General features: G+C 51.7%; 7 protein-coding genes and 1 non-coding gene across 13 annotated transcripts; 4 read left to right on the top strand and 4 right to left on the bottom strand.

Moving 5' to 3' along the window:
- The first annotated feature begins 2,800 nt into the window (after positions 1-2,800).
- LOC100897989 (dnaJ homolog subfamily B member 14) lies at positions 2,801-5,982 on the top strand. Its single transcript, XM_003745000.2, has 6 exons — positions 2,801-2,827; positions 2,920-3,079; positions 3,853-4,109; positions 4,224-4,452; positions 4,675-4,873; positions 5,055-5,982. The coding sequence occupies exons 2-6, from the start codon at positions 2,947-2,949 to the stop codon at positions 5,335-5,337; spliced, it is 1,101 nt and encodes a 366-aa protein (XP_003745048.2). The 5' UTR covers positions 2,801-2,827; positions 2,920-2,946; the 3' UTR covers positions 5,338-5,982.
- A 699-nt stretch (positions 5,983-6,681) lies between these two features.
- On the bottom strand, positions 6,682-12,475 carry Cisd2 (CDGSH iron sulfur domain 2). 4 transcript variants are annotated; one of them, XM_003744961.2, is made up of 3 exons: positions 12,313-12,475; positions 7,153-7,425; positions 6,682-6,879 (listed from the first exon to the last, which is right to left on the bottom strand). In XM_003744961.2, exons 1-3 carry the CDS (start codon positions 12,317-12,319, stop codon positions 6,839-6,841), a joined length of 321 nt encoding a protein of 106 aa, XP_003745009.1. In that variant the 5' UTR covers positions 12,320-12,475; the 3' UTR covers positions 6,682-6,838. The 4 variants fall into 4 exon arrangements, with proteins under 4 accessions (XP_003745009.1, XP_003745010.1, XP_018495715.1 ...); XM_003744962.2 differs by lacking the exon at positions 12,313-12,475 and adding an exon at positions 7,664-7,783; XM_018640199.1 differs by lacking the exon at positions 6,682-6,879 and having other exon boundaries at positions 6,957-7,425.
- A 1,158-nt stretch (positions 12,476-13,633) lies between these two features.
- On the top strand, positions 13,634-15,832 carry LOC100904570 (uncharacterized). 3 transcript variants are annotated; one of them, XM_003744960.3, is made up of 4 exons: positions 13,634-13,997; positions 14,834-14,920; positions 15,008-15,203; positions 15,598-15,832. In XM_003744960.3, the coding sequence occupies exons 1-4, from the start codon at positions 13,719-13,721 to the stop codon at positions 15,732-15,734; spliced, it is 699 nt and encodes a 232-aa protein (XP_003745008.1). In that variant the 5' UTR covers positions 13,634-13,718; the 3' UTR covers positions 15,735-15,832. The 3 variants fall into 3 exon arrangements, with proteins under 3 accessions (XP_003745008.1, XP_003745007.1, XP_018495720.1); XM_003744959.3 differs by lacking the exon at positions 15,598-15,832 and adding an exon at positions 15,382-15,482; XM_018640204.2 differs by having other exon boundaries at positions 15,008-15,782.
- Positions 15,833-15,870: 38 nt separating this feature from the next.
- On the bottom strand, positions 15,871-16,365 carry LOC100897844 (DNL-type zinc finger protein-like). The gene is made up of 2 exons (XM_018640181.1): positions 16,219-16,365; positions 15,871-16,086 (listed from the first exon to the last, which is right to left on the bottom strand). The coding sequence occupies exons 1-2, from the start codon at positions 16,363-16,365 to the stop codon at positions 15,871-15,873; spliced, it is 363 nt and encodes a 120-aa protein (XP_018495697.1).
- A 1,433-nt stretch (positions 16,366-17,798) lies between these two features.
- On the top strand, positions 17,799-19,915 carry LOC100904141 (ankyrin repeat domain-containing protein 54). Its single transcript, XM_029111920.1, has 7 exons — positions 17,799-17,893; positions 17,987-18,074; positions 18,457-18,609; positions 18,761-18,851; positions 18,943-19,164; positions 19,325-19,503; positions 19,607-19,915. Exons 1-7 carry the CDS (start codon positions 17,799-17,801, stop codon positions 19,763-19,765), a joined length of 987 nt encoding a protein of 328 aa, XP_028967753.1. The 3' UTR covers positions 19,766-19,915.
- A 759-nt stretch (positions 19,916-20,674) lies between these two features.
- On the bottom strand, positions 20,675-28,895 carry Cad96Ca (tyrosine kinase receptor Cad96Ca). The gene is made up of 8 exons (XM_003744998.1): positions 28,853-28,895; positions 23,868-24,487; positions 23,623-23,754; positions 22,292-22,369; positions 21,953-22,145; positions 21,688-21,857; positions 21,109-21,346; positions 20,675-20,991 (listed from the first exon to the last, which is right to left on the bottom strand). Exons 1-8 carry the CDS (start codon positions 28,893-28,895, stop codon positions 20,699-20,701), a joined length of 1,767 nt encoding a protein of 588 aa, XP_003745046.1. The 3' UTR covers positions 20,675-20,698.
- Positions 28,896-33,590: 4,695 nt separating this feature from the next.
- On the top strand, positions 33,591-33,663 carry TRNAR-UCG (transfer RNA arginine (anticodon UCG)). Its single transcript has one exon. It is a non-coding gene; the product is annotated as a tRNA-Arg (tRNA).
- A 3,426-nt stretch (positions 33,664-37,089) lies between these two features.
- Positions 37,090-53,654, bottom strand: LOC100897552 (LIM/homeobox protein Lhx9-like). The gene is made up of 5 exons (XM_029111919.1): positions 53,416-53,654; positions 39,237-39,382; positions 38,901-39,143; positions 37,366-37,592; positions 37,090-37,266 (listed from the first exon to the last, which is right to left on the bottom strand). Exons 1-5 carry the CDS (start codon positions 53,652-53,654, stop codon positions 37,090-37,092), a joined length of 1,032 nt encoding a protein of 343 aa, XP_028967752.1.
- Between the last annotated feature and the right edge of the window lie 7,220 nt (positions 53,655-60,874).

Below are 60,874 nucleotides of genomic sequence, written 5' to 3'. Positions count from 1 at the left end.
TTTCGAGCCGCAAGCGAACACCCTCCTTCTGACGACTGATAGGCTGCTTGGTTCATTGAACAATATATCTTCGCTGCACGCCGATGCAACGTACAAGACGGCACCTCGTGAGATATGCAAGCAAATCTTCACTTTGCATGCCAATTGGCAGGGCCACGTAGGCATCATCGCGTGTGCCCTCATGAATGAAAGCAACGCAGACGCATATGCGTGGGTCTTGAGATGTTTAAAGGAGAAGGCATCGACCCTGGAGGTTCCATCGTATATGGGCGATTGGGATCTTGCGATACGTGCTGCCGTCCACTCAGAATTTCCGCAGGCTACGCTCCACGGCTGTTGGTTTCATTACTCACAGTGCCTGGTAAGGAGAGCCGGAGGGATGGGCTTGGCGACCGCCATCCGACGTCCCGGTCTCGTCCTCTCGAGGTTCCTGTCTTTTTTGGCGTTGCCTCTTCTCCCAGCGCCCCTAATCGTGAGTACTTTCGAGTACTTCTCCGAACAAGCGCGGTTGTCCCATGCTGGATTTTCGAAGTTTCTCAAGTATGTGGAGTCCCATTGGCTCAACACGGTTGGTCCCGGCAACCTCTCGGTCCATGGGTTGGTCCAGAGGACCAACAATGACGTCGAAAGTCACAACGCCAAGCTGTTGCGCCAGGCCCGCCGCTCGCATGGGACCGTCTGGAACATCATTTCCGTTCTCATGGGTTTGCTGCAGGATGCAGCCGTCGATCGAGTTAGTCATGAGATTGGTGATACGAATCTGCTGTCCAAACCGAGTCGCGCTACCAAAGACAACAGGATGATCCTCGAACACTCCTGGGGACTCCTGGATAGCGGTGAAATCGACGGAATTGAATTCATAAACCGGGTGAAATACAAAGTGGGTAGGAGGAACCACTGGCGAAACCTAACGACGGTGGATGCTGCGTTGCCAAGGGATCCGATCCTCCAGCGTTGGGTAGATGAAATGAACGCCCGAAACTCGATGAACCGGCTCACGGAAACCACGGACACCGCCGGCGGGGAACTCGTGGTTGACCATGGCTCCGACGAAATCGAATCAAGTAGTGACGATGAACCGGTCTTGGCACGCACGGCTTCCGCGGGTGATCTCGACGCGAGTACTCTGGACACTTCGTCCGAAGTCCTGCTCGAACAAGATGATCGAGAGCGAGCCGATGCCGGCGCAGTCGTAGCGCAGTCATTCTTTGAACCCCTTCATGGACTTCCTGCATGCGATGAAAACTCCAATCTCTATGGGGACCACTCGTACGCTAGCGATTTGCCTTTAGCACAGACCTTAGAATGTCGTCGAGTCAAGTTCGAATCAAGCCGCAAGAATGAATCGCTCCTGGCACTTGCGGCATCCGAGGGCGATCCCCGCGCGAGAATCTTGGTCACAGCGCCTGGGCGCCTGCTCGCATACGACCATCTAGGGCGAGCCGACGCCGCAGGATCGTCGTCTCCACCTAATTCTGATACTCCTATTCAAGATAGAAACTTCAAGATCTTCGAGGACCACTCGTACGCTTGCAATTCGTTTAGAGCACAGACCTCGGAATGGCGACGAGTCGAGTTCGAATCAAGCTGCAAGAATGAACCGTCATCCCTTCTACCTCCGTCAGAAATTCCCCGAGACGATGAAAATTCGAACTTCCTAAAAGATCACTCGTATGCTTCTGCAGGGTTCCCGTCCAATCTAAGGAACTTGTGTTGGCTCCAAGTCGAGAATTCGAATCCTCAGATACCAGCGATGAGCAATCAGATGGGCCGAGTGATAAGAGAAGCTCTCGGGAAAGAAGCGGACGTGGTCCTTGTTCGAACGGACAACCTCTCAGTGCGTCGTTCCGACCTGGAAACACTCCGCAATCAAAACTGGCTGAACGACACCATAATGAACGCCTACCTGAATCTCATCAGCAAGCGAAGCAAGATACATGAAGGTTTGCCGAAGGTGCACGTCATGAACACCTTCTTTCTGCTGTGCCTCGAAAAAGGCTACGACAACGTTCGAGGATGGACGGGGACGGCAGATATATTCGCTCAAGATATCCTGCTCGTCCCCGTCTACAGGGATTTCCACTGGTGCATGGCAATCATTCATGTGCGGAAAAGACTCATCGTTTACGCCGATTCACTCGGGGGCAGAAATGATGAGTGCTTCCGAGCTCTGATTGATTACTTGAGCCAAGAAATGGCGAGCAAACACAAGCGTGAACTCGTACAGAACGAATGGAACTTCAAGTACGTAGATCATCTCCCGAAGCAAGCGAATGGATCTGACTGCGGAGTCTTCGCACTGAAGTTCGCAGACTATGCCGCCCGGAACTCAAGAGTCAATTTCAGCCAGAGAGATATGGCATATTTCCGTCAGCGAATAACTTACGAAATTCTTCAGGAGGCTATCCTACCGACCGGGTACGGAGAAAATTATTGAGCACGACGATAGAATTTCATCACCACCGCTATTCTCTCACCGACTCACGTAGGCCTTCGGACAATGACAGACTGTTGACATGAATAAAACTCTTCCAATCATTATCTAAAATATCATATCGCCGAATTTTCCTTGAGCTCTCGTTGAAAACGCTCACTCGGTGCACGTGCACGATGAAATGTCGTCTATCCTTATTTACAAAATATTCCTTCGGAAATTTCACTCAATTCTCAGCAGCAATATGCCGCCGTCGCGCCGCCAGTCGCCGGCTCTTCTCACGGCTGACTTAGCGGGCGCAGTGCGTGCACCGTCTGAGCGCCCGCTCAGAAGAGAGAGATAAACATTCATCCATCAATGTTTACATCAGGGTGCAACCACCGAGAGCCGTCCGTAAGTGGTGCTTCTTCTCCGTTCTCAAAGGGGAAAATCACGAAATTCTGACCAAGTGCTTGTTCTGAAGCGCCTCCGATCTCTGTTTCCAGAGAGTGGGCGGTGGAGTGTCTGTCGACATGGAGAGCAATCGCGATGATGCTCTGCAAGCAATCATTGTCGCTAAGAAGGCCCTTGCGGAAGGCAACATAGACAAAGCGAAGAAATTCTTGAATAAATCATTGAGGATATGTCCGACAGATCAGGCTAAAGGTGAGGACTCTGCATAGTCATAAAATTCTGTTCAGGGCTCTCGGTGCTAGTCGACTGCTCTGATCCAGGCGAGCACGGTTTGCTGGAATCATCTGTGCTACGTAGCACTCGTACGTCGACCATTATGCTGTATACTCGATTGATCCACCTCAAGAGGTGACAGGATTCCCCAGCTCTCCATATGAACAAACTAGCTGGGGGATGGCCGATCCGGAGAAACGGCAATCTCGTGAGCGGGGGTTCCATTGCATCAGGCTGCGGACGTCATTCGTTAGGACGCAACATCCCGATCTAAGAATCGGCTGACTTCGCCGGAAGAGCCGGAAAGAGCGTTTCCGGCAGAAGTGCTACCAGTTCTTCGCGATATCTCAATCCGCTAATCCAGTGCGGCCCTGGATGATCGATTCTTGTTGTCGGAGAGACATCTGGACTCTGGGCCACAACTCCGATTGCTCGACGCCGCTATCGCAGGACTCGTGCAGCTCGTTCATTCATCCATCGAGATGTAGAGCGTAATTTGATAGTTCGCTCATGATTTCCACGGATCGAAGGGGCGACGGCTCGAACAATCAGACTCTCGATCGAATCCTGAGCCCGTAGCTCGCGCGTGAATACTGCAAGATCGAAGCGACTGCATGGAGTGAAACACGTTGGCTTGTGATCGCTGCTTTTCGCAGTCGTTCATTTGCTATCCTACTGAACGAGCCACGCTCGCATCACGCGACTTCTCCTCGGAATGAGCAACCATTTAATTTTCGCTTCCTTCCTCGCAGAGTTACTGGACTCAATAGAATCCGGAGCTTCCGGAAGCTCACGGAGTGCGCCAGGGTCTCCGAAGAAGCAAAATGGAGACGTCCGGAACCGGAAACGAGTTCCGTCGCCCGACCGAACCCCCGAATGCAGTCCCGAACATTTGGAGGTTGTGAAAAGAATATCCAAATGTAAAAACTATTACGAAGTGCTCGAGGTCGATAAGGAGAACTTTAACGAGAACGAGCTCAAAAAAAAGTACCGAAAACTCGCGCTTCTAGTAAGTGGAATCGATTCACCCTGGATATCTTCCGGACTAATCTGTGTCGCCCTTTGGTATGCTGGGATCTCATCCGGTCGAGAGTTGGGTCTAAGCATGAATTTTCCTCTCAAGGTCCATCCTGACAAAAACCTCGCTCCGGGCGCAGCGGACGCTTTCAAGAAAGTCGGAAACGCTTATGGGGTGTTGTCAGACCATCAGAAAAAGGCGGAGTATGACATAAATATGAACAGACCAGTCGAGAGCGGACGATCGAGGAGCCACAACGAGTATGCGCATTTTGAAACGAGCGCCGATATAACACCCGATGAACTGTTCAATGTTTTCTTCAACAATACCTTCGGTGAGTTTCGACGATCGTGCCAGGGGAGGTTGTCGACTCGAGACTCCTTTACGGTGCCAAAGTCTGGACGTTCTCAACTCGACAGTGCAAGACCTACCGCGTCGGATCGTTCTTGCTCTTCATGATTCTTGATTGACAAGGTGGCATAGTATTATAGCTGCCTCTCTCCTACCTGGAAATCCTGATTATTCGCACGGCTCAGTGGAACGAACCGAATTCCAGGCGGCGGAACGTTTACCTTTGACAGCCAACGCCGACGGAGACAGGCGTACCATCGACAACATTTCCAGACCCATGAGCAGTCGGACGGGAGTCAGAGCTCAGTGCTGCTGCAGATGCTCCCGATCCTTGTCCTCGTCGGGGTGTCGGTTCTGTCTTCGTTTTTTGCGCAGGACCCCCCTTATTCGATGCTACGTACCACGTAAGTACACCTGACTAAGCATGAGTTCGACGTCGATCTTCCGAGTCGACGGCCGAGTCTTTCGGGAACTCATTCCGCGCGTGTCTGACTCGATGAGCTTATGCTAAAGGAGCGTAATTTCGACGAGTCCCTCCCCGATCAAGTGGACCATTTGACTGACCTCCTTCTCTCTTCTCCGCAGCAAATACCCTGTACCAATGCAGACGACGAGACTGAATGTTCCCTTCTTTGTCCAAGAGAGTTTCCATCGAGATTTCAACAGGCATGCCATCAGTCGGATACAAGAGCAAATTGAAGCGGATTACATAGTGAGCTTACGTCATAATTGTATACGGGAACGACAAAGTAGAGATTCGCTCCTATGGCGAGCACGGCACACAGGAAATCACGATTGGGAGACCAAAGCCCACAAGCTCGGCGTGCCCAGCTGTGATCGCCTGAATGAAATTCACGGACAAGCCTAAGAAGAAGTGACTCAAATTTATTATCTAGAAAGAAGAAAGACATTCGAGCCGACGCTCGGAGCTGTGAACACCGAATCGGAGTCCTCATTGCGATCATTTGAAGGGACAGACTTGCTTGCGAACACAAGAATGCATTCCTGTCCTCTTGTCTGAAGAAGTGGAAGCGTGGAGTTCCTGTCGAAGCATCTTCCGTTTGAACGGTATCTACTAGGGAAAACGATGGTGATTATTGTTAAGACGAGTGCACTTTTTTTCTGTACGATTATATAAATGAAGATTATTTTATCCCTGTCTTAGTAAGTACGGTCAGTTTTGTGATGTAGCTCCAACGGCATGGTCTTGATGATAGAACCGTTGACTCTCGTTTACTCGGAAACATAACTTCTGTTTTGAGTTGGCGCTCTGCTGATTCACTTCGAAAAAGCTCTGCACCTACGACCGCTCACCGACCACGATTCACGATGAGGACCCGGTGCTTGCCGTCCGGCAGATGTAAATGGGAGGCTGCAGCTCTCTTTTTGCTCGGGGGGTTGTTCGATTTAGTTATGATTTGTAAATAGTTCGGATTTCTATCGAGACGAGACTGAGAAGGCTTAGGACTGAACTTGGCGCTGAAATAAAGGAATGAAGATGACGATGAAAGATCTTAGACGAAGACTCGATCATATTTCCTCGTTTTGAACGATCCCCCCGAGAGATGATAATGTGATTCTACGCATTTCTTCGGAAATTTCCCTGGTGACCATGGCTGTTGAACAGGACTCTAGCATCAATGTCCGGGAAACTCTAAGAATTATTTATTTTCAATGAAGACTTGGAGGTTTCTCATACACACCCCGGACTCTTTGCTATCCTGAGAGAGCTTCATCGATCATAAGGGATCCCGCTTCCCAGTTTTCGCTTTTCTTGCTCGGAAAGCCTCCCAACAGTCAAATGGAGCTAAAACGTTCCCGAACACAATGAAATCACCTTCGAGAGACGTGAAAATCAACTTCGACACGCTTCAGGCGTTTCCTTTCATCGAGATGATGCCAACTCTCCGCCTGCGCTGGGGCTCATGCCCGAGCTGAAGGGGTTCATGCCCGAGCTGAAGCACTATAGCACGGCGTGGGCAGAGGCGACGCAGATGTCAGCACTGAATTTCGGCTATCGCCAGTTTTTTGAGACATACCGAAGACGAGTCCCCTCAAGTCCTCATTCTTCATTCTGCTCACTTGCCCTGAGCCGGTTAGAACATCGATACGGAGTACGAATGTACGATTGATCCTTCGATGAGGAGTATCGATTTCCGTTCGACCGAGGCGGATTTCTAAAAACCAAGGAAAGGCGCCGAATTTCTCTGAGATGTCAGAGGGAAATGGTTTTATTCGTGCATCAATGAGAGCTTTGGCTTTTCTCTACATCGAAATTCCGATACGTCGGCATTAGTCTAGTCCATCTCTCTTACTATCAGTCTCTATTCGTGGAGAAATGCTGCCTCAGCTGATGAAGCACCTCCGACTCACTTCTTCTTCTGCACGATGAGTGGACCCACATTTTCCCCTGGAAATGATGGTACAGAAGAGCCAGTTATTGACCTCGTCACGGCTGTCTCGAAATCGCTGGGAGCTGCATGATCGATACCGATGAACGCCGCATGTATTTCCGACGAGTCTTCATGGGATACTTTCGATACATTTACACACGCGACACACATACACACCAAGCATTCAACTCAAGTGACCGGTCGCCCAGACAGATTATTTTAGATTCTACTTCGGGTAAATTAGTGCGTTCTGGCTGAGTTAGGTGCGTCGGAGTCATCGACTGCCTTACCAGACTCTTGGTTGAACTTGGTGTGAGTGCCGTCGCAATATGGGAATTTCGAACTTCTCCAGCACCTGCAGAATACGGCTTTGTCCCCGATGTCTTCGATATCGACCGTGTTGACGACCTTGGCTTTCGACTTATCGATTCCCGGGTTGACCTTGCATTTGCAACTGGCGCATTTTCCGCCGCAACCCCCTCTCTTCCACAACCAATACATAGCCCCAGCTATCAGGGCAGTTGCAGTTGCGATGTAGACGGGGTTATGGAAGGGACACTTGCCTGGAATTCAAGATCGAGCGTAAAGACCGAGAGCGCCTCTAACACTGGAATCGAGCCGGATACCGCGAGCTCTGAGGAAGAAATCCATCAGACGATAATTCGATGGAACCATGTCCACGGTGGAGACGGAATCGTGGAGCTTCCGATCGCTTCTCAGAAGAATTCTGTTCCCACTTCGTAGTTCCGAATACAATGACATTTCTCACTAACGATTTCTCCCAAGAGGTTAGTCACTCACTCCACATTTCTAATAGAGCATCCATTACTCCACTGCAACGACCGCAGGAGAAATCAAACCGAATAAGCTCACGGGGCGAAAGTCTAGGATATTGACAGTCGGTATTGACAAGGCTTCTGGTGTCTATCGGCCGCCCCTGGTAAATCTTTGCCCGATTATTATCGCTTGTCCAGCGCATGCGCCGTGTTCTTGACACACTGCCCAGGAGCAACTAAAGAGCGTGAAAAGTGGCGAGGAAAAGTTTGTAAACAACGAATCCCGGTCGGACCGTCGAATGCGCCAGCTCGGACCCTACGGGAGACTTCTACCATCTAGAAGAGGAGACTCAGGTTCAGAGGGGGAGAGAAGAGCAGTGTTTGTCGCAGCCTCTGCGTCACGTTAGGAGAGTATCCAATCGGTCGGCAAGGACGTAGATGCACTATTTGCTTCTCACGAGCTGTCACCAGGGGCGTATCCGGCTTGTCAGAAGGGGATAGAGCCCTCTTTCCACGAAATATTTCGTCGCTAGTGCTGGAGCCAGGAGTTGACCATCACTCCGAGCCCCCAGTCCCGCCCAAAATGAGATCCGACCCCCAGGAGAACAGATCCAGATACGGCGACTCTCACCTACGCCTTAACGAAACGTTGGCTCTCCCCTACCCGCGTTTGGAATTGAGGAAACCTCAATGATGATACTTTTGGGAAGCCGATACGACGGAGAAAATGGCGAATCGAGATCACTTAGGGCAGAGGGGGAGACTCATGTCAGGACAGATCGATACCCACAGAGAAATTCCCGCCAGAAAACCGCCACCCATTTTCGACCCGAAGACGCAGAAAACCCACCTCCTCGCGGGGGTCGGCATCGCCAAGTAAAGAGCGGGAGTGCCGAAATACTTTCGCCGATGTTCGATCGGCGCCGCTGTTCCCGAATCGCATCGTTTGCAAGCTATAGTCTTCGGAGCTTTCTTGAGGAAGGAAGAGACAATGACCGAATCCGTGTGGAAATCGGGCCGGAAAGGCGACGAGTTTGGTTTATTGCAAGTTTCCACATACGTGTGCATCGGGGCTGGGGGGAGTACAAATACATCCTCCAAGGTGGAGTCGTCGTATTTACAAGGCATGCGTATGACGCTGCAGCTTCGTGGGACTCCGAAAAATCCCGTCCTCTATCCTGGCCGCTACCTATGAAGCACTTAAAGCTGAATTTGGCTTCTCGGCGTTTTGAAGAGTTTCTTCGCTGTATCAAAGATTCAAGGTGTGATGCGATCAGCTTGATCAAATCGGGAAGTGAGTGCCCAGATGATCATACGCAGTCTCTGAGATTACCGGAATCTCCAAAAGTTCCTAGATGATATTATGAGATATAGATTGCACCTTCGTTAGGAGTGACCACCATCCTATCGATTGAATTAGCTGAGTCGTCAGTTCGGTCGAGAAATCGGCTCTCTCAGCTAGTCGTGTGCATATCGTCTTTGTACCTCCTCGATGAGAGATCAAATGATTCAACACAAAGTCAGCTCAGCGGTGAGAACTAATCACGAAGATCGAGCCGGGGAGCGTCCTCGAAATGAGTCGGGCGGCCGAGCTCCTCATTCATCCGTAGAATAGACAAACTGATGAGTGCCCATTTAAAAAAATCACAGGTTACACAAATTGCTGTACCAGTCTTCGGTGAGTAAATCGAGGACTTGATATCAGGGAATCCCGGGTGGCATGTGTGAAAAGGAGTATAAGAGAGGCGAGCCTCCGGCGCGTGATCCTGCGAGTTTGCGCCAGACCCCGCTCTGGGGGCATCTCAGATGAGAACCCCTCTCCTGGAGTCCCCAAGAATATAATCTCGCGTAGAGTGGGAATCGTCGATGGAATAAATTATCGGTGAGCCGGAGAAGCGAGGCGGCAGAGCAAAATAAGCTTTTTCGTGATAAAATGGAATGTTTCGGTAGAACAAATTTCTTTTTCGGCATTCCGCGTTCCGTCCATAATGTAAGCAGCTTCGCATGGGTCAGAAGCCATCCAAGCTCTCACAAAGACATCCTCGAGCTAAAACAACAAAGGCCAACGAATCCTATTCTCGGTCAACCGACGAAGTCTGTTCCACGGGAGAGGAGCCGAGATGAGCAGTAAAACGAGAAGAAACTATCGCTCGGCATGGCGAGAAGTCCCGGGAAGCCTCCCCGAGGAGAACAAGCACCCAAGCTTCCATTCCAAAACTTCGACCGACGCTGCTTATGACGTCGCTGTACCTCGGAAGCAAAGCGGGGACTCTGCAATGAGACCGAGCGATTGCTGCCTGAATCCGAGGACCGAGCACGGAAGTACTCCTGCCCACTATTCGAAACTATTCTAGCACAACACATATATCACTTTTGCTGGCAAGCAGCATGCGAAAATCACCACTCGAACTTCTCGTCAGCTTGTTCGGTGGCTCTTGCCGGGACTATACGAAACGAACATCCTAATGAAGCTCGTTTCACTGCTGAGATTTCCTGCGGTCACAGATCTGAGCGGTTTTCTCAGTCAGATTGCCAAGCACTTCGAGATTTGTCTTTCCGAACGAAGACTCGCAGCAGCCTCCTGATGCCTCCTCCTTTCTTCCGTCTGGTTTCTGTTACGCATTGCACTTCGCTGTTTTCCGACTTTTCGGACTTTGGTAAATATCACGAGTTCGTTTGCACGGCAACGTTCTTCACCGGGTTCCGCTCCGGCACCACGGGCGTCTTCTTGCTCGAGATCTCCAGTTGGAGTTTCCTTATCGTGGCATCGCGATCCTTGAGCTCCTCGTTCAGTAGAACGATCTGTCGCCGAAGATCGTCATCGCCGCTCTCGTCAACGCAATGTTCGAGAGTCGTTCTTAAAATAAGCAGTTGCTCCTTGATCCTGGCAAGTTCATGGTACATGAGCATGCTCCTATTCATTCCCAGGTTCAAGTTCACGCTGCATCGGCTCGTTTCTGAGTCCAAACTGTTCTTCGACGATGCCATCAGACTGGGCTGATCTACGAAGTCGTCATCGATCAGTCCCTCAACCCGTTCCAGAATGTCCGAATTCAAGCTCGCAGAACTATGGTGAGACAAAGGTGTTTTCGACGGACTTTTCATCGGGCTGGCTCTTGTTGGTGAGGCGGTGACATTGGCCTCGACTTGACGCTCGGGAATTCTCACGGGACTCCTCTGACGTTGGAGGTAGAGATCCCGACTGAAGAAACGCTCTGTTTTTACAGGACTCCAGGCTCTGACAGCGCTTGCTTGATGCCGTACAGGGCTCAGGCAGCGTTTGCCTTGTGTGTTACTTTCGTTGTTGTTGTCGACGGTGACAGCCTTCAGTGGACTCGACTGTCTCTTCGAGGGACTACCGTCCCTCCGGTTCGCCGCTAGCTCCCCCCGATTCGCCTCGGATCTCGGACAGCACAGAGGACTCTGATATCCTGGCACTACCACATCATTGGCCGGCGGTACCGCAGGCGCGGGTCGGACAACTTTCACTGGCATTTTCGGTGTGCAAGGTTTCAAGTTGTCCAGCGTAGTGGGCCGAATAGCCCTCGGGGTTCCTGATTTGCCTCGCTCAGAATTAGCATTATTGTCTACTGTTTGCTGTCCGGTAGGGTTTTGATTGCTCAGCAAAGCCGCAGTTGGAGACTTCAAAAACTCGAGAACAGATGTTATCGTCTCTTGGTCGTTTTTGATGTCTGATGGATGGAAAAATGTTCTAGCAGGCACAGAACTGACCGTCGCCGCCGCGGTGGCGTCTGACCTATTGGCGTTAGAGTCGTGCGTCGTTAGGTCTCCATCCGTGGCCGTACTATTTCGAACCTCCACCTTGGGGAACATGGGCTCGAGTCTACGGTACGACAATATACCTCGTCGCGTCGCGTAGCTCTGAGGCTGACTATGGAGAACCTTGACTTGGAAGGCTTGTGCATAATCACTCGTTAGTCGAGGTCGATTGTTGAGGTTCAGATCGCACTTGAGAGTTTGCGGCAGCTGAGGGGTGTCGAACAGACTCTTCTTCGTCGACGACATCTTGCCGGAGTCTTTCCCTCGTTCGAGAGTCGAACGATTCGTCAACGATGGGAAGTCGGGATGGTTCTCACTGGTCCACGTCGAATCCGAGTAACGGCTCGCCGAAGTGTCCAGGGGGCTTTTGCCGGTCACATATCCGCTGGATGATGCCGCCACCGCCACGCAACAATCCGTAGGGATGGTGTCCGACGCGCAGCCTGGCGACTCCAGCTCAGACGGTGATTGGGGAACGGAATTCGTGGACAGAGGGGCCACTCGGTTCTTGCTGTGTTGCTGCGGCGTACTGTGACGGCTATTGCACGAATAGCATGTGCCCATCAAGACGACCGCACAGTCGCCCACATCCGAACACCGACGGACACCAATGGCGGCTCCCTCGCTTCCCTCAACTGCCACCCTACGGACATGCGCAAACGTTCGAGACGGTAAGCGTTACCAGTTCATGTAAATTCGGTCTCGGAGCTTTCCGCAGATCGAATTCTCTTGGAACGTGGATCAAGAATCCAGATCTGACGCTGTCAAGAGCGAAGGTGTTCCCGCGAGCGATTTCTCAAGGCGAAGGGAAAACATGTGAACCATTCGGGCTCATTACAGAGCTCTTCTCAGGTTAAGCATCGTCTAACGGAAGAATTGAGATCCATGGCTTACCCGTCATGTCGGCTCTTGGTAGGAGTGTATCACGCGCTTGATACGGCAATTAGAGAACCGAAAACCGTCGCTCGACACGTCACAAAACGTGGAACACTGATTGCCGATAAATGCGCACCGACCGTCCTTCACTGGAGCGCCGCTTCATCCAAACTGACGGAATGGTTCCGTCGAATACGAAAAGTCCGAGTCCGAGGCCAGCAGCGCCAAAAGAACCGGCCCCCCCTAATAGAATCTCGAGCTTTCTCAAATATTTCTTTACTTTCCCTTCTTTCGATGCTGACGAAGCCATTTCTGTGGCCACGGGACTCGATGAACCGTATTCCCAACCATGGCTGGATGCGGGACCGTCTCGTTAACTCCGAGGCTTCGCAAGAAATCCCTCCATAGGCGCTTCGTCCGAATGGAAGGATTATACCGGTGGAGTTGAAAACGCAGACTGCAGCATTCCCAATGCGGTACAATGCGACTCTGCCCGCTTCTTCAACGATAAATGGAAGCTTCCTCGGTCTGACGATGACGAATAATCCGGCGCGTCCGACCTCCAAAGTCCCGCGCATGAGAACTGACGAAAGACCTGCGGCTCCGGCGTTCTTTCCTGTTCCATGGTGAAGCGAGGGCCCCGACGAACCTCCATCCTTCTTCATCCTTCGATGAATAATCGTTCCTTTTGCCGGGTTGAACATGCTCAATTCGCTCGCATCGGAAGCTCCTCACCTAGCTTTCCAAGTGCCAAATCGCGACGTCGAGAAATACGGAACTCGAGTCGCGTGATTCCATCGCGATTCGATTGGACGAATATCTGATCTCGAGAAAACTGAATTTTTCTACGATGGATGCAACCGGCTACGCTAACGGGAGGTTCCCCTCACACAGAGAAGGGATCGAAGGATTCATCTATCATCATGACTCGTCAAGATGATGATAGAGGATGTCGAATCATGTCACAGCTCTCCAATCTGATTTACAGTTCCGCATCTGAAGTGTAAACTCGCTCCAGCATAGAGCGCTTGAGACGTCGTTCGGAGATAACCACGAATTCCGACAGCGATGCACTGTCATACATAGCATACAGACACAATCTTCCGGTATCTCCTGACATTCCGAGCTCCATGGCTCCATGCTTGGCGAATGCATCCACGAGATATTGGATATGCGTAGCGGAACGAGTATTGAACTCGATACTATCCGATCGCAGCAGAGGGCAACTCGCGTTTCCGCCAAATTTCGACTGCTGGAAAAACGACGAAGGAGTATTGGGTGAGGGCAGAGAATCAACGCCTCTACGGGCCTCTCTTTCCACTCGCGCCGGCGTCTCGGACGCTGTAGCTTCAGCGCTGTTCGGAAGTGGGATGTGCGACGAGTTGAATTCGAGGTGATCCTGGAGTTTCACGCGTAATTCAAGGATGTCGTCTGGGACGAAAGTTCCCTCAGATAATTGGTTTCGAGATCTTGTGGACGAAGCGCTCCAAGAGCGCGGATTCCGGACCGTTGAGGGAGAGTCCCAGTATACTCACAAGTCATGCCCAGGTGCCAAGTTCGAGTTTGTATGGACGAAGCTGTCAGATGACTTAGTGACCGGAAACTCTATTTGGAGCGTGGGGGATGTGAGCGAGTGTATTACACTCCACAAGCTTCAGAAACTCGAAGTTCCCCAGAGAAATGTGATAAAAATACAAATCGTGGTAAGTGGAGTGAATCAATTTATTATGGCACCGTACGCAGTTCACGCGCGACTCTTCCGAATGCATGATCGACATCCGGAATCATTTAATGATACAGAGATCACTAGAGCTGATCCTGAGCTGTCGACGGAGATCTTCCTCTGGACGTGATCACCCAAAGATTATTGAGCTGCTCGAGCTTCACATCGCGAAGAACAAGTGCATACTCCCGATCCTCCATCCATGCAGCCGCCGCTTTATCCTAGCGTGTTTCCTCTATCCTAAACGTATGAAAATCGACAATTTCCAAGGGAGAGCGGCTCCGATAGATAGTGGTTCGGCTGACGCTTCCGGCGATCCGTTTTCTCTCAACCAACGGAATCACTCCCGCGGTCTCTTAGTTCGGGTCTGGTATTCGGGATTCGGAGAGAGTTAGCTCGACGGACGATCATTCCGGAAAGTCTGTGAATTGAATTTCTGAGCCGGCCCTGCGGTCCACGCCGTCAACGCTGACCAGAATCGATGCAGAAACCCCGATAACTACACTGCTGAAGAAGTCTGAACCGGAGATGCTATCCCCGATACGAGGGTATACCCGCCTAGCGAGTTGAATGGCCCCATGAAATTTTCTGGAAGTATTCGTGAATTCTCGAAGAGCAGTCATCGGCCGCCGCTTCCGCAGAGAGTGTGTATTCAATGTCCGAAATTTTTCGCGGTGCCCACGAGTTACGAATTCGGTCGACTGCCGCTGTTGAGCTTCCTGTCTGGAGGGACCACAATACATAGTAGGGAATGACTCAATGGATGCGGTTTCCCCGAAAATGAGATGACTGATATTGATTCCCACTTTTCTACAGAATAACCTGTTACTTCCGTGCCTATACGCATGTGAGACCTTCATCCATGGTTCGCCCCAGCAAGGTCTTCTGGCTCTGCCCGCCGAGGTGAGATATCCACGGAAACTCAACGATGCGCCTTCCGGAGCGAGAAACTTCTCGGACAGGCTTATCAAAAAACTTGACGCCTTTCAGGTCAGCTTGCAAATTATGGAGAACCTCCCGGCAGCCTCACTTTGCTCCCTGGCCGTGGCTCATCCGACGATGAAGCTGCTGACGGCCGAATCTAAGTTATGGGAACGTCTCTTCAGAAAAGATTTCCCGCTGGCCAAGCCGAGTGTAACATTGAATTCGAATTGGAAGGAGCTTTACAAAACCGAATATCTGGCAGGTAAACCGAGTGGGAGAGATCTTGAAACATATTCTACCTATATCCTTCCGAACTCGCTTTATCAGAATCTAACCATCGCCCATATGGATCCTAACTCGAGCCCTCACGGCCGTTTTCCTCTGCCTACTGAGATTCTATTCTCGTGACTTCTCATACATATGAATTTTTGTTCCGGAAGCACGGCGAAGGGTGAGAATCAATTTTTGAAACTGGAGTCCAGAACTTCCCGTCTTCTCGGACTCGTCAGGCGACTTGACTCGCTTCTCGTTCTCGACCTCTGTTCATCCGAGAAGGGAAAGTTGGCCTTCGATTTACTGCAATGAGACGGGATCGTGCATCGTGATGCACCTGGTTATTTACAATAGTCGTCAGCTCATAGTCGTCCGCTTTCCAGGCCGGGCGATCTACAGGCGTTCGGCGGTACTTCCTACGGTACGCCGACATCATATGAGCGAAGCCGATCCTCGATCGAGAGTGTTCAAACCCTTGGACTTCTATCGGAAGCTTGTCCGATACAACTATTCTGATTAATTTGCCGTAGATTCCTCTGAGGTGTATTAGGCAGATTCTTTATTGATATGTTGACCATGCTATTCGGTGGCGTCATACAATAAAACTTGTGCGTTGATCGCGAGAGCTGTGAGTTTTCCTTCGGACCAATGACTCTCTATGACGACTCCCCTGCCGCCGGAACTTTATCCAGAGGTACCGCCGACGCTTCCTGCAACTTCGGCAACTTCGCGCGATCCACGTCCGGGAACCAACCCAGGTTGTCAGCGATCAGATGTCGATTCCTGCAGTGATCGCAAGTGACGATCACCACACCGTGATCGTAGGCTTGTTTCGATAGCCACTTCGTCACTGGTTCGCCACAGGGGCCGCACTGAGGGGAAATTGACGATTATTCAGAGATTGAGGAGCTGGAGAGCAGATCGCGCCAAATATCGAGCAGCTAAGTCTGTTGGATGCTTCTCTGAGATTCCGTGAAACTTGACGGAACAATGGTGGGGAATACCTTGAAACTGAGGTAGAGTCTCCTATCGGGGATTTTTCCGAGCGCCGACTTTACTCCACCACCGACTGCTCTTGGTTCGGGGAAACTCCGATCACAGTAGAATCTTCTCAACGCCTTGGCGCTCCAGCTGATCAGACTGCGTTGCATGCTCGTTGTCTGACGAGAGGCATCTCAATTGAGCAGGAGGCGAGGAGACACGTTCTTTCATGAGAACCAGTGAGAGTTTTCGAGAGGGACTCACCTAGCGAGTCCTGTGCAGTTTTCCGAACATACGTAATTTCGGGGTTCTATCGGACATCGACTTGAACTTGATCAATCGCAGGCCCCAGTTGCGCGTTGTGCGCGATGGAACAAGAATGAGTTATTTACACCATACACCGCTCGCAGTCTGCCTGTGTGTAGGATTTCCGGAGCGAGCGCGATATCTATCTCGAGAGGGGTCGGCGAAATCAGCGGGCAGGCCGATAGATCATCGAGCTTATGATCCTTCAAAAGGCCCATTTAGCCAGGAGCAGATGCCGATGGCGATCCTGGTAGCCAGTGGCGTTCTGTAGAGAAACTCGAGAGAGAGCCCGCGCGCCCGTCGTTCGTTTAAGGACTTCGTTCGTTGTCTTGCGTCTCGCTGGCGCGGGGCTGTGTAAAAATCATAGTACCTTGCGACCTCCACGTGCCATTCCCGTGCATGAACGCGCGCTCAGCCTCTGTTGGCTTGCATGATTTCGCGGCGCTCAACCTCCTTTCGTTCCGTTGGAGATCGGGCTCATAGAGGCAGCGCGGCGGATGGGCTCGCCGTATTTTCTCAGTTTTCCCATTTTGATGTCGATGCATTTCGGAGAAGAAAGCTTCCTCTCCTTAGGAGATGACCGGGTCCGCTGTCGTTGAGAGCAAGTCAAGCTTGTCGTGTCAACGCGTGGGCATTGTCGAGCCCTACTACCCAGGCTACCGAGTCAGGCGCGTGCCCAGGAATTTTTTATTGGGAGGGCGGGGCCGTTCTCTTGGTGGGGGGTAAGTACCGATGGTGATGAGCCTCAACATGGAACGTTATGGACTAGAAAGAGATCTTGCGGGGGTCATAGCGCTCGAAAACCTACTCTGAATCCAGCAAAGATCATCGTGCCAGTCATATTTTCGGTCTGCTGATTTGCTACGCAGTCGGTCGCATGGATCGGGACTCCCATCAACTTGCACGGTAATCCATCGGTACGAGATTCTCATAGCCTTGTTCCCTCGCGGAGGGACGCGTCTCCGAGGAGCGGCGTCACTCCGTTCCGGGAAATCGCACTTGTCAAGCTGAGGCTTAGACGACTGAGCGCATCTTAAACGTCGGAAGAAAGTTGAAGATCCGAGGCTTGCGTAACAGTATCCGGAGAATAAATGCACAAGCGGTAGCTGAGGACGCGTCCTGGGAGTCGCCTGGCTGTCTTAGCTGCTTTCTTCCCGTCTCAAGACATACCTCGAACTATGCGGATGCAAAGTGCTCTCCCTGCGTGAAACACTCCATCTCTCATACTAGCCGAACTTTCGAACGCTGTAGTACCGCTAGTCTGTGATCGGTGGTCAGCTGAAGCTTCAATCACAGAATGGCGAACCGCCAGAGAAATGACTCTGGAGTGGAAACAGATTCCGACGGTAGTGCTACGATGAGTGTTGAATCTCCGAGGCTGCACCACCCCCAGGTTAATAGAATTCTCTGCATTCCGACTGAAGTTTCCGAGCGATGAAATTGAATAGACAGCATTCGAACAATTTCCTCCACGGAGGGAACATTCCAATTTAATTATTCCATCTCGGAACAGCTTGATGAGGGGATCACGGATGCTCCAGCAGCGGTGGAACTGCCCCCACAGGAAGTGAAGGTAAGCGGAAAACGTTTTCAACTTTAGCTAAGGATCGTGCTGAGATCGGAGCTGCCCGAACCTCTTCTGGATCGATCATCGCTCTCCAATCGAGAACACTATCGGCTGAGAACCTTGTGACTCGAGCCGGAGATTCAGCTCTCAGATGAATCTTCGATTCTATCTGTAGTTTCGCGGACAGTTCCTTCCTCCTGCGATCGCTCAGGTGGTGCTTGTTTCCGGGAGAGCTGAGAGCGAATTCATCTCCACCGAAACAAATACGCTCGAAATTTCGCGATACATGCAGATGTAGGGAAATGCGGCCGAGATGAAGGCATCGAGCGTTGCTGATCGAATATAAGCGATCAAGTCGGGGAAGTGATGCTTATTATACGAAATTCAGGCGGTGGAAATCCCGAGGCTCCAACAGATGGACACAGAAGCAAACGAGGAGAACCGGCCGTCCACGTCGCGGGCGGAGGCCGCGGCGATGCCTGCCGCTGGACGAGGGAAGACGATCGACCATCCACCGTCAGGCGGTCCTTCTACATCGGCGGTGAGTTCGTCTTGCGGAGGAACTCGGCTTCAAGTATCGGGATACATGGCATACGCATCCGCCATGTCTGTTCCGCGACTGGCGAAACCCGTGAAGTGAAAAGTGGACTTTAGGGGAAGGCTGGATCCTAAACGTGTTTCTCCAAAACCAGGGCGGTAAAATGCTAACGCGACACAACCGGGCCAAAGCACTCCGGACCCAGAGGATATATGACCGGCGGATCGTGCGAAGATGCGGTTGTGGTAGGTCTGGCAATATCGTAGGCAATCCGAGAGATGGCTCGGTCGATTTTTCCCGCCAGAGCCCCCGATGAAGTCCATGGATCTTTCACAGATCAAGGAAATCTCCTCGAAGCCGCTGCAGCCAACGATGTCGAGAAATGCAAGAGACTGCTGGACCGCGGAGCGAATATACGTATGGAAGACTCCCGAAAAAGGACTGCGCTGCATTTCGCTGCGACGCACCGGGGCAATGGTGATCTGGTTCGTCTGCTTCTGAGTAGAGGCGCAGATCCTAACAAGCAGGATATGGCTGGGAACACACCCCTTCACTTGGGTGAGTTGCGGAATCCGGTCGATGGAGGGGAGCTCCACGACCAGAGTTCTTGCTCGATGGGTGGAAAGAACGGGACAGTCCCCGAGTCTCCGTACAATCAATCGTCGTTGACGGAATGGGACCCGCGGGTTACTGATCTGATGATTTCTCTGGTTCTCAGCAATTTGTATAAACAACAGTCCCGCCACGCTAGAACTCCTGCGTCACGGCAGCGATGTGACAGCCCTCGATAGGTCCGGGCGGAATCCAGTGGAATTGGCCAAAAGTCGCATGAAGATCATTTTGGAAGCGAGTCGAACAAGTGAAGTGACGAATGAGGTCCGACAAGAAATGATACGGGTACGGCATCCTTCATTGTATCTTCAGGCGTTATGCGGAGATATGTACCTTTGCTCACATATCTCGCGACAGCATCTTCGAATAATTATCGAATCTCCCTCAGATGCTCCGATGTATACATTTGCACCTCAAGCGCAGAGGGGATACATCTGCCAATATCTTAGGATCGTTCCAAGAACGAATCTCAGCATCGACGTCGAGCAAGCAGTTCAGTTCGGATGTGTCCGATGTGCTGGCTTCGCTTCAGCATTTGCAACTGTAAATTCCCCATGGCCTCGTTCATTCATCTGGTCTCGTATCAGTCCTGGGAAGATGAGGCTTTCCGCACGAAAGTTTCCGGTGCACCGGACCGAAGCTTATGAATTCCTCAGCTTGTCATAATCGATAAGATACCGTTCTCGTGATAATAAATCATTTTTGGGAAGAAAATCTCTCCAGATACTCGGTAGCGCTTCTAGTTCTGACTCCTGGACCAAGTCGCGTTCAACCCTGCGGTATGGATACGTTCGGCAAGAATCAATGCGAGAGCAAACTTTCCCGTCGTCTTCTTCCCGACGAGCCTTCTGGAATGGATATTTAGGTAGGAAGAAAATATTCTCAGAGCCATCGTCTTCTTTCTACAGGCCTTTCGATCTCAAGAGACGCTCACTCTCGGAATCGAATAGTTTGCCTTAGAATCCCTCACCCATCTTCCGACGTATCTACAACGCTTTATTGGACTAGATTCTTCCTATTCAAGTGCCTCAATGAGCTCCACAGAGGATGCCTCTCGCTGATTCGCTGCCACCCATTCGCGGAATTCGGGACCGCGCTGTGGGCAGGACCGGGGAATCCCCGAGGCATCGACTCCAACTAGATATCTCAGCGTCACACCGCCAGGACCCAGCACCCAGCTTGGAAAAAATCGGTCTAAGGGATTTCTCACAAGGGTAGCACGTCGACTCATTCCTTTTTATTCTATGAAAATGTTGACTTGAACATCTGGACTCCCATCCACATAATATCATGACGAGTAAGGTCGTCGGTAAGCTCTCTCAATTCCTAAGGAGCTCCTTCGAATATATACATAAGAGATTCACATACTCCGATACTATTGGCAGTCACTGACGAGTCTGACTCTCCCGCTTTGACGGTTTCGTCAGCTGCTACCTAGACTTTATTTACACTACATGTATAAATGAGTTTATCTCAATCGCTAATTGAGAGCATCGAGCTCCGGATGCTTCACCGGGAGATCATGACACACGTTGTAATATGCATGATCGGGGAATCGTTCCAACTCAATATAATCATCTTTGCTGATGAGCAGCTTATCGAGCATGTGTGTGAGCTCCGTGAACGACGGTCTCTGACTCGGATTCGCGTCCCAACAATACGACATTATGTTGTAGATTTCGCGTTTGCAGTGATCCGGACGTTCGAGTCGATAACCGTCCCGAACCCGACGCATCACTTCGTTGGAATCCATCCCGGGATACGGTGAAGAACCTGCGGACAGAGAGGAAGAAACACAATGAACCTTCTCTTCTCCCGGCGCTGTCTTCAGCTTCTGACATCTCGTCTCTAATTATTAAGATTCGCCTCATTCATCGGACGGGAACCAACCGAGTGTGACGATTTCCCACAGCAGGACTCCGAATGACCAAACGTCGGTTTTGGTAGTGAAAATGTTATCAAACAAGGATTCGGGAGCCATCCAACGGACGGGTAATTTTCGGTTGGACTTCCGTTCATAGACTTGGTTCGATATAACGTCCCGAGCGAATCCGAAATCTGACACTTTGCATTGTTTGGTATCGGTCACGAGAACGTTGCGCGCGGCTAGATCTCGGTGGATGATTGCCTGCAATATTCACTGAGATGAATCTCCCGTCATGGTCCGACCGATAAGTCGAGACGACTCACTCACCGCGCCCGGGAAGCCCACGGGAACCGGTATCCGGGGAGCCGGGAGACTCCTCGGCGTGAGTGAGGTTCTAGTCATGAAAGCCTACTGGGAACAGAACGAGAACCCACTCACTGCCGAGGCGAGACCCGAAGGAACCGTGAGGTGGAACAACGGCGCAGCAACAGGATGTTCTCAACATCCGTTCTCTTCAACTTTCCTTCCGACGACTCGAGACAATCAACTTCAACAATCTATCGTAGGATGGAAGAGCTATCGACCAAGCAATGGGATTTTACCTTCGATGACAGATATTCCATGCCACGAGCCACTTGGTAGGCGAACTTCGTCAATTCCACAGACGTCAATGACGGTTTGGCGTTCTCTCCTTTTTCCGTCGGTCTACTCTCCCTCAGATAGGTTTGGAGCTTACCGAATCGGACGTATTCCATAATCACGAACAACGGATCTGGGAGAGGAGGAGAAAATGTAACTTTCGGGAATTCTCTCCTTCGCGGAATATTCGCGCAACTTCGAGCTGAAATCGATTGGAAGGGTACTAACCTTTTTCGGTGCAGCAACCGAGGAGCGTGACGATGTTGGGATGGGGATCCAGCAGTTTCATGATCGACAATTCACTCAAGAAGTCACGTTTCTCCTCTTGTGATGCGTTGTCTTTCAAGGTTTTCACTGCCACGGTGATCGAGGTGGGTTCTTTATCCGAGGCGTGCTGAACTCGCGCCTCACAAGCCCAGACCTTCGAAAGGGCGATCGATGTCAGGAAAGTCAGAATATTTTGCGCGGAACTTCCGAAAATACAACGAAGAGAATTCTTCCCTGATAACTCGACGGCGCAACTGAGAGGGAATATCGTCCGCTTAGGCTCACGAGAGATAATCTCACCTGTCCGAAGTTTCCTTCTCCCAAAATATGGGAGAATCTCAGCCGATGTCTCGGAAATTCACCCTTATGATCGGTCAACTGTAAACAAAGAAGCTCCGCTGAGTTTATTGAGCTCATTGACACCTCAGACCCAGCATCTGGTTTCACAGGATAATGACATCCCGGGACAGGTCCGCATCGAGCTTAAAATTCCAGGGCAAGGATCCGCCAGAAACTGAATTTTCGGGGCGACATCTCGCCTTTGCTCGCGTGTCATTCATATTTGCTCGCGACGACGACGAGCGGTGCTCGAAGGTGAACCATCGCGATCCGGCAGCCTATGCCATCGGGCCATTACGTCACGACGTCGCAAATCCTAGACCCCTCGTTGGACGACGAACAAAATCCAGTTCTGGTCTGATCAGGCGGAGATCGTCCGCAGCAGAGGAGAACTTCGAGACAGAACTCAATGACGAAGTAGGGGATACACAAGGGGAGAGGTGTCTATCTGCTAGTGATTCGCCGATATATTATTCGAGTGAGACCAGAGAGAAATCGGCCGGCACGGACTCCGCGGAATGGCAGAGCAATCAGCGCTTCCATGAGATAAGGCGCGATCACGCCCTCGATGGGCCTCGTTTCAGAAGGGAATACGATTCTTGAAATTCCAATGAAGCCTCGAGGTCTGTTTGGACTTTGGAAGGATATGACGGAGGGATAATGACGGTACGTTACGCTCCCCGATCCCGGAATGCCTGATCGGTACGGAGAGGGAATTTTCGGGTGCCATCCGAGAGAGGAAGTCCGGGGTCCGCTGGTCGCGGTGTCTTCACCACTTTTCGTTCGTTCGCTCGTGAGATGCTACTATTCATACAGAGTTCTGTGCTGTGATTTTTCTTCCCTCGCCGGCCCGTCCGTTCATCTGCTCGTCACTCGGACGTCGTTTCAATGTTGCAATTAACTTGATCGCCCATTGTCTTCCGCGGCGGGATCCCAGTACAACAGCTTGATCGGCGAAGCTTCGCTAAGCAGGCTCGGTCTTCACACGCGAACGAGCGCGCGGCAGCTGTTGACCCCAACGAACGATAACGGTGAGGTTGGAAAAATTCCCCAAACAAAGAAAAACATCCTGTCGCACTGATTTTCACCGTCTCGACCTTGTTCCGGGAGAATTATGTTGATGGAGAGTCCCTCTGACTTCTGTGACTCGACAACGGACGCGTTCAAATCACAATGTTCCTCAGTTGCGGGGAACGCCACAAGCACAGCGCTCACGCGGCTTTCGAGCAATCTACGATGCCAAACAAGAGCTGAAAAGCGAATAAATTCCACGGAGCTCGAGAGAAACTTACCGTACTGAAAACCTCTGCCGACTTGAGAACAGGTTCCCGTTTCTCTAACGCTACCACCCACGAAGGTTGTAGAGGTATCCGAGGCAACGCGATATCCTGAGCTTTTTCATCTCGGAACACACTGCTCTTTGTCTGTAAGCGGAAACGAACGGAGACGATGATCGCTACGAAGAATTGTCTCCGGCCCGGCGAAGTCAGCCCTCCCGTTCAACATTCGTCGCTGAGTAGCCAAGAATTCAACTCACGCATTTTATTCCTTTCTTGAAGGAGCCTCGGTGTTTCCTCGGATTGAAATAGTAGATTCCCGCGTAGACCAGTAGAGCACCGAGCCCAGCTAGCAGCGCGAAGAATAAAACCGCGAACGTCGGACTCGTCGAAGGAGCTCTGGTCCCCGGCGAAGCAGGATCCGAGGGCAGGACATTCGACTTGGGGAAGTCCGGCGGTAGTGGGACACTCAGATGAATCGGCTGATTGTCCACTGAGCGCGGAGGGTTGGGCGCTGCGTTGAGTTCCTCTTTGCGTTCGATCGGGGATTTGTGCGCGGATCGGACAATCTTCACACTGACCTCCATCTTTGCCTGATGGTGGCCATCGTCAGCCTTGACATACATGTAGTAATCTTGACCGCCGAGCCCTTCCAGGCTTTGTTTGAGGAAGACCTCCCCGGTCTGAGGATCGATCCGAAAGTACTTGGACGCATCTTGGAACAACGCTGCTCCTAAGCTGAAAGTGATCGGGTCTCCGTCGGCATCGAGGGTGCGGACAACGAACACCCGATCTCCGACGCGGTGGTCTTCATCTACGATGCTGTCTCTACGTGACACGAACGACGGGGGTGTATTGTGTCCATCGAATGAAACGGCTCCTGGAAAAGTATAACTGTTTGTTGTCAAAATATATTAAACAGTGAGCAGTCGAAAAATCGCCCAGATGAAAGCGAGTTCCCGGTAAACATGCATGGCCGGGGACGGAACGCCTTCGCGTCTCTCCGGCAGCGCGGCGTTCGGAGGGCCAGGGGACTTGGAATGCACTTCATATTCGGTCCTAATGTCCCGAAGTCTCCCGAACGAGGTCCAATAATATCCCGACACCTCGCGGAAGCGGAGGAAGTTTTGTGTCATTGCGGGAATGAGGAAGAAAACCGCGGTTTTTGAAGCACTGATGCTTGCGCGTTTTTGGCCCGCTTCCCCGACTTTCATCTCTAGCCGGTTTTCGACCGAAACACGTCCGCGTCTCCCCGCAAACAGCGGAAACGTTGTCTGTGGTGGTTGTTTCGCTATTCTGGTTTCAACGAAAGCAAATCTGTGCGCTGCTTTCTGTAGCAGTTGCAAAAGAGTGAATCCGAACGATTTCTCGCACTGTTGACTACTCGCGTGCCTCGATCGGCGAATCGCGGCTGGAGCGGCAGGTCCCCCGTAAATTATTAGGGGAAGATTTTGAGGAAATCGCTCTGACGAAGGTTTCCGATGACCATTGAAAGAGCGCCACGATGCCCCTTACGGATGTGCGCCTTCAGGGGGCCCCAAACGTTGCCGGAGCCGAGCACTGAAAGCCCCAGCCACGTAAATGATTCACGTCTTTGGACACCGTTCCCGGGACAATACGAAGTACGGAACACAGCAGAAAGAAGACAAGCAAGATAAGTCCGGGCTCCCTTTCGTCTGCGCATTCTGATGACAACGGAGGATAATCGCGATACGACGAAACGAGAAATTTCTTTGCGTCTTCAAATGTATCCGATCTCTTGGCCCACTTTGTCGTTTTCGAAGCAGATTCCCGATTTTGACCATATTAGGATCGGGAGCGTGGTTGCCGTTAAGGTCTGATGACAGGGCTCGCGCGGCCGATCCGACTGAAATTGATTTAGAAATTGCTCCCGCTCCGACACCGGATCTTCTCGGGAAGCTTCTTCACATTTCGTTCATCCACGAACTCGTATGTTCAGGGATAGTTTTTCGTCTGTCTGAGAATGTTCCTATGTTGTGTGACTATATTGTGGAAAGGCGATGAGAATTTCGAGTCGCTTGTCGAAAAGAACCCTTCCCCAGCCCGAGCGCTACTCCCAATGGTGCTCTGATCTAAACGGACAGCTACCGGAGCAGAGAATAAATTTAACAGTGCGGAGGTCCCCGGCTCCGGCTGTTGTTTGTTCGTTGCCTAAGATTAATCAAAAGAAGAACCATGTCCCCAGCGACTACCAATTACGGATTCGGCGCATCTCGGCAGCCGACTTTTTGAAAGCCCATGGATTCTGCGTCCCTCGAGGCGCTCATTGCGGAATACAATGTTCCCTGAGGTTCTCAGAATATATGTCGGAACGAGCGCTCTTTCGTGAACGATAATGGAAAGCGAGCTCGCGGACAGCCATGGGAGTTCCGACAAGTGACAGAAAGCGCTACCCGCTCACCCGAAGTGCTGGGCGACCGAGTGCCGACTTTTGACTTCTCCGAAAAACGATCCGGCCTCACGGTTTTCTCCCGGTTCGAGCTGAAGCTCGTTCAATCCCAATTGTGAAAATCCCGGAACGCTTTGCGCATGCTCTAGTAACTGAGCACAATGACACGCGGGACGACGGCGCGGACCATCATCGCGATGTCGACCGCTTCTGAGCGCTGGACAAGAGCTAACCAGCCCCAACAACGCAGAACAACAAAGTGTCGAGCTACAGGCCGCTTGTCCGGTGCAGCCGGCACAGTGCTTGCAGCCGGACTGAGTCGAGCCGCTGCCTGCCACGGTCGTCTCATGGAAACCCTGGACGACTCGACGACAACGGATCGCCAAGGAAGCACTCACCCTACGAGCTAGCGAGCGGATGAAGAAAGCGACGACGAGCAAGAGAGCTCCGGCTTCTACAATACGACGACGCTTTCCGCCGGACAAAGCCTCATACATTGACGTCGATTCTCGAGTCACACACAGACGCTCGCACTCGAGTAATCGTCGCCGCAACCCATTTGGAAGCGACAGAAAACGTTCGCTCGCCACGTTCAGTCGGAATTCTACTCCGAGGCTTCAGCTCCAGAGGGTCGCCTCAGAAGACCATAGAGTGTGGAGGATGGCCAGAGGAATCTTGAACGCTCCGCAGGTCTCAAAGAAATCCGGAGAAGCATGAAGTTCCGAGAACAATCGAGATCTGACTCTGGCCGACGACAAGTATTTTGTGGATTGAATTGTGAGAGGACAGAATTTCGAGGGCTGGCAATTCGAGACTCACGTAGGACACTCAGCCGGGCGATAATGTTCGTCTACCAGTTCCGGCAAAACTACCGATTACGAAAGAGTCATCGCTTGTTTTAGGATAGGAGTAGAAAAAATCACCGGAACCGACCGTGTGACAGTGCTTCGGCGGAAATCCCAGAAGCCAGATGTGCGACTGGCGTCCCCCTGACGGTCATCACAGTCGAGCGTATCGCGTCAAATCGCTGCCGTACCCGTTTCAGAAAGATCCGGGAGCAGCCAGTTCTGTCGTCCCGTAAGTTGTGTATTCTCCGCTTCTCGTATTTACTGTTTCGGCTTCTACAATTCGCTGTAGCCTTTTCCTTACGGTGCCAGATCTTCTTCACAATCGCGGCACGCTCCAGAGATACTGAGGGTCGAGATCCTCTGTGGGAACGACGCCGCCGCGATGTCCGCTTCGATTCCCGCATCGCGGAACACAGAAGTTCTTCACTCGAGAACAGATGTCATCAGTAACTTTCAGAGCATCTGGTAGAAATCAGGTGATTTATTCCGACGGAGAATCTTTCGACGGCTCTCGGGTTCTACGATATATTTTCGGACGCCGCTACGATCCCAACCTCCGTGCTGGCGCACTGACGTCCGCACCAAACTCGGTTCCCGCAGAATGGGATGGCACGGATCAACGGTCAAGTGATGGATGAAGGTCCGGAGTCCTCATGCAAAACGACTGGGTCCCCGAAGAGGATCGATCCGAATCCTGAGCGAAGCCGAATAATTCGCGAATTCACGGTTTTCACCACCAGAGATCGAGAGTTCGAGAGCTCATCTCAGCACGGACCCCTTCGCCACCAATGACTTGACGTCCGTCATCCTGAGAATCCCCCGGGCCGGCAAACGTTGCGCATGTCATCCGAAGCTTCAACGTTCGTAGGATTTCTAAATAATTCTTGAGCCATAAAAACGAACATCGTGAACTTTCACGGGATGTCGCTCGATGACGAACAATGGCTCCAGTGTGGAAGACGTCCGGATGACTTAGCTTCAATTGGAATAAACTGATAGTCGTATTCGTCGTCATTCGAAACATCAAAAATGAAAAGTTTTCGATGGAGCCAAGCTGTTCTGCTCAGATCTAAGTCACATCGACCCTGCCGAAGTCGTTTGATATGGTGCAGCTGGCTCCTCGTGTCTGTCAAGCATCGACGAAGTTCTTTTTCTGCGATAGCAGAAGCAACGACGGCTGTCGCACAAGCGTTTGACGTTGGAAACTGCCGAACACCACCGTCATCGGAGGAAGAGAAGAAAGCAAAAAAAAAGAAGAACATCCCCACAAGACGACGCCATTGTAGTGATTCTTGCTGTCGCCAGGCTCCGCTCATTGACCGAGACATAATCGATGCGGCCGTTGCTGCGATAAGGCGGTCCAATGAGGGAATAATAGCATCGCAGTCGGTGTTTGACAACATTTTACGAAGCGACTGCGCTCATCTCTGTTAGCGGGTCGAAGTCTGAGAGATATCGCTTCCCGAGTTGCGGGCACGCTCTTCTGCCGAATACAGTTTTCGAATAAAAGCGGAACAGGCCTCAAGATGACGATCGGATGGTAACGGTTGAGCGCATCGCAGAGCTATTCTCACAAAACTTCCGGCGATGCATCTCACGACTTCACCTGTTGTTCTAAGTCGTGGACGAGTTTCTAGGAAATTCTCAAGTGAAAGTTTATGAGAAGGGATCCTAATATGATCGTCAGGAAGAGCATCCCGGCCAACGTCGAACGCGCTGCCGCGGAGGCGGAGGAATCGTCTAGCCACATCCAGGATGTGAAGGTCTCTGAAGCTTGATTCAGAGATCATCAAATTGTAAATTCGGGAGCTCTCAAGGGAAGACGCCCACTCATCTTGCGGAACGTCTCTCGTTCAGACCCTACTTCTGAGGAGTTTTCGACCCCAGCATGGACTCGGGGACTTCTTCTTCTCCTTATGAATACCCTCAAGGACTCCGTCCTGGACTTCTCCGTCTCATGCAAGGAAACGAGGTCTCTATCACTTACCCCCGACGAAGAGTGCCAGGCAGAGAGGCACGAGGACACTCATCTTCCTCCGAGTTCACCCTTTCTTCTCTTCATCTCAATCAGGTTCTACATCGCGCCCATGATTCCGCACCCGATCAGCAGAACACAGCTGTCGTCTGCCCCACGGTCGCGCAGGATCTTGTCACCTCTGCCGACCAGTTGTATGTCCTGCAACGATTGTCACGGGGCGACGGAGCGAGCGATAACGAAAAAACGACGGCGTAGACTACGACAACAGCAGCGTGAAAACACTTGTTCAAGTCCTCGGTCGTCCTTCGGTCGAAGCAAAATGGCTTCTCCCTTTGGCGTCGTCGCTGCTGAAGTGCCGCCACGTCCCTCTCGGTTGTCGGCTACCTTCTCATTCTTTTACAGGCATGCAGTCAGTCAGTCGGCTCGCTGGCTGGCCGGCCGGCTGCTTGGCCGTTCGTTCGCTTGGTCGGAACGTATGGATCTCTCTCACCGTTTACGGACACCAGGCAAGCAACAACGGACACCGGGCGTTCTACGCGAGAGGCTACTTCGTTCGACGTTCCTTCTCTCCTCAGTCTGGATTTGAACTGAAGTTGAGGACCACAGACGAGAGGGAAGGGAATGGGGCTCCGCTTTTCAGTGAAACAGTGACGCGACGATTCACGGCACAAATCTCTGCTCGACATAAGCGTCGAGCGACGGGGAATCCCGGAGAGAGGATCCCTAACCCGGAAGATGGATTGTGCCCCTGAGATTGAGCTCGAGGTCGATCCCGTGTCTTGCGCCAGGTCTCACGATGTCGGAATCGGAGAAATCGGATGCCCTCAGTGTCCAGTTCTGTCCGACGGCAGCGGTCTCACTCACAGTCAGACGGATAGCGGTTCTGATTATTAAAACAGGTGCTCAAATATCCCCCGGTCTTCACGCGTAGGCTCACTCTGGCGTCTCGGGGCGAGACAACTTCGTTCGACAATCAAACAGCGGGCAAGAGAGAAGATTCCAACCGACCGATAACCCACCGAACAGAGCGGTGCGTACAGCCATGAGGATCTGCGGAGATTAGCTTGAAGACTTCTCGCGCGGCGCTAGGCCGCATCCGGAAGCCAGTATCCACAATACCTACAGGGTGTCAATTTGAACCCGCCGTCCGCAGCGATCTTACGAGAACGGGGGAGCTCCCATGGGCTCCCTGCTCTCCTTGGACACAGTTAGCTTGAGCCCTTGCTGATCGGACTCTGAGGCCTTTCTCCCGCCCCCTTAGAACTTTGTCGACACCGACGGGGCGGAGAAATCCCAGTGAGTCGATTTCAGGTCCAGCATCAGGGAATCCTGAATCTGAGTCTCCTTGCTTTCAAGGAGATGGACCTCCACATCGCCCGACGGTCTTGTCATGCAACGCGCTTCTCAAACGTTGACAATCTTCTATAATCTGCGCGAGATCGCACTAGCTCGGCCTGTGGAATACCCCGCGATCTGAGCACTCTGGTGAGCACAGATCGAAATCACTGAGAACCTGTCGGGCCAACAATGGAGGTCGGTGACATCCGTGAGTTTTCCACGCAGTGGGATTCGCGTCACCCTTATGTGCACGACTGAAGACGGTCGGCTCTACCGCTCCGGCTATTATACTGACTGAGCGAATGAAAAAATGGCATGCTGGTCCATCGCTCGGCTCCTCGGTCCGTCGACTATCTGAAAGGCTGACAGAGAGTCCCCGATCGAAGTGATTCGTTGATTCACATTCGGAACTGGCGCGATCAGCCGCGCTTGGCCGCGAACTAGCCGAGCTGCTTGTGCAAACCGGCCGTCGTGTTACCTCGTTCTGTCGACCACTTTCTGTGGGCGGCAGACGGTCGTCGCTTTTTGGCGAGCTCCGTGTTGCCACTATCTTTATCGCTTTTGTCTATCGAATTCCGTTAGCAAAGTTCACCGAGGGCTGGAAACTCGTAACGGCTGCGCAGGGGACTCCGGCAGAAGGAACCGATCTGTATGAGATCTACGCTTCGCTCGGAGTGTACTTGGGCTGTCGGCGCTCACTGCGCGCCGGGCAGGTGCGATTTCCCTATTCTACGCTCTTCGAATGTGCCTGAATCAAGGTCCGCGATCCACTGAGCAGCTGCAGGCGTAATTGGCAAGCTTGAGATAAATTTGGTTTCCATGAGCAGGATCAAGCTTTTGCCGATGATCGAACTTCAAGGGTCGAATGAGAACTCCTTGAGTGAGCCTCGGCTCTGGAGGATGATCCCGCTTCACCGAACTGTATACGGGACCGTCGACGATATTTGAGGCCTCATTCATATTGGAACGACATCCATAGAGCGCGAGCGCGCGACGAAGTCGACTAATAGCAGAGCATCTCGGAGTGTTCGCGCCATGCTCCAAAATGGCTTTGATTGGACTTTTCGCTATCGTACAGTCTCTGGAACCCTCCCTCGATCCTGAATCCTCGACAATTCATCCCCGCGTTTGCCTTACGAAGAGCGCGCTCCCATGCTGAGTCCGTCAGGGGTCGACGGTGAGCCTTGCGGAGCTTTCCACAATTCCCGCAATTTTCCACGAGATCCGCGAATCTGCAGATCCCGGATTCGTGGATACAAGTGCTCCCTAGCTGCGGGGAACTTTTGCCGCACACATACCTGTGGATATCGATTTATCCTATCTATATGTACATTCAGCGAATCCAGTCGGTCGCGGCCGCGAAAACCTTGGGTACCGGATGTGCGGATCTGGAGCCTTCAGAATCCTTGTATCGACGAGATTCTATTTGACGTGACTCGCCCCATCTCCTCAAGCTCGTTTCATACAGGCTCAAAATTAGTCAAGTCGTCCAAGGTACGATTCCGAGTGCTGAACCCGAGCTCCCGCGGGAGTAAGCAGCGGGGACTCGGCACACGGCTCGCAGCTGCGTGCGAAACTCTCGGTATAGGGAAGCTTCGGCTAGCGTATCCGGCAGGTTGATCCACCCCAATGAGCACCGTTCCTTGACGTCCGATCCAATCATGTGCATGGAAAAGGTACCAAACGATCGACGGTCTGAGTTCACCCGGTATGGAAAAACTCGATGGGGAGAACGCCGGATGACTTCCTCTGAGAATGACAGAGCCATCCGTAATGAACACCGACCCGTAGATTGATCCGAAGTGTAGCACTCCTGAAGCGAGTGTCCCTTACTATGATGTGAATGACATCATAGCGTCGCTGACTCGAAGGTTACGACTTCCTGCTCATTGTCGCTCTGGCTTGAGAGGTCCCGGATAAGCTCTCGGCTCAATGGCGACTCAATGGTGAAGATTCCCTTCCGCTTGTGCTAACGGCGAGGATGCCAAGAGGAAGGGTGTAGTTCTCACCGAGCGCTACATGGGATGAAAATCAGTCTCACTCGAGAGCGAACTTCTTACATAAACAGGATCAATTCCTAACAAGATGGTCCCGATGATGATCTTCTCACGGGTCAATCGTGACATTTTCCGCAGACTTGCTGTCACAAAGACAAGGGATCACGACGAGCATGACCAGGAGGAGGGGGGAAACCCGCCCCGTGGGCCACCGATCTAGGGTCGCTGTTTAGGGGATCGGAAACCAACGAACGGAGTTTTCTGCTGTCGAGATTCTCGGGACGGGGCCGATCCGGGTTGACATGCCGGGGAGAGGCAAGTTCCGCCCCGGGCGCCATCCTAGCTATGCCGCTGAGGGTCACTGGTGCTTGAATCGAAGCCATCAGAGAACGAGGAGCTCGGAACGATCCCTCGGCGCTGTAGCCTGTCATTGCCCTCGTTCCGCAGCTCACCTGCTGACTAATAGCTCCACCTGATTCTCTGTAATCAGTGCTCTCGGAGACTACAAGAAGCTGACGTGGCCATGACACTAACCACGACCTCTAGAAATTCTACGGGAATCGACATGCGGGATTCGAACCAAGAAGCGATTCACATAAAGTCAATCTCACAGCCCTGCTTCTCCGAGTTGGCTCAGGGCTTGCACTGGTCGATCGACTTCAGGGGCGTGGCGAGTATGTACTATGCTACAGGGGCTAGCATGTGAAACAACGGCGAGAGGTCGAATTTCAGGAACACTAGCGCAGAGCATGATCGAATTGTACTACACGGGGAACGAGACCAGGAAGCAGGCTGCCATAAAGTCTCCCGAATGCTCGAGGAGCTTCGCCGAGCTTGTGTCTCGCTCCAGTTTCCACGAGATGACCTTAGTCGCAGCTATGCGGCTGCGGAGAGAAGCAGCAGCGCCAGCTTCGACAGGATAAATCCGTGCCGTCCGGCCCGAGGCGAATCTTGCATCCCTTCTGCGATATTTCTTGCAGTCGCGGACTTCTCATAGTGACTGATGAGACGATAGCCCGCTCCCCGGCTGTGATGCCCTTTCGATGAGCATCCCATGAGGCATTCCCTCCTCCCCTTTGAGAGTTTCTCCCAGAGGGAGACTTGAATTTGTTCCGAATTCCGAAATAGCAGAGTTCGAATGATTATATCAAAATTATAGTATTATCATCAGGTATCGAATTATCACGCTCATGCTACATACAAGGCCTCCCGCAACATGTGAACGGAGCTTTGAGGGGAAACTCGGCTATCGAGGAATCGCGCCCCAATGCTGGTATAAGGGTTCGATGTGTCCGGGGATGCCCAGAGATAACCTGAGACATACCCAGAGAGATCTACAACGTCGAAACTCGACATGCCCGGCCGGCGAGCACACTCGGATCAAAACCAAAACACGGTCCCTGCACTACCAAGTCCGCGTGGCCTAATGGATAAGGCGTCTGACTTCGAATCAGAAGATTGCAGGTTCGAGTCCTGTCGCGGACGGTATTTTTGAGCATTTTCTTTATTCGTTGTCACCTCCTTTTCTTCAGCCGGCAACGTCCGAGACAGAAATCAGTTGTTTCCGCCAATAGGCTTCCTAGTTTCCCCAGCGTCGGCCGAAGGGTAGCGTGGCTTGCTCGCCGCCGCACCGAAGGAGCCTCCGCTGGCCCCGGAATCCGGACCCGGCAGAAGCCCGCATACCCCGACCGGGCGTGAGGCTCGCGACGATAGATTCATCGATAACTGATCCTCTGAAGCTGATCGATAAGACGACGCATTCTTCATTGGAACTTGAGTACACCGCGTCCCACGCCAGTGCGCGCATTGTTTTCTGGGTCCCTGCTGGCGTTTCGCGTGGTATCGAAGCGAGTGGAAAGGGTAGCTCCGGTCTCTCAACTCTTGGCGGCAATGCTCAAATATATACTTGGCGGCCCTCTCCTCGGGCTGGCTGGTCCTCGGTGTTATCGTGCGGCCTTCCTTGGAACTGGTACTCCACTGCTCATCGAGGTGTCCGTGATCCGTGAGAGATCCTGCTGGACCTTGATGGCAAAATGATAGTTCTGCTGTATGAGCGATGCCGGCTCGAAACGCTGTTCCAAGATAATTTGGCAGGAGTTTAAGAAAAGGCGACGAAGGTATCCAGCGAAAATCTGTCAGAACCGAATCATCACCGGAAGGGGGATGCTAATTGGTAAAACGGGTTGCCTGCAAATATTGCAAGAGGAATCTTCTCCGAGAGAATCATATTGAATCCCTCCATCTGTCACAGGGTGAGCTCCAGGTCACTATCGTGATGCGACCGTCAGAATCGACAGGCTCCAGGATTTCCCTAATGTACGGACAAGCATAGTCGTTCACGTCAAAATGATTCTGTTCTCCTGAAGAGCCGCTACCATATAAGTGCTCAATCGGAATTCAGGATCGTACTCGAGGCCTGAGAAGTTTTGGGACTCCATTCCGGGCGCTGAATTCATTTTCTAGGAGGGAAGAATCTATAACGCCTGAGTTCATACTGTCACACTGATGGTTGGATCAGTGAGCGAAAAATCACACTAAGTTCACGATTCGAAGTCTCATTCTTTTTTATTGTCGTTTCTTTTTTACTTCCTCCCTTCTAATAATTTATTTTCCCTTACCCCGCTCCCTACCAATGAATGAATGTCACAATCGCACGATTCTCCGTTCTGACCCCGTACATTTCAATGTATGATTCGTCTTCTCTATTGCACACCTCTTCGTGTTGAAACTTATTGGTTCAGCTATGTTTTTCTTCCCCTCGACCTCCCGACTTCGGCCGTGTCATATTATGAATTATTTACTCTATTCTCCGAGCTCGCAACGTCAGCTCTCTTCAGGAACCTCGATGAGTAGTTTCTGTCTTTCCGTGGGTTCGATGCGCCAGCGGGCAGACGTATTCCCGAGGTCTACATTTACACTGAGCTGACCTCGGACGACGATTTTCGTCCTCTAATCTGTACAGGAGCTGACCTCAACTCGTCGTCGCATAGATGACTCGGGACTGTTCGAGGTAAGGTCAGCGTAATCGACGGGATTGGAGAGTTTCAACAACCCCCCGGGCGAGAATTTATCTTCGCTCTCTGATATGCCATCGATTCGAGTATAAATCACAATCACAATAGTATGACCAGTTACTCTTTTTCCGCAGTCAACTCTAGTTCCGGGAGTATGTCCTCCTTGAATTAGCTATGGATATTTACATTTATTTCTCCTATTCAGAATCGAACGTTGATGATTTGAGATCCTTAACTTCCATCCTCAATGTCGTTTGCATACGATGTCTGGTCACTTCGCGAGATAATCCCTCCCGATCCGACGCGCGACGTGAAGGGAAGAACAGGAAATAGCATGATAAGAAGACGTCAAGGGTCGACGAGGGAGTCTCCAATCAGCTATCGACTCTCGACGATATAGTCAGCTTTTCCTCGAGTATCAAAGTCTAACCTCCACAAGCAGAGAGCAAGGGAACTCGCATGTATGTACAGTCTCTAAATAATGCCCAGGAACGTGCAACGCACTCCAAGATCCTGTTTGGGACTCTAACCCGTGCTTGAGACCGAGCGCTGCGTAGTGCCAGTAGGAGGAGAAATTCCGACGGAACTAGGGTATTTCCCAGAGAGGGCTCGCTCCTCTGATTGGGAAAGGGTCAGCGATCGGCGGGGGAGTATATTATGGATAGGCTCGTGCGTCCATCGTCGGTATCATCCTCCAATCATCGAGGAGCGCGTTCCAATGTTATACATGATGTAGATCGCTGCTGGGGAGTACAAAGCTCTCCTCAGGGAAAAGGAGACAGCAACAGCGACGGGAAGCTATTCCCAGTGAAAGATGCTCCGATAGCGGACGTTTTCCTCCTTAACTCATCCCACACGGGAGATTTGTGTAAACTTTTCTCGTACGTCGAGAATCGTCGAGTGACAGCACAAGGCGTCAGCGTCGTATGATCCTTATGAGCGAGGGGGCTTCCTTTCTTTCTATGATCACTCCTCTCTCGAAAACGAATAAAGACATGAGAGGAGGTATCGAAGGAGAACGACCTCGCGCTTCCGCCGGATGGTCATTTCAAGCGTAGGAATGTCTGTCTCGTTCTGTCCTCTTCATCAAGCCTGCTCCATTATTGGGATCCGGTTTACTGTACACGAAAGCAGCAGGTGATGAATCGCGACCTTCCTCTAGGAGTATGGTGTAAACGCGACGTGGATAAATTACTGGCAATGGGGACTTGTTGTGGCGTATTTCGAGAAGCCTCTCTAATATGCTCGACGTACCGTATCTCTCCTAATCGGGGGACTCCCCTCCATATCCGAACATCCCGTCCCTACCGGGCAGCGAGCGCGGATTCGCGCAATATAATTCCATAATAGAATAAATAATTAAGGGGGGAATGGACAAGAAGTTCTGCCATTCTCCCTTATGATGGATGAATTCCTTAAATAATAATTAGAGGGTGTTGATAATAAATAGAAGCGGGCAGAATCCGGTCGAACAGGGCCCCTGAACGACGGGAGAGACCGGCACCCTCTTCTCGAGGGCAGCAGCCTCATCCGAGAGAGGATCAGGAGCTGAGAGTCCCGGGAAATGACGGGAGATACGGTGAGTACACGGGAGCAGGAGGAGCCGACTCCACTATCAGCTAGTTTTAAAGCCGAGGAGAGGTAGGTATTTCGCAGTGGAGATGAATTCCAGAGCCCATTCGAGGGATGCATTGATCCATCTCCGGAATCTCAAGCGTACTTCCCCTCGCTCTGGATGCTCAGCACGTTCATTTTTCGAACAAACATCGTAAGCTCCGATATATTGCATTAAGACGGAAGTCTCGGATGATTTGTGGAAGATGAGTCCGGTCTCTAGTCCGGGATAGAAATATGAATCCTAATTATAAACTAACGAAGTACAATTTGTTGAGGATTTTCAGAAAAGCTCCTGAAAAGTGGTTTCAACGGTGACCTCAAGTGCTTGTTGCTGTGCAAAGTCCAATGGATTGGATGTTGAGACTGGAGACGGAGAGTCAGTCACCATTGGTGCAACCGGATCGTGATTCCGGAGATTGTTTCGTCGCCATTTCGCGCGCGCGTTCTGAAACCACACCTGCCGGAAGGAGGACATTGAGCATCACCGAATTTCAGAGCGACAGGTTGGAATGTCCGCAGAGCATATTTAGCGGAGGGCTGGCCTCAAAAAAATTACCTGCAGAACCCTTTTGGAAAGGCCTGTCTTTTGCGCCAATTGCTTGAGGTCTTTGGCGTCTGGGTTTTGGTTGATACCAAAGTAAGTTTTCATCGTCCGGAGTTGATGATGCTTGAACGAGGTCCTCATACGCTTCGTGCGTTGCTGTCCAGACAGTTGGAGTTTGTCTCCAAGACTGGACAGGGGGCTCAATGCTCCTCCGGGAGACACCTGGCACTCCATTTGCCCTGCAACTGGAAAGGGAAATGTCAGACACGTTGGCTTCAGAACGCGCAATGACCCCGAGGAATATGTTGATGATTCCGAGTCCCATCCGAGCTAGTTTCCGGGCGGCCCGCGAAAGGTAAAAGTCGAGCGCACGGAAAAATATCGAATAAAACACCCAACGGGGAGCAGAGCTACCCGAGGAAGCTCCAATTCGAATCGAATAAGTCCGGCCACAGAACAACAGCGACGCGGCCTCGGAAGCTCAAAATGACACCGGAATGATAGCACGGAAAGCTGTTGGGATTCGTGAGCAAGCTGAAAACAGGACGGTCACAAATCACCCTTCTTTCGAATTTTGCGCTCATCATCCCATCGGACTCAGTTTACATTGCTCGCTCGTTCACCATAGAGCTTTCGATTACGATGTCGACGACGACAGAAACATATAAAAGTGGTCGGCACATATTTCAAAGTTCTCTTTTTAGTCTTGTTCGTTTGTTTTATGTTCTCAGCCGCCGGTGGAATCAGTGCTTCGCTCGCTCTGACGGCCTAACTGACTGACTGGTTGCCTATACCGATGACTGTGTATAAAAACGTTCCCACGCCCTGTGTTGCTCTCGGCTTGTAGAAAACTAACGAGACAAGCCGTGCGCGGGAGCTCAAAAAGAGAAAGAAAGAAGTCTCTCCTCTCTCCGTTTCGGAAACCACCCTGAGTATACGCTGCACTCACACCCGAAAAAATAACATCGAACCCCGATGGGGGATCGATGTTCGCTCCGGCATAGGGAATAGTCAAAGACACGATATGACCCGATTGAATCTGTCTGTTCATCTCGGGGGAACAAGCCTCAATGTATGTCTTCGCTGAAAGGTTACTCCGATCGAACGGAATTTCGACGCGATCGGAGAAGAGAGGACAGGCTACTCAGAGTATCGAACTGCAGCGAATTCCCGCAGTCGCAATTCGAGAAACTTGAGGAACTCATGGGGTTCGAGAGCCGAGGCGAAAATCGCGTGGATCCCGTATGCTATCGACACACGGTCGCCCAGGTAGTCAAGTCGTTCCCCATCGAGACAGCGCATATGTTTTTTCGCGATGGAAAAAGAACATTCTGAAGGTGTTTCCACGGCAGCTTTAATTCTACACCCGAGCCATCCTTCGACGCGAGCACATCGACGGGCCAGCCGTCGATGCATAAATGAAGCTTCCAGGTGCCTCCTATGCTCCCGTAACGTAGAAGCACCTGTAGTTACGCTACCCAGTATTTGTGAGCTTCCATCGATGTTGGAAGAATAAATATTCAGCGGACCGGCGTCGAAAAAATTACCTTGAAGGGTTTGCAGTTCGTGCTCTGACTCAATCTTGCGTTTTCGGGGTCTCCCTTTCTTCGCCGGTTGTTGCTGCTGTTGCTGCTGCAGCGGAGACTGATTCGGCGAATATTGTTGGGGCGAGATGGGAGTTTCGTGGATATCCTCGAACTCCGTCGCGGGACCCAGCGAAGTTGTCAAGTCGCCTTCGGCGGAGATCGCCCCGTAGTGGAGGCTGCAGTATACGAGTTGATCGCGAACTCCTGAGGTTCGGAAGGGAAATAAACGTTATTAGAAGCTAGAAATTATTTGTTGGGATTCTAAAAAAAAATCGTGCCGCAGAGGGAGATGCTTACCGAAGGTATCTCCTCGTGAGAGCGGGATATTGCACCAAGCACAAGTGAAGCAGTGCGTATGGTAGACGTAGTCTCGTACGCGCATCACCAGCTCCGTGGAAAAGATGCCTATATTACATCGAGAGCACGGTCTCAGGGAGAACAATCTGTAAGCAAAAATTCATAGTAGAAAGTTGCCGGATTTTTCGAGCAGATCAGCCGATTCGTAATTTCATCGGCGGCGCTTCTGACGGATCGAGCCGGCTGTTGGCAGGTGAGCGGCGGCGCCGTTCCCAGCGCAAAGTCAATAGGATTGATGCTCTACATACAAACAGAACGAAGATTCGGACGTTCACGGTTTAAACTATCTTAAGACTCTCCACACACCAGCCGGTGATGACCAGCGGAGCGGAAGAGATAAACGCGAGCGGCGACCGCGAACGCTATCTTCAGCATCCATAGAGTTACAGGGAGTTGAGTGGCACGCCAGCAACTTGAGGAAATCGTAAAACAAACCATTTTAAGATGGCTCAGAATGAATCAGACTGAAGTAACTATCTTGAATCGACCAACCGCGTAACTAACTCCTCCCGAGGTGGTTCGTTGTACCATCCGCTTTGAGCTGTTTCACGGTTTCCGTTTCCGCCCAGCTCATCTGTTTGACTTCGGCATTCTCTGCTCTCTTTGTTGCTGCTATCTGAGTCTCGATCCGTTTCGCTCCCTTCAACTTGCAGGTGAAGGAGTGAGTACAGAATTAATCTACCGAAACACTTTCTGCCTTCGGTGGTTGGTGGGTTGATTGATTGATCGATGGATGGATCGAGTGACCGAGCAATGCGGGAGAAGACCTCATTAGCTCATTAGGCGAGGAACTGTGTAGCATTGACGAATGAGCATCGGACCTCAAGCAAAATCTGCAGCGACCAATTAGCCGATCCATGGCTGCTGAGGTGGTTTACATCTCAGAGGACACGACTGCTTGCCAAATCCAGAATCAGCTTCTGAAAAATCGCTTTCATGGGCGACAACGAGAATGAGGAGGAAGGACGTCAAGCTTGCTCCATTCTCGAAGATACTCGTGGCAACTCGTCAGCGAAATCACTGAGCGGGCGCATCGCATTCAGGTAATCTTTTTTCGATTGCGTCATGTTCCGTCTGCACTTCGATTCCTTTCGTATTGTCCGCCCCCACGCATAATGCGCGCGAGGAACATGGGCGAATAAAAAAATGTTCGTTTTGGCTTTATATTCGGCGAAAATTCTGGCGAAGCCTTTATTATGTGGACTCAGACAAGCTTCTCTTTCTCTTCGTGAATCCGTCCGGTCGTCTTCTGTCTGGCGCTGCTAATCCCTGCGCGCTGAGACTCTCGTATCAAGTTGACCGTTCTGGATCTTCGGTCGAAAATCTTCACGAGGCACTATGAAAAAAGTCAGCCATTTTCTGAACAGCCATGAGTCCTCTTCTCTCATCAAGCATTGAGTTCGCGACCGACTCGAGGCATCAGAATACATCAAGACGCGTTTCGATCCTCAAAAGGAGTATTGACGGCACTCCGAGACCCACGCAGGAGACTGTTCGGTGGGGTCTCTCGACGTTACATGCCGAGAAACGTGACACAAGAACGCAAACATTGAACTGTTGAGCACTCAGTCAGTCGAAACTCGAAACTAGCCCAGGTATCGAGAGAGATCAACAAGAATGCGGAGGGTCATTCGGGAACACGTAGGAGAAGACAGGTTGATGAGAGGGAATTAATCCATTCATTCAATGATTCCTCCCCTATTTTCGCGGTAGAGCTTCGCGGGACCCATTTGACAACCTTTCCGTTCTGGTTCGGGGTTCAGAAGGGGCATGGGGCGACAAGTGCGGGCGTGCGCTCCCAGCGGATGGATGGCCGACGATCACCGGCAGGTTTTGTCGAAAGTCGGCTCCTTCAATTCAGTTCCGTCAGCTACGTTCGCTCGGGTGACTCGCGACAGACATCACGAAGGGAACGAGGTTTGTTCTGAAGATAGAGGAAATCCAAACACGAGTCTGATTTCGTGGACACGCTCGTGCGTTGGCGAAACGCATACATATGTACATGTGTTGGAATTGCTGACTGCAGCCACAACCCAGTGTTCAGTATCAAGTGCGCAGGTGAAAGTGTATGCCCCACTACCTTTGAACGTCCAAGGGCGACATTGACGACAGTAGCTATTGCTGTCGCTGCGGCGGCGTTGGTGTTGGCGACTACGACGACCGCTCCTACGGCGATGCCGTGACAACACGGAACGGGGACATCTGTAGCAGTCTGGCGAAAAAGAACGGACCAACCAACCAGCGTGGCTTGAAGAGCGGCTCCAGATCACTTCGGAGGGCAGCTGCATTGGACATCACTGGCTTACTTGTCCGTTCGTTCGTCGCTCGCTTACTTGCTTGCTTTACATTTGAAAGGACGTTTCGACGTGAAGTCGTCCGCATCGCTTTGTTTCCTACGGGCGGATACCGAAGGTTGGCTTGAAAAGAGCAACGCGTCGCGACCGCGGCTTCGTGTCGCACATAGAATTGTCCGAGTCTTCGCCCTCTCTTTCAGAGCGGGAAAATCGGTATTCGGCGACAATTATTTGAAAGAAATATCCAAGCGAGGATATCATCCCGATCGGCTCGGGAAGATGGAATGTCCCGGATGATAATGAAAAGAATAAAGCAGAGGAAAGAAAGCGAAGCAAAATCGCCCGGACGGAGGTATTTTTCTGCCAATCCCTTCTGTCTTTCAAATCTCGAAACAAATCTCCCTTCTGCCGCCGCGGCGAAGAACAACCCCTTCTCACCAAACTGGATCCGAGGAAGGCGAAGCGAGACGCCGCGATACATGTGCGAGAATGAAAATGCGGCTCCGCTGGCGAAACTTCTTCTGCGCGTCGCAAGCTTCTGCTCATAATTTTTGCATTTTCGGCGGTTTGTTTTCATTAGCAGTCATTTGCCGAGTTTGTTTTGTTCCTCCCGGACAAAGCAGGGAGCCGAGTTTTTGCAAAGGGTAGATTTTCACGGCGCGACTGCCAATGAATTTCACCGCCTGGAAGCATAAGCTTCACGCCGAACGAAGCGCCGACTGGCGAGGCTCATTCTACAGAAGCCGGAGAATTCCGAAACAATGAGGCCAAGATTCGGCGTTTCCGGCGTCCGGACGCTCATTCTCGCCACTGAACAAAAAATGAAACTCTGACCGCCATTCAGGCGAGCTACCTCGCTGTCGAACACTTTTCTTTCATCACTAAGACTATCCATCATTCATTCAGTTTCCATTCGTTAACGACATGTTTTTCCTCCAATCCCGGATCCTCTCGGAAAAATCTCATCATTCCTCCTCCTCTCCGAACTCATCGCGGCGAGCCGGCAGGGATTCCAACATCCTCCTGAGAGTGCTCTGGCTCAAAAGTTTCGGAAATTCACAAGGGAAAAATAGAGGGATATTTCCTCGATGCTTCAGTTTCTCATCACCTCATTGTTATGTACCACCCGTCATAATAATTCCCAAGTCGGGCTCATGGGCTGTACCTGTCGTCCCGCTCACTCGGTCGGTCAGCCAATCGCGAATGCGGTTCGAGCGTTCGAATGGTGGCATTTTTTTTACGACCTTAGCGTAGTTTCGACTTTCCTCTATCTGGCCTCAGCTCGCGTCCATCGAACAGGGAAACAACTCTCGTCAACCGCGGTCGTGGACGCTGCTGCTGACTTTTCTTCTAATAAATCAACAAAAGGCAGAAAAATCTGAAATCCAGGAAGTGTCTCAAAGGCACCGAGGGCTATTTGAGAAAAGCGTTTATTGCGCCGCCCGAGCATGCGGTTTCGAATGAGATTGCGCCCTACGATCCTCGGAACTCGAGAAAAAAAACACTCGGGAGCTTGAGGAGAGCTCGAACCAGCGCGTTCGGGCTCCAAAGTGCACTCCGGTCTCATGCCTCAGATCATGGACGACCCGAATTTCGCTGGAAACGGATTCGGGGGCTTTTTGATACACCGATACACGACTTTATATCAAACAAATGAAGTCTGAGCGCTTCCTCCAAGAAACTTCACCTGTGCGTTCGGGTGGTTGAATGGATCTTTGTCTCACTCAGTCAGTCTCTTTCAATCAAGTAACCGAACAGTTTGAAGAATAACTGTGACCATGTAGTCTTGTTACGAGCGCCGCCTCATTCAGATCTCAATGTATGTGTCAAACCGAGATAATGGCGCCAATTACGTCTAATTATCGCTCACACGTTTTAAGCAATGCACACCTGACACGCTCAGTGGTCTCCCGGAGGAACGTGCCTGAGATGTCAACTATCAACACTGCAATCGTGACGAGCTATCCTGCTGATCTGAGGAAGTCCGACGAATTCTCTTTATGTCGCTATTTTCTCGTCAATTGAGAAGGACGCTGAGAGAGCATCGGAGTGATGAACGTATCCAAGTTGGGAGATTCTGAGGAGAGCACTGATGGCGAGGAGCCCATCTCTCGAAAAGCCAAGAAGTACTATGAGAGATCACGCGTCATCCGAGAACGTATGAAGGTTCTTCGGTCGGCCGAGGGCACGATGGTATTTCCGGTGGGGTTGCGGCCGGAGGAGCTCACCAAAAACTCCGCACTTTCCGACTTGGGCGACTCGATCTCGTCGACCGGGAAGATCCTCAGGACGCGAGAGCTTCCGATCACCGCGGATCTCCGACCGCCAAATTTCGGAATGAAGCGAATGGGTTTGAAATGTCCTGCTATCGTCCCTCCCGATCAATTCATCACCTGAGTACGAAATCGTTGAATGGAGGGACATTTGTCCGGCGGATCAGTTGCGCAGTTGAGATCGCAAAGCTTCGTAAGCGAGCGACCGCGCGTCGACCGAAGACAAAGGGCTGAATGAAGCGAAAGACGTTTGACTCGTCATCTGCCTCGGACCCGAGTCGACCGTTTCGAAGACGCCAAGGCTTCATGTTTCACAGGTGGCTGACTTTGAGGCCTTCAGAATCATCTGCCCGCGTGGCGCGTGGTGTCCAGACTCCTCTTTTGAATGCCGTCCATCCGTCGCCCGCCCGCCCGCCTGCCCGTTCGTTGGCCTGAAGGCCTACGTTACGGGCTTCACAGACACACTTCGACAGTTCAACGACGTACCGAACGCGGTTTCGATGCATTTCGGACCACGGCTTCATCAGTCGAGAGAGTAGTGCTTAAAAACAAGACGAAGCCCCTGCTCACTCACCGCCCTGGCCGCTGCAGCTGCAGGTGATCCGGCCACCGGGCGTTCGACGACGTATCGGACCACCGAACTATGTCGTGGTCCAAATCAGCCATTCAGGAAGACTGACCGTTGATTATTATCGACAGACTGGGCAACGATATCGTATCCAAGTGTTTCTCGAACTGCTCCATTGCACCATGTGGGCAATAGATTCTCATCGTTCGCGAAGCCTGTCTCTACTCGTTTGAAGTGCCTTCCTGGAGCGTTTTCGAGGAGATTTCCGGAGGGAAGAGGGGCGAAGTTTACGTCCGAAACCGTATTAACAGACGGAGCGCTCCTCTGTCGCGATTCATCGAGTCCTTCAAATGTATCAGCGATTCCCGATGAAAGCGAGAACTTCATTCTTTGTTTTCCTTTTGTGAGTTTACAGCCGCATCCTTCGACCGACTCCGGTTGCGATGGGGATGTACCTACTAAGTCAGCGATAGCTCGATGTCTGTCGTCGAGATAGTTCGCAGAACGAACCCTTATCTTCCGACTAGACCGAGGAGGGTTATCTGGTGCGAGATCGGAATCGGTGCCGTCTTCATCTGCTTTGAGAAGCGAGGTGCTCAAAACGTCGCACATGCACATACAAAGCGCGCTCCGCTTCTGAAAACCAACCGGAGGCAGATTCAGACTCCGGCCTCCTCTCGAGATTATCTACTGAGGAACGTTCCGGGAGTCAATCCTCTTCCCGGGCGCTTCGAGACGCGTCTGAATTTGACGATTTGAATAAATGTAGTTAGCTACGCGCCGTTTTCGACCGTTGGGATACCCGTGATCCTTCAATCCGAGCTCGACTACACTCTTTCCCAAAAACGAACAATAAATCTCGAATCGAGTCAGCCGTGACCTAGCGCTCCTACAATACGCGTTGTACACCTGTTGTGGGGACGATCGTCTTCGTTGCCGCGGCCGTACGAGCCAAATTGGAGTCACAATAGGAAGAGAGACATCAAGCAGCGGCCACACACACACAGTCAGTCAGCCAAATTCAACCTAACGGCCCCCTACGGCGGTTGGGTGAAGAAAACAACATCTCAATAGACCAATAGACGGCCCAAAACGACTGGGGTGGCTTCGGTGTGGGTGTGTGAGCGGAGATTCCGTAGCGCATCACCAGCCGTGAAATATTAAAGGCCGCTGCTGTCCCGATCGAAAATTCACCCCTAGATCCAGTCCATGAAGCGGACGTTCCGGAGCGAATGTTTCTGGAATTGGAGCATTCTATCAGACTACCGGTGTCTCGACGGACCTGCTCGATCACAGTTAGTTTCTGTTTAGCGCGAGAACGTTATTTCAGAAGCGACGTGGTCTCGTGACGTTGTCCTCTACGAATCAGAGCGGTGAACAACAGACAATACATAACGCAAGTGGCGTTCCTGCCGCCCGACGTCAATAACCGCGGCCGAATGTGATGATTAATGCTGTTTGCGATTGGAGTCAGTTTTTCTCCTCTTTCCTCCCGGCTCTCCATTTCTAGCTCCGTTCCATATCTATGATGACTGATGACAGGAGGCAACGATCACCGATGGATTTCGAAGAGAAATCGACGCCGGCTCCGTTCTGACATTCGTTCTGCGAGGTATACAGGAATGGATGCGAGAAATCTCGCGTAGCACCTTTGCTCGATTCAAGCTCGATTAGGAGCCTTGAATGGAGTGGTTTGCGAAATTATCAGTTCCTCAATTCGTTCACTCATGCTGTGGGCTCTAAAGATCGCTCATGAGTGCAACCTAATGAATTCGAGGGAGCCAACATTTCTCCGTATGACCGCCCATCGTAACCTTTCTATTAGTAGCTTTTCACGTTCTCGGTCCGACTCTCGGTTTCTTCTCTTCGCCCCCCTCTCGATGGCGCTCCAATTGTTCGACGATTGTTCGGACCTTTCGGGTCCGCTCACGCTCTGTCCGCGTCTCACTCACTCGGCTAGTCAGCCAGTCAGCCACCCAGCCCCCTCTTGAGATCTTTGCCCGTTGACGAGAGCCACCCACTCGACCACTCGGTGAATAAGTGACGGAGAGAACGACTTCCCGCAGTCAGGACAGGAATGTGTTTAACCTACATTTGGCGTCGAAAAGTGGTGCCGATGTCGTCCTAATAGGGCCACCCTCGAGCACCTTGGTCGATCGACTGCCGATCGATGAGATCGACCGGTCTATCAGTCGGTCAGCACCAGGGCGCAGTAGCGAGAAAACATGGGTGATTCGATGTACATGCACAGATATCAACGACGATCGCGAAAAGATCCTGCAAATTCTCGAAGCGCGCTCTCTGATGCGTCCCCGAGCAACGAGTTGCGAGAAGAAATTCGAAACGTTCCCCTCATGAGAGTGTGCGAGAGTCAAGTCAACGGAGTCGAAGGAGGAGAAAACTTGATATTTTCCATCAAACGAGCTGTCGACGGGCCAGGGTCGAGCGAAAACCGCGAGAAATCAAATACCTCGGGTTCGAGCGCAGAGTGGAATTCGAGCAGAAGCTTTGTCATTCACGTGAGATGTTTCATCGCCGATCGCAATCTCTGACAGATCCGAATATCTGCGGGTGGTGCAGGAGCCGCGACCTCCGCCATGGAATCCTTTCACGACTACGTCAACTCGATGCTTATCGCCCGCATTGTTTGCTGACCGTGACATTCGATACATAGGCGACAAATATGAGCGGGAATCATCAGATCCCGATGGCGGCCGCATAAGGAAGCGCGCGATCGCGCTATCCGGCCAATACTAATCGAAGTGCGTTTCGCTGATTCGCCTTCATCACGCTTGGTAGTGCATGATCACAAGGAGCAGTACGAGAGCGCGAGGCTCGCCGCCGTCTCTGCGACCGGTCTCTTCTGAAAACTTTCGGACGCATGTCGCCCAGAGGGAACGCGAACCGTCAAATTTTCCAAGAAGACCGAGTCCTACATCTCGAATGCGACTGCAGGGAAGGCGTTCGTCTGCAGACTCGGAGGAACCAGGCTGACTGACTGAGAGAAACGCATCGGGCTCCGATACGCCAGGAAAGCAGCCGACTCGGCTGCTACAAGCTCGCTTGCATCCTACAAACTGTGATCTGCTAGCGAGAAGAGCCGAGAAAAGCGAAACCGCGGCCAGCCACTCGGCTGACCGCTCGATCGGCAATGCCCCTCGTAAAGTAACCAGACTGAGAAAAAACAATCGCTCAGCGAACGGTTCCAATGAACTCGGATAGAAGCGGCCAGTCTTTCTCAACTGGACTCCCGCTGCTCTTTTACCTGTCCGAACGCACCTATTGATGCGAGATTGTTTGTCGAGCGAATGGCTCGAAAGGGTGCTCTGCTCCGGATGCCGAGGAACGGACGTAACTGATTGAGAGAGAAATCCATTACGAGAACTCGCGTCCTGTCGGATGGCAATCCGAGGCCTCCTCTCCGTAATGGAGCTCGTTTGCGGCTCATTCAGCTCTAACCTTTCCAGGGAATTCCGCGGGAAAACTAGTTATAGCGGACTCTAGAAAGCATTCCGGAGGGGAGGGATCCGATCTCGGAAAACTCTCATTTGAGAGAGGAAGCCTCATTTGACTCCTCTAGGCTGCGAGCGTCTGTCGATATAGTCGATTCCTTCTCCAAGTATTAGAGAGGGCGCTCGATTCCACGAAACCTTACAATCTGCTACTATAGATTTTCTACCGACTGGAGCGTAGACCAACGTTTCCCACGAGGGTCCCGCAATTCCGACCGAACCGAGTCGAATGAATGATTCACAATAAAAATTCGGATTCTAAACGAGTCTTTCCAGTTTCTCTCGTAAAAAGGTATTTTTGGCAAAGTGAATCTCGACTCGAGATCCTCTTCACATAATGATGACCGGAGAGCCTCCTGAACGTGGAAATGCAGAAAATCTTGCGAACTGGGGCGAAGTCTAAGAACCTCGCTGAGAAGTCGGCAACTAATATTTACGTCGGAATCAGGTCCGTATATGTTTCCCCGCGAAATCCGTAGCCGAGGTTTCCCGGAGCGTCAACTTTGCAGCTTCAATCACGCGAGGAATCAAGCAAAATATCCTACAGAATTCCATTTTGTGAGCATTAGTCGATCGCTGAGGAAGTGTTTCCAGACACGCATCAGCCGACCTCATTGGTTCTCACCGGAAGCTCCGAATTAATCTGAGCAAGAACCCACCCAGGTGCAGTTATCAGAGGCGACCGTCGGAACGCGGGATCTCGAGGAGGAGTAAAATTGAATGGGAGTTCTCCCTGATATTCCGCATCCGTGATCCGTGACCGTCGTTCTGCTTGGGATTTTCTCAAGATCTTTGCGACGTAATCCGAGAGCATTCTACTCAGCCAAACTCCCATCGATCGAGGATACGTTCGTAGATAAGCCTGAATCAGAGCGGTGGTGGTCAGACAGGAGCGCGTTAACTTGATTGCTGTCCTAGTTTTTCCGGTCCTGAGCGCGAGAGCGGCGGATATTTCATTCGCCAATATGGCACTTATGTGTTGTTTTCTTCATGCTCTGAACACGATCAGTTTATCGCACCCTATATCTCTCAGGACATGTGTCAAGCACGAATTCAACAGCTGGCAGAGGGTTTGCGAATCAGCGAGCGGAGCGGCCGCGTGTGAGGACGAGTGAGAATTACTCTATCGTCCGATCACTTACTCACTTGTTGGCTCGCTCGTTCGCTTGATGCGTGTTAGAACGAGCGTGTCAGCCCGGAATCTAGATGATTCCTCCCTGACCGCGTATTCGACAAGCCCTTTTCAACTCGCTATCGACGAATCTGAACACGGCCCGACCTTCCCCACGTGATGTGATTGACTCCTTGAACAAGAGGTTGCCGCGATTTCTCTTCACCTTCTGCCCTTGGGTACTCGGAGGGACACTGGAGTCCCGGATTTCTGGGCCGCGATATGAGCTATGGCAAGTTCCCGAGGAATTACCCGAAAGTTCTCGTTGTAGAATTGAAACGTCCCGATGAACACTTGCTCGACGAAATTGAAGGTAGAAAGCGATCACCTCCCGAAGTTCCTTCGACGTTAAGTCAGATCAAGCAGACGTAAACGACGATCTCTTATCTACTTCTCGAAGAATCACGCTCGGCAGCTAAATGTGCTTCGCAGGTATAACTGTATCAATGAACGAAAGAACGAGCCCGCGAGCGAAAGGACGGAGAAACGATTGAAACAACGAATAAATGAATGAGTCGGAACATCAATCCATTCTAAGAAGAACTTATGACTCCAGTAAGTCGCTGCCGAATACCATTAATTTTGCCAGACAGTCAAGCAGAGCACATACGGACCGTAAGGGCTCCACGGTCAACTTCAGTCGGCAGAACCGCGGAGAGCTGCGCGCGTACAGCAATTCTCTTCCGATAAGCCTTAATGAGTGAGGTTTTTCTTCTTCCTTTTCGAACTCACTTCAAGTATCTCCTGCCTCCTTCTGTCACACAGACCGAAAAAAGGTTGACAAACAGAAAGCGTCCGACCGTCAAACCCGCAGAGAGCGAACCACGACAGAGACTGATGTAGGTAGTCTGAAGCATGGCGGAGACACGTCTTAATTGGTGACAATGCCACCCAAAAGAAACTTTGGCGGACTGAGCCGATCCGAGCCCTGGCCATGGACCGATCCGATGATGAATATGTGCTCCGCGATTCCGATTGACTCTCAGCGGAGTGCGAGTACAGGTCGTGACTTTCAATAATCGATTTGAAAAATCTCGGGAGAAATAATTCCGTGAGAAACTCTCCTGAGATCGATCGCCGCTATTGGTGAGGGCAAGCAACTTTGTACCATCGCGTCTTGAGTGTCGTGCCGCTATCGACCACTTGGTGAATTCTACACTTGATCGTCTTATCGGGGAGCTTCCCGCCCCGAGTGCAGTGTCCGTCAGCTGAAGTTTCGTTCATTCGATCAGAGCGACGAAAAGTCTGACAACCCGAAAGACGGGCGTCCCGTCGTCGCCGACCATGACATCCACCTTCGCCACCACCGCCGCTGCCACCACCACCACAACGACGACGGCGGCGGTGACGACGACGACGTAGAGAATTCGTAGCTTCTTTCTCGATAACATTCCCGAAGGATGAGCGCCCGAGGACAGCTAGCCGACGAGTCTGCGAGCTGCCCGCGATCTTGTGCAGCAGTCAGTCAAGGAAGGATGGAGGAAAAAATCAGCCGGTACTTCAGGTATGCCAGCCCGGAGATACGCCGTGCTAAGGTCGAATCGTCGAAGAAAATCATCATGAAAATTAGGCCCAGCGCATGGAGAGGATTTCACGATCAGGTACCCATGAGCTCGGGGAGGGAGCTGCTGGGGGCATATTTTTCGCCGAGTTCCGGAATGGTCAGGCAATCGTTCCCCGTCCCTCGCGGGTGGAGACTCTCCCCCTGGGAACGTTCCGAGCCTAGGACGGCGATCCGCCCGCTGATGGGGGCTTCGACATCTTGCCGTTGTAGCTCGTATCGTCGTTGGTGCTTTTGCCACCGACAATGGCCGCTCCGTTCGTCCACTTGTTCACAAGCAGAGCACGGTTGTAGTCGTTGCAGAAGTCGCCGCGCTATCGTCGGCGGTGGGCTGATTCTTAATCATTATCATCATCATCGCGGTCTGTCAGTGCATGTGAGGCTTCTGCTGATGCTGGCAGTTCCAGTCAAAAGACAACAAGTCTCGAGACGCTTCAGCGACGACCAGCATTATGTCAATGAATGAAGGGCGATATCTCTGCGAAGAGGGAACAACGACGACAACAACACCGACAACTCGGATGACAGCGTCTGCGGCGAATGTCGAAGACGTCGTCGACATCAACGACAACTAAAACAATCCGATTCCACTTTCGCAACTCATCATCACCATCATCATTCAAATAGTGACACGTTGACTGGCTCACTGAGTGAGTGAGCTGTGTGGCGGACAGATGCAGTCAACTTACTCACCGTCGGTCGAGGAGGAAAGCCGAAAGCAAAAAGTTCGCAACTCAACGCAGCTCAAGGGGCAGCCGAATAGCGATACGCAAAGGGCCCATTTCCCGATCGGCTCAGAGGACAGAAGGGGGTCCGACACCGCTGATTTTCTTGGAACAGAGAGGCTGGATCCTCCGACTCATCCGCCATCATTCTCCATGATTACAAGGACCCTTACTGTGGCCTTTACAGTGAGTCGATATTGGATCATAGATGATCAAAGACTGGACGGAGGGACAGGAGCTGAATGAAGGCAACGACGTTTGAAGTGCGCCGGAGGTGTAAAACAACATGTCGCTCGGTCGTTTTGGATAACACGAGTCTGCTACGGGTTAGCGGGCGGACGCGCGCGGAAACGCTCGAGTCATTGAAACAAGCTGGAATGCTGTTTCATTCACGTCTGCTTGTCGTCCCAAGAAACAATCATCAAACATTGTTCAACTCTCACAATCAGTTGAATGGGTGAATTATTTTCTCGGCTCCATAGAGCCCGCTGGAAATGATTTACTACGAACTTCATGAATAAAACCACCACTACAGAGTTTCCGACGGACTCTCTGTCGCCGTGAGCAATCCCAAAACTATTCGAAATCATGTCGGAGCGGAGCCCGTTCCCGATCATTCAGAAATCGAGTTGTCGGCGAGATCGCCGGATACGATCTGCTTGCTCTCCGATCATCTCCTAGAGCCTCGGGTGACGATGGCTTTTCGAAAAATTCTTCGGGCATTCCTCCGATTTTCGGCGCTTTCGTCCTAAGCGGCGATTTCCTAGATATTCCTGCGTTTCGACTCGATGGTCCTGGCGCTCATTCATCACGGCATTTCCACTCGAGATTCGAATAATTATAAACTCCCTCCCTTCGTGACTCGTGAGTTATTGACGATTCCCGGTGCCGGTCACGGGCTTGGGCAGGTCGAAGCTCAACGGTGTCGCTTCACCTCCGAATACCTCGAAATATAGATCGAACCATCTTCGGAAATGGCATCTATGATATTCAGATAGTGGGGGCCTCGGCTTCGGCTCGTGAGCTATGGCCGACTGAAGAACTTGTGCGAACGAAGAAAACTGATCCGGTTTCTTCGCCTGTGCTCACATTTTGGGTTCCATTCGAGATTTCGATTGAGATACCCTAAAAGATGGGTGGGTACGAGAGGAACGAGAGACAACTCCTCCAAGCTCCTGTGAATTAGGAGTTGGAGATTCGAGGGGGATTTTTTCTCTCCGATTTCAGAGAAGGCTCGAAATTGAAGGAATCATATCGTATCTGGCCCATGTCAGCGTAAGATCGAGATGGAATACGCGGAATCGAGACCGGAATGTTGTTTTCCGCTGGTGTATTCTTCTTCTCGCAAAGAAATATCACGATCATACCCGTCGGGAATATGTTCATCCATCAACTCGGAATCGTAAACATCAATCTGTTCGGAAGTAAGGCGAATGCGAGCGAGTGATCCGAATGACATTGAAGATTTCCTGAGCATCGGCGCGCAATATGAATCAGGGAGCACAGCGGGGTTTCGCGATACCAGGCGATTATCGAGGGGACATCTCCGAAACAGCAAAAGAGCTTTCGGCTCGAGGCATAGTGAAGATCAAATATTCCTCTCGCATCCCGAACACTGCGCGGACTTCCAGAATTCCAGACGCTTCTGAGGTCAGACATAGGATCCACGCCCCGAACCTTCATGTATCCCGTCGGGGGAACTATTCACTGAAAGATTGATTTCGATTTGTGAGAGTATCGCATCGTCTCGCCGGCTCATCAAAAAAATCACCACCTATTCGCGTTCTTTTGATGAGACCCTTCGCGGGTCTCCTCCTGATGGCTGACGGAGGGGCACGCTCGATGCGCGGATCATTCCGGCAGAGTATCGAACTCGGAATTCCTCAACCCCCCCCGATTCAGAGACCGATTCCGAGACGCATTCCGAAAATAAGGGAATTCGCATAAGCCTACGTATTTTTCGATGGGTCGGCCTAGGGGCGTTGCCCGTTGATGATTATCTAATTTTCTCTTACCTGAAGTAGTCGTTCTTGCAATAGATGCGGCCCGATCGCAGAAAACACGACGCATGTTGCTCGAGCGTCGTTTTGCAGTGAGCACACTGGAGACACCCTACGTGCCAATACATTTCACCAACGCAGAGGAAGTATCTGTCGCAGATGGGGTTACCGCAGCCGGTGCAGAGTCTCGGTATTCCTGGCGATGTCGAACCGCCAGATACCTCGCTCCCGGGGTGTATCTCCATGATAGGCATCGTGAAGGCGTCGCGGATGACGTCCTTTTTCGTATCGACGTCAGGATTCGATGTTTTCGGACCGGGATTCTCCGAGAGGGACCGACGGATGTGCACTCCGACAGGAAAATTTCGTACCCCTCAGTGCAGAGTCCAGCTCTCTTGTCGTCCGGAGTCCGGGACTCGCGCGGAGATTGCACTTTGTCACGGCGCAGGGATATTTTTCGATGGTCCACTTCCCATGATGACCGACGACCGACCAGAGACCGTCAGAGAAGCTCCTACAGTATCCTTGCTCGCTGACAGCCTCCGACCTCAAATCTCTGAAGATGATTTTGCTGCTCTGGTTGAAATCTCCGTCCAACGCACTGCAGAGGCCGAGTTACGGTGATGTGATATTTTTTTTCGTAGCAAAGCACAAACATTCACTAACGCTCACGACGCCAAATCAGCTGCGAAGCGTTCCGCGCACAAGCCCTCGTTGGCCACTAAATGCTAACATCGGCAGCGCTGGAGAAAGCGACCGCATCGGACTACACACACTTGTTCTTCTGACATGTCTGCTGATTCTTTGCTCATGTTGCTGCTGCGAACGATGGTGGTGGTGGATGGATGTCTCTCTCTCTCCGGATAACGGGAGAGAGAGGCGAATGCGGCACCAGCGATGCTGATGATGAGCTTGGCCCCGCCCTCGAGCGGCCGCCTCGGATCCCATTGGTCGTCTTTGAAGCAGCCGCCCCCCCGGCGAAGATCGCCCCGAGGATTGGTGGAAGCTCGAAGAGAACGATCTCTGTTGCAAACGATGGTGGCAGCCACCGAGATCCACCGCTTTTGCTCGGGAGAAATCCTCTTCGACAACGTTGTTGACGACGACGACAACAACATCTGTGTCTTATCGCTGGTTCCCTTGCTCGTTCGCTTGCTCGAACAAACGAAGGGACGGACGGACGAACATGAAGACGGCGGCCGGCGGTGGCAGACGGGCCGCCGCTCGGGAAAGAACACTGCCCGCTCGGCAGGCAACGTTATTGCATTGTTTTCCACGCTTGATCTTCTGATGTCTCCTCCTGTTGCCGTCACCAGAGCTAGGCCGATGGTCAAAGCCCGACGGTCAGTCCCTCCTGCCCTCCCTCTGTTCGTCGACGCCGTTTTTCCGCCCGGTTTTCGATGCGTACCGGGCACCACTGTTCGCTCTGGCTTGTTGTGTGATTCGTAACAATCAAAGTAGAAAGCTTTGAAAGAAGCAGATAAGGAACGAGAATAAGATTATATGTGACGAAAGACGGCTCTGAACCGGACGGCTACGAATGGTTTTCACAGGGGAAAGAACTCACTCAGCTGTAGCATCTCAGAATAATTCAGTTCCGTGACGGAGAGAACGCGAACCACTGCAGCGAGATCTTTTTTTCCTTGAAGCGGAGACGCATCGATTATGGTATTTGCTGCTGCTGTTCGACTCTGCTCATTCCCCTCTGTACTTCTGAAGATTCTCCGTTGAGTATTGGACGAGAGCATCCAGAGAGATAATCGGCCGCGGGTACCTGCAAGATTATTCTAGGTACCTAGAGACGGACGCGGAAGATTCCGCGTGAATGTCACGGACCCGCGAGAATACCGAAACCGACCGTCCCGGGGGAGAACATCAGCATTAGTAGGGTGGAAAACACTTCAGGGCTTCCGGAGAAAGAAATGACGCGAAAGAAGCCCCGCCGCCTCGAGTGTGTCAGGTGTCAGCTGATCACGAGAGTAAGTTGTGGATCAATGGGACCCCGGCGAGGATGTAGTGCCATCGAAGAGCTTTCAATTCGGCCCTCTAGGAGGCATCTGAGCTCGACTCCCTCTAGAGCCATAGTATTGCTCTGGACCCAGCCCGTCGGGAAGGATCTGTGCTCGTTTGGAGGATGAGCGCTCACCTCTTGGTGTGTGTGTTTGCCTACATGCATGTAGGTACCATGAACCCATTCCGGAGATGACCGGGGAAAACCCAGAGAGAATCTCCAGCGCCCTCCCCTGAACCCGAGATGGGGAATCGAAGTTCTCCTTTTTCATTGCAGAGTCTGCGCAATCAGCAGCGTATAGACCAATCGATGCTCTCCGAGGCTCATCGATCTCGATCGAATTTATTCGAATAAAAAAGACGCTATTTCATCGGTCTCATGGAGACAATCGGAATTTCTCTGCGAAAAACGCGTCGCTCGGCTACGGAAGAAGGTGACTATGTCCGGGAACGACCCAGAACAGGGCAGCATCCGCGATCACTACCCCAGGCGTTGATCCGGAATTCGAGTCGGGGTTTGTTCGACCAGAAAAAGAGACTCAGGACTCAGGAGCGACACACAAATTCCTCGACCGAAGAGAACCGACCCGAGGAATTTCAATGAGTTCTCTGTCCGCAGCGTACCCATTGCATCACCTCGCTGTGCTTTCAGCTTTTGAATATTCATCAACGCAAAAGAGGGCGATCCACCGAAAGGACGAGATAGGCAGAATTGTTGAAAGTTTGAGATAAAAAGTATAAGCATCGCACAACGCTGACGCTGACCATCAAGATAGAATCCTCAATTGAAACCTTCGTTGTCGGAGTGAAGTCCGGGAAGGACGGAGGAATCGGCTCTCTGCCTCTACGGGATTCCATCTCTTCGGCGCATTGTCGGAAGCCGGGCTTTCCCGCCATCTTAGCACCGAAGAGGGGATCTTCAGACAGGTAGTTCCCGAGAATACCCGAGGGAGAAGACAACTCAATGGTCTGCAGATGTCTGGGCTCAGCTCAAATAGGGAATGGGGAATAGGGGTGAGGGGTTACCGACGGAGTCGAGGGTGCGTGGTCAGAGAGATCTTGACCTAGGTACCCGAATTCCGATCTCCGGGCCCCGGTCAAGTCGATGGAGTGTTTGCCCCAGACCAATTCATATTGTTCTCGAGAGTTTCAGGAGGGGATTACGACGACAATTATATCTCCAGATACGATGAGCGACCGCCCGTGGAGAATGGTAGAGCATGGGAAAATTCTTTCTTTTTCTGCGATTTTTCTCTAATAGCGACGCTCATGTCAGCTTAAATGTCATATCTGATCGCTTCGCTACTACTGAACGATGACCAGGTACGCGACCAGCTGATATCACGATCGTGCACCAAAGGTTTCCGTAGGCAAGGTTGCTGGGGCCGCGGAGGATATCTTCAGTGAACGAAGTCATGTCGGGGCAAGAGAAAACAGTGGTCGTCGATATTCTCGAGAAGATACGGGAGGATTGCTCGTAACACTATCCTGGCAGGAGGAGCGGGAACTTTCGGAGAAAACAGCGGCAAAAGATGCCGACGTATGTTTGGAGCATAATTCCCTTGGAAGTTCTAGGAGGCTCGAACACTTTTCCTGGCTGCTTCCCGTTGTGTAGTTAGATGGTAAGCTGAAAGGTGGTGCTCGGGTGGGTGAGTTCGGAGGCGAGCATGTCAAGGGATCATCCTCGGTGATGATCCGGCCCAATTGAATTCGCTGCCAGCTAGTCAGGCGGCGAAGACTAGAAGCAGGAGCGCCGCCAGCAAATCCTCAACACGTTCCTGTTTCCTGCTCTCAAGTTCTTGTGCCCGGTACTTCTCCTCAGTCGCTCCTCCGCGGTAGCGCTCTGTTCTCCCCCTGTCCCCCTCTTATCCCTGTCCCACCGTTTCGTATGCCTGCGGATCCTTGTTCTCGGTTCCCTTACACTCTGCTGACCCCCAGCTCGGGGTAGGCGCGTACTCCTAACAAGCGAATTGAAGAAGAGCTTAAGCTCTGGCTTGCATGTGAGGCTGAACCGTCAGATCTCCGTGCACTTAACTCCGTTAAAGCCAGACACGCGACTTTGTAGTAAGGACTGCCGACTGCCGACCATGTATACGAGAGATGAAATGCAATAGCTCCTTGAGCGTCTCCCTCCCACCATGGTGTTGTCGTCTCGCGCTCTGAATGTTGAATTTAGCGAATAATCGAGAGAATTAGTCGATCGTCATCTGAGCGATGAATTGTCCTCCGCTGTTTATTTCTGAAAAATTGAACTGGAGATTCGAGCGAACAGATGAAACGTCGTCGACGCGACCAAATCTTCAAAATATCCTCATTCGGCGAAGTCTTTTAGGGTGCTCCCGATCGATCCCGGGTTCCGTGAAGATTCGACGAACGGGCAATGTGGTCGACGGCATCAGCGATTCTTGGACGTTTCACCTGCGTTGTACCGCTCTGGCCCGCGATGGTTTCAGGCGCGAGCTCGAAATGTGCACCCCAGCTCTTGAGTCGAACAGCATCGAATGAATGAGTCGACCGCGGAAAACACTTCGCAAGCTCGAGCCAAGCACCGGAATTCTCTCCGGGCAGTCGGTACGCGAACAACAGGCCCGTTGATTAACTCATAAGATATTTCGCTGTGAGTCGGGTGAAAGAAACACTCATCTTTGCTATGCGCGAGTAAAACGATGTCCAGGGATCGGGGATTCCCGTGATCTATTAGGCGGCGATGCAGCATCGAGGCACCGACAGCGGAAGTGCCCCAAGAGTCAATCCGGCGCTTGTCTCGGCGTAACCGGAGGACTCGTATACCTCATCGTCTCCAGTTTCACTACAACCGACGGAGAGAGGAATCGAGCAAACCGAGTCCAGATAATTATTCCAAGTTTAATAGCTACCCCAAGCTTTGCTAAGGGGTAATACGACCTATTGTGGGGAGGCTGTCACGGGGTTTATTTAGGGCCATTTGAAACATGTCCCATGTGAAACCTGAACATCAGTAAGGGTCCCCCGTCGGATGCACGTCCAAGCGATAGGGCCACATCAGGAGTTTCCACTTTGCCCCGACTGCGCCATGCACTACATGACGAACGTCGGTTCATTCCGTAGAAATCAAACCTGCGGTTTCACAGACAGTGGCGCTGCTTCGGACGTCATCTCGTCGAGAACTGATGAAAGCGGAAGCTCCCTCGCAAAGACTCAATGGATTACGCTCCGTCTCTCGCCATCCGCCCGCCAGAAGCTCACCGTTTCGCTTTGATGCCGGCGAATCATGAGTTAATTTGTGACCGAAGAAAAGCTCGGTCGAGTTCGTCGAGAGCGCGCCGAACGACGCACCGCACTGAGGTCTTCGAGTCGAGACCTAAGACGTCTCGGGTGGAGTTCAGCCCATGAGAATTAATCGTCTCCCGAGGCTCTGACGAGCGATGATTTAAACTTCATCTGGCCCGAGTATCCCCAAGGTGTGATTCTGACCTCAACGACCCGAACCGCTCTTGTGAAGCTACGAACTCTTCACCACTCGCAAATTTACCAAGCCTCTGTCTCTGCCCGACAGGTGCGGGTGATGTTCTGCTGGAGTGACATGCTGATTTTCTGGACGACTCGGGATGCCAGGAAACAAGGACACACAACTGAGGGAATCTCCGCGGATGAGTGGGCTCGCACCGCCGAATTGACCCGCGCTCCTGCAAGAGAGCACCATTAGCTCGCTCAACTTCATAGAAACATTGTTGTACCCCTAATGATCCGGCTCGATCCTGTGGAAGCGTGTTCAGTTGTCTCCTTTATTCGGTTCCCTCCCGCGGCTCCGTCCTGGACTGACGGCGCGGCGGTTGCTTCGTCCTTTGTGTAGTTGACATTCTTGCACAACGAGAGTCGAGCAATAAGTGCTGCATGCTGCTGTGGTGTGAAACATTTCTGCGTCCCTTAGCCACCGACTCAATGCCAGAGAATCCAATGAGATCCCGTTCGCTCAGGGTCGCTATGGAGCATCATCGAAATAGGTTGGGAAAGAGGAGTCTGCGAGTTCGATTCCTGGAATACTCAGTCATATCTTCAAGATCGAATGAGGGCTTCCATCATCATCGATTATTTTCATCGATCATCATCATACATGTTAATTATTCATCAAGTTCCACAGCGGCAGTTTCTATTCGGTCGACGGCGATTCTAGGCTGCAGCGGGACCACGAGAGCAGCGAACCTCGGATCCGCTTGAAATGAGATCCCTCTCCCGATAGGATTCAATGAGCCGCTGCGGGAAGACTCTGCCCTTCAAGAAGGATCTGTAATGAAGAACGATGCGCCTCTTAAACAAAAAGGCGCCCAGCAGCACATCGCATAACAGGTCAGATTCCCGATACTGGTCGTGCAGGAGTCAGGTGGTAACATATGCCTCGCATAGCATATGGTACAGATAGCTACCTCCTCCACTGTCGGCGAACAGGATATCAAGAACGGCGGACGAAAAGAGAAGACGACAGCTATACCATAAGGGCTATGAGGACAATAACAATGTGACGAGATGAACAATAAGGCGGGTGTCATTCACTAAGCGATGCCGGGTGAGCTCGTCGTTGGAAAGGGGGTTCAGTCGAGGCCAGGTCTCCAGGCAGGATCGAAGAAATTCCTAAATAAACAAGGACGGAGCTTTGGCAACAACGTCAGTCAGGACTGTCAATCAGGATTGCTCCGTCTGATGCGAAATTCTCCGTGCAATCACTGCTGACGTCCGAATCCTCTCTAATTGATGCGACTTCTCCTCCAGCTAGACCCGCTGTACGAATTTCGCGTTCGAGCCGCTGGCGGCATCGAACTCGCTTTAGTCGGGTGTGTCGTATCGACATCGCCGACTGTGGACCTCTCCGCCAGAGAGGAGTCAGCGCATCGCTGTTCGTCTGGAATCACGTCTTTCCTTTTTCCCCTCCCGTTCGACTAGAGATGGGATAGATGAGATTAATCCACGCATGATCCCATGTATGTGTATGAATGGAATCGGAGGTTTTGCGGCAGTTTTCAAAAACAGGCATGTGCTCTAGTCTAATTTCTCTCACACTTCAATTGCGCAGCGTAAGATGCCCATTGAGTTCCCTGATTATCTCGAGCTCAATGATTGATCGAAGGTATTCCGAGGGATCTGCAGAGAGGCACCGCACCCTGGGCCTCGTGAACGCTCACGCGGCTCTGGAATCTGTGGTAGTTGTTGCGAGGAACGTGAGAATTCTTTCTTTAGAGAGAATGCTTGTACCTTCGCAGGCGACCATAGCGACGTGACTTTGAAGCCTGAACGTGATTTCCCGAATCTCCCGTGGGCTCCGGGAGCCTGCCAAGCAGGCAGCTATTCGCCAATCCACCGAAGAGGATACAGGTAGCCTGCCAAGCAGGCAGGCGGGCGGGAAGACTCGCGGCGGCAACCCGCAGCCGAGCGCCCATCGTTGCTTTCGATTATCACTCCACTTGAAGCTCGTCCGGTCGCTCTGATAGGA

This window comes from Galendromus occidentalis, unplaced genomic scaffold, assembly GCF_000255335.2.
Source record: "Galendromus occidentalis unplaced genomic scaffold, Mocc_1.1 scf7180000077476, whole genome shotgun sequence".
In the NCBI taxonomy this organism is placed as follows: Eukaryota; Metazoa; Arthropoda; class Arachnida; order Mesostigmata; family Phytoseiidae; genus Galendromus; species Galendromus occidentalis.
Note: the sequence above shows the minus strand (reverse complement) of the source record. Positions and strands in the feature narration are given on the sequence as shown.

What these genes read in the sequence shown, in the direction of transcription:
- LOC100897989 (XM_003745000.2), top strand. Translation starts at nt 2,947, where the DNA reads ATGGAGAGCAATCGCGATGATGCTCTGCAAGCAATCATTGTCGCTAAG. An exon ending in ACCGAAAACTCGCGCTTCTA is followed by an intron (nt 4,110 to 4,223) that starts GTAAGTGGAATC and finishes TTTCCTCTCAAG; the next exon opens with GTCCATCCTGACAAAAACCT. An exon ending in TATTCGATGCTACGTACCAC is followed by an intron (nt 4,874 to 5,054) that starts GTAAGTACACCT and finishes TCTTCTCCGCAG; the next exon opens with CAAATACCCTGTACCAATGC.
- Cisd2 (XM_018640198.1), bottom strand. Translation starts at nt 7,688, where the DNA reads ATGGATGCTCTATTAGAAATGTGGA. An exon ending in TGCTCTATTAGAAATGTGGA is followed by an intron (nt 7,426 to 7,663) that starts GTGAGTGACTAA and finishes CTTGAATTCCAG; the next exon opens with GCAAGTGTCCCTTCCATAAC.
- LOC100904570 (XM_018640204.2), top strand. Translation starts at nt 13,719, where the DNA reads ATGTCGTCTGGGACGAAAGTTCCCTCAGATAATTGGTTTCGAGATCTT. An exon ending in TGATAAAAATACAAATCGTG is followed by an intron (nt 13,998 to 14,833) that starts GTAAGTGGAGTG and finishes ACTTTTCTACAG; the next exon opens with AATAACCTGTTACTTCCGTG. An exon ending in TTCTGGCTCTGCCCGCCGAG is followed by an intron (nt 14,921 to 15,007) that starts GTGAGATATCCA and finishes GACGCCTTTCAG; the next exon opens with GTCAGCTTGCAAATTATGGA.
- LOC100897844 (XM_018640181.1), bottom strand. Translation starts at nt 16,365, where the DNA reads ATGCAACGCAGTCTGATCAGCTGGAGCGCCAAGGCGTTGAGAAGATTC. An exon ending in GACTCTACCTCAGTTTCAAG is followed by an intron (nt 16,087 to 16,218) that starts GTATTCCCCACC and finishes ATTTCCCCTCAG; the next exon opens with TGCGGCCCCTGTGGCGAACC.
- LOC100904141 (XM_029111920.1), top strand. Translation starts at nt 17,799, where the DNA reads ATGGCGAACCGCCAGAGAAATGACTCTGGAGTGGAAACAGATTCCGAC. An exon ending in CCGAGGCTGCACCACCCCCA is followed by an intron (nt 17,894 to 17,986) that starts GGTTAATAGAAT and finishes GGAGGGAACATT; the next exon opens with CCAATTTAATTATTCCATCT. An exon ending in TGCCCCCACAGGAAGTGAAG is followed by an intron (nt 18,075 to 18,456) that starts GTAAGCGGAAAA and finishes TACGAAATTCAG; the next exon opens with GCGGTGGAAATCCCGAGGCT.
- Cad96Ca (XM_003744998.1), bottom strand. Translation starts at nt 28,895, where the DNA reads ATGAGTGTCCTCGTGCCTCTCTGCCTGGCACTCTTCGTCGGGG. An exon ending in CCTGGCACTCTTCGTCGGGG is followed by an intron (nt 24,488 to 28,852) that starts GTAAGTGATAGA and finishes ATACTTTTCCAG; the next exon opens with GAGCCGTTTCATTCGATGGA. An exon ending in GAGAAGGAAACTTCGGACAG is followed by an intron (nt 22,146 to 22,291) that starts GTGAGATTATCT and finishes GCCCTTTCGAAG; the next exon opens with GTCTGGGCTTGTGAGGCGCG.
- LOC100897552 (XM_029111919.1), bottom strand. Translation starts at nt 53,654, where the DNA reads ATGCCTATCATGGAGATACACCCCGGGAGCGAGGTATCTGGCGGTTCG. An exon ending in TGCAAGAACGACTACTTCAG is followed by an intron (nt 39,383 to 53,415) that starts GTAAGAGAAAAT and finishes TTTTGCTTACAG; the next exon opens with ATTGTTCTCCCTGAGACCGT. An exon ending in CGAACTGCAAACCCTTCAAG is followed by an intron (nt 37,593 to 38,900) that starts GTAATTTTTTCG and finishes TTCCAGTTGCAG; the next exon opens with GGCAAATGGAGTGCCAGGTG.